This window comes from Xyrauchen texanus, chromosome 43, assembly GCF_025860055.1.
Source record: "Xyrauchen texanus isolate HMW12.3.18 chromosome 43, RBS_HiC_50CHRs, whole genome shotgun sequence".
Taxonomy (NCBI): Eukaryota; Metazoa; Chordata; class Actinopteri; order Cypriniformes; family Catostomidae; genus Xyrauchen; species Xyrauchen texanus.
Window position 1 is genome coordinate 15,698,589 of NC_068318.1, and position 60,948 is coordinate 15,759,536.

The following is a 60,948-nucleotide window of genomic DNA, read 5'->3' on the forward strand; positions in this document are numbered from 1 at the left end:
CTGTCCACATACGCTACCGTGCTTCAACATGCTAAAACGTTCTGCAACATGCGCAAACCTTCGTTGACATTCACTGTACAGTACATTCTTTCAACTTTCTATTACATTTTCCTAAATATAAAGTGTCTAGCATTTTCTTAGCAACTCTTTTGAGTTAATGTCCTTCACAGCATACTAAATATATAAATAAAATAAATCAATTCTTATAGTATTTTTGTCTTGTTTTCTTGTTTATGTAAATTTTTTTTTAAAAAATAAGACAAATTTACTTGAGAAGCAAAATGACATGATATTTTGCCTTATTTTCAGAGAAATGTAACATATTGAGGCATATGCTTATCACAAGAAATAAAAATGTGCCAAAGGGATAATAAAAAAATACTTGATTCAAAGGGAAAACTAGTTTACTTTTCTTACCCCATTGGCAAATACTTTCTTCTTGTTTCCTTTTTTTTTATTTAATTTTGGGCGTTCTGGAGTTTAGTCATTCTAGTTTTTGCTCAAGGGCATCAGGGTAACCAATAAACACACACACAGATAAAGATCCCCCATTTAGCCTTAACAGACTGTAGGGGCAAGTGCTGTTAGCGAGCACCTATGAAGGCCGGAACGGTACACGAGGGGGTGGGTGGCCAACACCATGCCCGACCACCTTTTGTCTCCCCAGTGGCAATGTTTACACACCGCACCAGGTACTCATTTTAGGCTGAGTCGACCTAGGGGAGGCCCGGGACCGGTTCAGATATTCGTCACTGGTGTTGGCTATGAGCGGGAATCGAACTCAGGTCGCCACACACACACTCACACTCACACTCATGTTGGTGCTACTATCATTATAACATAATGATTTTTATACTGTACGAACTATAGATTCTATCCCCTAAACCTAACCCTCACAAAAACATTCTGCATTTTTACATTTTCAATAAAACATTGTTTAGTATGTTTTTTTAAGTGATTTGAATTATGGGGACACTAGAAATGTGCTCATAAACCACATTTATAGCATAATACCCTTGTAATTACCAGTTTGTAACATAAATTTAGGTCATAAAAGAGAACCACTTAAACCTGCCCACACACACACAGACATGAAAGCATGACTTTGTTCACACAATACAAAACAAGGTCGCTCACACACCTTTGGCTTATCTTCCGGTATTGTCTGACATTTAAACCAAAGTACACTAACCATAGCCTGGGGCAGTGACCCTGACATTCACCTTGACTGACAAAAGCCCCAACCAATAGGGTCACACGTTTTGCATCCCAGACGTTGTGACTGACTGAAAAGTGCATGATGTCACAATCAAAGACAGAATCCCTCACCTTCTGAAGGACAAAAGGACACCAGGTAGCTTTTGAAAAACCACTTGACTTGACTATAAGACGTGTGAACAACCTTTACACAAACTCATAAATCCTCACACAACCATTTGCAAACACAGCTGAACGACCTTTGTTGTGCGAGCAGGAATTGAAATAAGATGCATGTGAAATGACAAAAAGCTTGTTTGCTCACAGATTCCCTTCTGCTTTAATGTTACAGCACTTCCTCTCGATTATGTGTCAATTGCAAAACCTGGAGAGGGTCATCAGTCAACATCTCCAGGCAGAATAGAATGCCTAGACTCGTCTCAACCATTAAAATTATCAACTGTTTGTGTGAGCCAATAGTGTTGTGTTGTTTGCACATGCGTGCCCACTCCACACACATGCAAATAAATAATGGAAGCAGCTGTTCAACTTGCATCATTCTGTCTCTTTCACACTCTAACACACTTTAAGCACACGCACACATGCAAACAATCTAAAGCTTTCAAACACTGCGTGATTGATCAGCACTCCCCAATTAAAATTAGCATTTTAAAATCTCTTGTCCGCGCTGCTTGAACGAGCCAAACATTCGCGAGAATGGGAGTAAATAATTCAAGCAATCGTGGCTGGACTCCATGTAATCCCCTGTAAGAATTCCATCAAAGAGCTAGCAAACAATTGCTTGTAATAATCTCCGTTCCTTTGCCAATGTTACTGATGCCGCACTGAGCCCACTGGCCATTGAACATGAATAGAGTTGTCACAAGAGAGTTTAATTGTTTTTTCTTTCATTTTTTTCTCCTCATTTTTTTAATACATAAAAAAAAATCTTTTGGGTTGTGGATTTGCTCGAAACTCATTTTCATCATTATTATCATCATCATCATCAACAACAACCTGGTCTCATAAAATCACGTTACTATTCCTTAGTATTGTTACTATTTTTATGTGGCTCATTGCACATATTGCAGCAATTTCCTGGTAAAATGAACACTAGAGGCACTACAACAACAATGACTTATACCCTTTCACACAAATCACGAGAAAAACGACTCTTGATTATCAGTTCATAAACACATTTTGCCCTGTTTCTCACAATGCTATCTTACGACATCCAAACACTTTTACTATATCGAATGACTTGTAATAGCCATTCATCAGCGATTCGCCTCTCATGATCGCGTCGCCTTTGGTGTGAAAGGCCTTAAGGCAATGCATTTTAATGTTTGCATTACATAACCAATTGATTTATAACCTTGTTCATGCGTGTTCAAATTGTGTCATCGCTCAGCTGATAGATTGTTGCACTTGCATTGCAAATAACCATTGCATGAGCTTGTGTCGACATGTGAACCCAAAGTGTCATAAAAGCACCACACAATGGCGTGATTGCTTTAGTAGTAGCGTTTTTCATGGCACATTTGCTTTTATCAGTTTAGGTTTGGGGTAGGGTGGTAGATTTGTTGATTTAAAACTTGATAGAGCATTGATCTTAAAGGAAGAAAATTTAACGCACTTTTAGCACCACACAGTGAACATTTTACCTTGGAATTTCAGCAATACAGGTACAGTATGTAGAAAAACCACGTAATATAAATTTGCAAAAATATCGCCACAGTCGCATACATTTTATGAGATTAGGCTAAGAATTAAGGACAGAGGAGCAAAACCTCTTTTTTGTTTCATTAAAAAACAAGTTTTTCTTGAGTGAGATCTAATTAAAGTGAACTGCTTTCTCCCTTCTGTCCAATCACAAATTCTGCCTGATACCATTGGCTCCTCTGGCTGCTCTCCAGCAGAAATCAATCTACACCTGCTGACCAATAGAAATGGATCCTCCTTAAAAACAAATTTTATTGCACTCCCTCCTGTAGTTTAAGCTCTGATTGGCACAGCGAGCAGGCATTGTGATTGCAGGGAAAGTGAACCAGAAAGGGTCTCATCTGCTGGAATCATTATGATGATATTAGGCAAAAACTCTCTCTCTCTCTCTCTCTCTCTCTCTCTCTCTCTCTCTCTCTCTGTCTATCTCTCTCTTTCACACACACACACACACACACACACACACACACACACACACACACACACACACACACCCACCCCAAACCTTTTGTTCTTAACAAAAGAAACCATAGAAAAAGAAAGTCAACATATCAAGTCAAAACCTGGATTTTTCAGACAGTATGGATGTTGTTTGCATTTTCTTTACAGCCATTGATGTCATGGCAGACTAACAATGTGAGAAAGCTTGTGTGGAACCTGTGGGGGCACATCTCTGAAACATGTTTTTGCAGGGGAGTTTAAGGATAATATGGGGGGTGGGCGGGGGGGTCAGGTGTCATGCTGGTTCATTGTAAGTATATGTGGGCTGGTTCGGCTGAGGGTTGCCCTCTTGCTGCAGTGAGCCAGGGGTCGCTGTCTCTGTATCTTGCTCCACTCAGAAACCCACAGCAAGTGGCCACTCTTACAGCTCTTCCTGCCCCCATTGCACGAAGGGAAATGGAGTTCTCAGTGTCAACGTGGTCCTTCACCCTCCCTATGCTATGAAGCATCAGCTCTAGGGGTCTCTTTCCTGCCGTTCTTGTGGGAGGGGGAGTCTGAAGTCTTAACCGTTTTGCGAGGAGGACTCTGCTCCGCAACAAGCTCATGCAATGAGGGTTCCTTGTACATTGCCACTGAGAGAGAAAAAGAGAAGAACAAAGAGATATGTATTAGATAACGAGTTGAAGAAGTTACTTTCATTTGTTCATGCTTTCTGCACTGGTTTAGTTCACTAAAGGAATTATGCAGACCTGATCAACAGCGCAAACGTGTCCGGTAAATCTATACTGAACGCAATTTTCATGGCACATACTGGATCTGATTTTGCTGGTCAGTTATGAGCCCTATATTGTTGATGATGGAGCAGACCTCCACGATCTGACACTCTCTGCCGAGACCTTACCACATCCCTCCACTGTTGTGAATCATGTCTTTAACATGCCGAAAGTGCACATAACTACACCATGCATCTGAATATATGCCAGGCTAGAATAATCTTCAACATAATTTGATCATTATCTAATGAATTACTACTGCTATAATCAATAAAACATTTAGAAAAACATTTAAAAACAATTGTTTTAAATCAAATTCCCTTTACAGCCTGCTTTCCTCGGGCAGTAATAGTGCATTGTAAATTGGACCAGGCAAATAGCAGCAAGTTTTATGAATGAAGTGCAATCTGCAATGAGCCTAAGCCTAAGTTACATAGCAAGGAGTCCTGCTTGCATGGAAAGGACTGACAATGACTCATGCTGCCTTCTAGTGGAGTCAGAAATATCATAATTACAAGTTCTGAGCACATGAATGACCATACTGGTGTGGAAATGGGAAACTCATCATTTTAGACATTACCCCAGTTACCGAGTTGTGACGTTGAAAAGGGCTTGTTGACAAGAAAGATGAAGGAAAGCATTAATATTGCAAAGTTCTTTTAATTTCAGTGCTTCATTTCAAAATTAATTTGTTATTAATTTGTATATGAAAGTCAAGTAATGTAAAGCTAATGACTCACCCTTCGCGGTTTTATGCAAATTAATTACTAATTTGTTACGATGCAAAAAGAAATCATATCGTGTAAAGGTGGTGCAGGTGTTTTCAATTATGTTTATACATAATGGTTTATTATGTTAATAATTAGCTTTTGCCATTATTCCTTGTCAGGGATGGGATGATGTGATTATCTTACGATTCAATTTAATATATGATAAGAGCTTCACAATTCCATATTATCTCGATTCGATATGATAACACTTAAATGACAAAGTATGGCAGAATTTTTTTTATAAAATGCACATTATAATTTACATATAATAAATGACATAAAATAAATAACATAATAAGTTATTTAATACACAATATAAATCTTCACAGTTTAAATAAGAAGAGTTTCTCATATACCTTTCTCTCAAAAAGATCACAAACAAATGAGCCTTCAAAAATAGTGGGCTACATTCAGGTGCAGAACAAGCAATAGAACTGAACAGAACCTGTCCTTAAAAAGTATGTGAAAGTGTATATTTTTTTTTAAATATTTTTTTTGTCTTGATTATTATAATCACATTTTAACTTACTGTTTTGGTCATATTCATTTATGTATATCAGTAACCTTTTTTTTGCATGTTGTACCTTTTTACACCGTAAAAATAGCTTATGACCATTTTTGACCAAAATTCCATTATCATCAGCAAGTTGAGTAATATTTATTTAAGGTGTCAAAATAAAAGTTCCTCAAGAAATATGTATGAATGAACTTTTGTTTCCAGCAACAAAACACTTGAACACAACATACTTATAATTATAACTTCAGAAGTGGTAAGTAGAATAATTCCGAAAGCACATGAAAACAGCTTAATCTCAAGCACTTTTCTACAAAACAAGGCGATTTTCCAGGTATTCCAGTACTTACATTTCTAAGAGCTAAATTGAAGCACTTAAAGCACTTTAAGGACCTTTTGTGAACCCTGTAAACAGTGTAAAAAAATCACAACAGGAGTAAAATCAAGTGATAGAGAGATTATGATGAATTATGATGTCATTTCATGAATGATCACATGGACAATACACTTTTTTCTTTTTGTTTTTAAACCCATGTTTAAAATTTTTAAATATCGAGTTTTGTCTCGAAATATTGTAATTTTTTTTGGTTCACAATATATCTAAATTCAATATATCATCCCATCCCTATTCATTGTGTATTTGATTGTTTTTTGCTTCTGCCATATTTTGTTTCTGATTTGAATGCATGACATGATGTCATAAAAACAAATGCCCAACTCAGACGTAGGAGCTTCCCAGTTGAATTTGAAGGCAGTAATAATTTAAATTTGGGCTGTTAATTGATGAAAAGTTTTTATTTAATTAATTAATTACACGATATGCTGATTAATTAATCAAATTATTATTATATATAAATTACATGTATATATATTTGCTGTGAAAGGGCCTCAAATACAATAATTCAATAAATAATGATTAAGTAAATATAGTAATATAAAGCATTCAAAAGACAATACAAAAGTGCTTTAGAAGGCAATATATTGTTTGTTTCCATATTGTTGAACATAAGCCTACCATTGTTCTAAAGTTTTTAGGTCGCTATGTCACAATGGAGCCTCCAAAAAAGGGTGGGTATCTCAAAATGGGGGTTGGGCCAGCTCCAAATGGGCGACACTTGCACACATGGTTAAGGAAAGAGTTAGGTTAGGAACTCTGTATTTCATTGCTGTCACTTTGGAGGTCCCGCCCCTTTTTGGAGCTTAGCCTGCAGCTCATCATTTCAGCCTGAGAGCATTTTGTTCTCTGTCTGTACAGCTGCATGTTGCCAATACAGCTGGAGTTTCGGTTACTGTCCCCTGCTGAAAAATTTGGTCTATCAAGCTTGCTCAGATGGTAGGAATATTTGGTTCAGGGATTTGTGTGCTTTATTTTTTTTACACGTTATTTGATTTATAATTAATCGCATTGAACTAACGGGTTAAATCAACAGCCCTAGTTTAAACACTTAAAGGGGACCTATTATGCAAAATTCACTTTTACATGGTTTGTACATAAATGTGAGTCTGCAGTGTGTACACAACCACCCTACAATGTTAAAAGTCCATCCACTCCCCTTTCTTATATTTCTATTAATCAAAAACAGTGTGTCAGTATGAATGGTTTTAGTTTGCTGACGGACTCCATCCTATTATCATAGATCCCCTGAGTGATCTATACACAGTCCGCCATTTTTTTCCTCGCTGGAGCAGATACAGTGAGAAGAAATGTGTGCCCCAAAACATACAAAATGTGTGTATGTTTGTGCAAATCATTTTACACCGGAATGCTTTGTGAATGAGTGTCAATCAAAAAAATATATTCTCAAGCATAGATAAGTACCAACTGTTCGTGTTCCAGCTTTATATCCTGAAGATGTATCGCACTTTAGATTTTGTGAATGTTGGCAAATCTCCTTTCTGAATGTGCTTGTTAGCTGATTCCACGGCTAATGCAGCTAAAGTTATCATTGTTTCTGATTATATTCACGGAGACCAGAGCTACTGTATGTTGGGGGTGGGGAGCAGCAGCTCATTTGCATTTAAAAGACACACACGAAAACAGCGTGTTTTTGATTCCACCCAAAAAGAGGCATTAACAACATGGTATAATAAATGATCCGTGGAGCATTTTGAGCTGAAACTTCACAGACACATTCTGGGGACACCTGAGACTTATATTACATTTTGTAAAAAGGGGCATAATAGGTCTCCTTTAAGACGCAGCATTATTTCAGCTCTGTTTGTGCCTGCTTAAACTTGACTGCAGACAGTTAGTGAATAAGATTTTTGCACTGAAATACTATGTGCAAAAGTGGCATAACTGTTAAGTGAATTCTCCCCTATGAATCTGCTAATTAAAAATGTATATTGGCTGACAACTAATCTGAATATCGTGGAAAGCGTGTACTCCTCCATGTCTATAGTGCTTATGACCCTGCTAGATTGTGACAATTACCAAAGATATTGTGATTACTTCTTACCATAGTATGCCATGATGTCAGCCTGTACTAATTTATATTCTGAACTTGACAACACACAAGTAATACACACTTTTGTCTCTATACCCTGCTAGTAAAACAGCTTAAACCATCTTAAGATGATTTGCTGGTCTCCCGGCCTGGACAGGCTGGTCTTGCTTGCAGAATTTTAAGCAGCTGTCACCTGGCCTGAATGGGAAACCAGCTGGCTGATTAGCCAAACCACCTGAACACCTGCTTGGCCAGGCTAAAAGAGCATCTTACACAGCTAAGACAGTACACCATCTTTTCTAAAGTCTATTCAAATCCATCTGCTCTGACCTTCGATGACTTTTGGCAAGAAGTGTGCTGCCGCTTTGGTCTTCTTCACACGGTTACCCTTCATCACTTTTCCATCCCGGTTGATACCGATGTACCATGAGCGTCCCGACTGGCTTTGACGGTACAGCATAGAGGAGTACGTCACATAGTAGTTCTCAAACACGCTCTCTTTGAATTTGCACTCTGGGTTGAAGTTCTCCTACCAAAGAAAGAGAGACACATAAACATGCTAATAAGCACAGAGATCTTTTATCTAAAATGTATGCACATATATTGCTGTAAACACAATAGTTGAAGTTATAATGCTAAGAACATAAGTAACATCATGTCATACTTTCGATTGGTTCGGCCATGCCACTTGAGAGTAAAAAGAAATCTTGTGATGATGTTTCTTTAAAAGCTACATTCTCTAGAGAGCAGGAGGCAGATTATTCTACTCATCAGCTGTGCATTCATTTGCATGACTGATGAACGCTGAACTTAACACTATCCCCAAAGGTACTTTGAGAGAAGAGCACTGGCAATCTCTGCTCAACATAAATGCTGGAATGCAAATGTAAACATGTGAGAATCTCATAAACTCGAAAGCAGAACCCACAAATCCACGGATACTCAAAGTGTCATGGCTTGAGATGAAGAGAAATGCATTACACTTTCAACCCAAAACTTTAATTTGTCCAGTTCAGAACATAACCTTGCGGTTTCCATTCATCTCTCTTCCGTGTAGAGCCCTTCCCACCAATTCAAGCCACTATGGCTTGGTGACTGTAACCAGGAGTGACATGGATACATCTCTCTTAGTCTTCGTCAGGGTCCTTGCCCTGTCACAGAGCAGACCCAATCAGAAGGATTGATTTAGTGAGGGCAGCCAAGCAGAAACAGCTGACTGAAGCTTTTCGGTAAGCCAACGGAGACTGAGAGAAACAGACGGAGAGAGGGAAGATCTGGAAAGGCATGAAAAGGTTAATGTAGCTTTTTTTTTTTTTTTTTACACTATTAAGCAGCTCAGCTCAACTTGAGAGTGAAAAACAGCAAATACAACCACATTTCTGCCTGTCTGCTTTTAGTCTATGCATCGCTCTATATGTTTTTTTTTGGATTTGTCTTCATCAGCTCTCTAGATCTTTTTCATTTTCTCACTCTTTCTCCAAACCACCCTCCCTCCTGCCCCTGCATCAAACTAAGCAGCTTTTGGCTCACGTATTTAATGTCCTCAGAATCTCTCACAGACGGAGATCAATAGATGATCAGCCTCATGGAATACTAAAAACAATCGGATCATTTGAAGGTCATCATCACCTCTAACCATGCATACTTAAGTTCAACCATCCTACATATGACAAAAGAGCTCAACAAATCTTAGCTTTTGGCGGGAACATCTTTTTAAGCTATTCATGCTTCAAAAAAAGAACATAGCCAGCCTAAAATGGTTTGCAGGTCTTAGCTGGTCTCACAGTCATGTCAGGTTGGTGGGGTTTGCTGGTTTTAGAAGGGTTTTGGGCACTTGTCAGCTGGTCAGGCTGGGAGACTTGTGTTATCCAGTTTATGCTGATTTAAGATGTGTTAAGATGTGTTTTCCAGCAGGGTTTGTCCTGCAAAATCTCTACTTAAAGGCCAAGCTACTTGATCTCCACTCTCAGGCCCAAATTGAACATTGACTCCATCTGCCAAGGAAGACCTGTGGGAAACTGAGGCAACCACCCATCTGTGCGTGGGAGAGTTCACATTGAGCACTTTTGATTATGGGCTTAAATAAAAAGCTAATCCTTTCACTCTGACTCATTGAGTGTGTTAGACAGCCTCCTTCAGCTGGCGTGTCCTGGTAGAATGGGCTGGAATGAGACGTTGAGAAAGAGGTAATAACCAGTCTGCGTGCGGAGAATCCCGACGACCATGCCAGCATCTTTAAAATGCAGAGCAGCTCTCTGACCTTCCCTTCGCCCCACCCCTTCTCCTCCTCTTCTCCTCCTCCTCCCTGCCTCCCTCGATTTCTCTCCATCCATGTGCAAGGTGTCTGATTGAATATATTTTACCTGGTCATAAAAAAACACACCCCTTTATGAACCTTGTATAAATAAGGGCGAATAGCCCTGTTATCCTTTTATACTTTATCTCACTTACAACTCCAAATCACTTTCCCCAACCCGCTAACATGGTCATGGGCATCTGACTTTTATCATTATGGAAAAAAGTCTGAGCAAACAAGTCTGAGCTAACAAGTCTGAGCTAACAAGTCACGGTAATCGTATTGCACCTACATAGCATACAAAAAACTAAACAAAGTATGATTACAGTTATTTACAACCTTTTTATTTTTTTTAAAGTATATAATTACGGGCTTCTTTACCTAGATTTCGGATAAACCCTTTTTCATATTTATTTAGTGTAAACAGTCATGTATGACAATTATTTATTCTATAAATGTACACATATTAATCTCATTCATAATTCTACTTTTAGCATTTACATGTTGCTTCGTAACTCCTTTTAACATAAACACTCACTGGTGATATAATACCATTATAATGACATTTAGTCAATTATTCTGAATGTCACACAAAAATATTTAGTCAAACCAGGATGATAATAACAACATTTATAAAAACAGGGAAATGCAAAATATAGAAAAATACAAATAAAAAATAAATAAATACAGGATTGTTTAAAATTATAATAACAATGTTTGGATAACTCAATTAAAAGATAAAAACTGTTAACATTATGTATCTAAATACAGTTTTCTTAACCCTCACTCACAGTCAATTGCTGATACTTTGATGTGACTAATTTATCAAATGTGTGACATATTCAAATATTCTCTCACCTTTTGTTTAAATGTCACAATATTCACTTTCATGTAGCTCAGTTTGAGGCCTGATTTATGTTGACACATGACAACAACACCATGTAGCCTACCAATGACAATTAAGTAGCTTAAATATAAAAAAAATGGTCCATGAACTGTTATGAACACACACAATGCAAACCCCTCTTAACCTTATAATGTCTTTTAAAGATGTTTTTGTTTTATCACAAAGGTCAAAATAATAGGTTGTTCAAAAAGCACTATATGTTAGATGTTATACCATAAATTATTGATTTTTCACAACATATACGTGTATATATGTATATATATATATATATATATGTATCTATAACCTATTTAACCACAACTAGCTGCTGTATTAAACATTTCTAGAATATACAAAGTTGCCTAAAAATATACTTTTTAGATTGAAGCACAAAAATATGGACTATTTTTTGTTTTTCTTGAGTTTATTCGAGTGTGAACTGTACAAACAAACATGCAGACTCAAAACACATACCCATACATTCCGCAGCCATCATGGCGATCTGAGCCATGACGTTCCCATCCGAAGACATTTTGCAAACTATTTCTCACAGCTTTTGGATCAGACAGCATGAAATCGACAGAAGGAGGATGTAGGATCCGACTGCTGTGCTGTTTCTATCTCTTGTTGAAGTGGAGTTAATGACCTTGTTACTGCCACATGGCAAACTCAGAAACGCTTTTCTTAGGGCAGGTTACAGCGCTTGCTCAAGTGCTACAAAGAGCAGTCTGTAATGTTTCAGATGGCCTGTCACACCTTTAATGCTTGTCACAACAATATTCAAAGCAGAAGGAAACATTTTACAGTGTAGTTAAGCTAGCAAAGATTTTTGTTAGAAAATCTTTGTTAGACATTTTTGTTAGAATGAAACAAACATGACCTCTATCTTTTTAGATTCTCAGCAAGAAGTTCTGAAAAGTAACACACTGCTGGAGACAGTTGAATAATTGATATCAATTATGCTATTTCAATGACACATGTATTATTCAGGGAAACTTTGTATTAGTCACAAATCCTTGACTACAGCTAAAGGTGTTATATTAAGACAGGAAGTAGACCAAGAAATGCACCCTTCATGCAAAACACACAAAAGAAAAACAATGGAAAACTAGGATACCAAACCTACTACTCAAGCTAACAATGAGTGGCATACTTCCAATAAATGGGGTATGTTACTAATTTGTGGAGAGTGGGGAATGGAAATAAAATAGGGGAACTGGGTAGTCAAGAGATGTTGAAAGAAATGCATGCTGGGAACCGGTCAAATCCGAGGGGCCATTATCAGCAAAAACAGTACATTATTTGCTAAGGCAAATAATGGAAACAAACAAACACACACGCACGCACACACAAGCAAACACACATGCACACACACAAATGTGTAATGTGTTGTTAGATGTTAAACCTTGCCTGAACAAATCAGAGGACCCTCAGTCAGACAAGCCTTTGCAATAGTGCAACAGTACATCTCTGAAAGTAACAATCCCATTTGTTTTCTCCAGAGAAATTGATTTTAGGGATAAATAAACCTTTCAAGACAAACCTAACATGAGCTCAAAGGTTAAGCAATGGTATACAGTATGCTTTTGTACTAGGTCAGTGGGATTTTGACTTCATATTGTGTGTGTGTGTGTGTGTGTGTGTGTGTGTGTGTGTGTGTGTGTGTGTGTGTGTGTGTGTGTGTGTGTGTGTGTGTGTGTGTGTGTGTGTGTGTGTGTGTGTAAATAATCATCTTAATTTCACTCAGTCTGCGGGTCTTCCTGATAGACCTTTATTTTATGCATAAAATGGCAAATTCCATTTTTAAAAACCTATAGGAAATGCCAGAGGGAACCCATTGTGAATTAGCATTCCAGATTAGCCTACATATTGAGTTCATGGCTGAACTACAAATATACATCATTACAGACTTCCGGTCAGTGACCTACTCAACTCTAAAATGCATAATTGGGTCAAACGAATGCAATTCCATCCAAACAAATGGTAAAGACTTAATCAGATATAATTTATTTTGCATATAAGAAGTCATATCAGCTCAGGATGGGTCCAGTTTGTACAGATCAAATTTGGTCTGTGGAAAGTGCAGCGCTCTCTGGCTGTTTATGTGATTTGGGGCCACTCGCATTCATGATAATATCTCAACATAAAGCCCCTTAATAAGTCTTACCCTCTGTGTGTGTGTTTGCTTTCATTTGCTTTCCTGCATCAGTTAATCCTTCCACTTAAGCGCTGGATTGCACGTGTGTACGGGATATGCATATGTGTACGTATGCGTAACGTGTCTTGCCATGGATGTGCGTTTGTGCGTTTGGCGGATGTTCAGTGACATGCTACATTACATAAGCATGCAAGGCTACATTAGGACACTTTAATGGATGGATGAAACAAATGCAGACAAGGTCATAATCCATTTATGCTCTGCCTTTGGTGACGCTTTACTGATGGCCGCAGAGCTGCTGAGCGTGGGTGAGGTTATTGCCGACCGCTGATGGAATTCAACTTTGTTTTGAGTGATGACTGGAGAGTCACTGTCAATAAGATTCATGGTAAGGAATGTTATGTGACATATCCTGTTTAAGTGAGTGATCCAGACAAGACCTGAATGACAGGCCCCTCCCCCAAACGATTACTAATAAGCACGTGGTGAAGACAAAGGGGCCATGGAATGAGGTGATTCTCTATTGTAGAGTACCAAGGTTCATAACAGAGCTTATGGGAAATGCAGGCAGATTAAAACGGCACAAAGGGTTTATGGGGATGAACGGCGACAATCTGCAGTTCATTACCTGCGAGGGAGAAAGTTATGATTACAGAATCATTTAGTCTTTCTGTGTCTCTCTCACCTCCTTCTTTGGGTATCTATACACTTGAAAAATCCCTTGTGATTTACATGAAAACCCTCAAGAAAATGTTGTATTTTACTCAAAAATAGAAAAGAAGAGATAAAAAGAAAGTATAGATTGAAAATAGAAGGGGGGTTAAATATAAGTAGGACATTTTTTTTTTTGGGACAGATTTTGTGAAATGTGTGTTGAGAGTATGGGAAAAGCTATATCAATTTAAAATCAAGCAGTAATACAGAAAATTTTAACTAGACCCTCCTCTGTAAGATTCTCATTGGTTACCAGATGCCTATGTCTGAGTCCATTGCAGTAATGAAAAGTTAAATGTTTCTCAACTTTTGGTTGCACGTTGAGCTTCACTCTCGCATATCCTTGCGTTTTTCATCTACATCATTGTTATGCACTTTCCCTATTTAAATCAATGGACTAACAGTGTTTTCCAACCCAGTGTAACTCTAGTGTGTATGCACCCTTTTCTGCTTGTGAGGGAATGTTGGGAATGAGGTGTGTTTTTGTAAGCAGTCACATGTGTTCTAGTTTGGATTCATATCAATATGTGTCTGACTTTTCATTTACCTTTACAAACTACATCACTCTCTCTTTCTCTCGCTCTCTCTCTCTTTCTCTCTCTCTCTCTCTCAGTCTTCAGTGTGATAGGTGTGATTGCATCAGGGAGGGAAGCATTCTGAATCTCAATGCCATCTGAGTTAGAGAGCAGTCTATAGAAACCATTTATCAAACCTGAGATAAAGGCACCACAATACAAAAAACACACTGCGCACTTCTTGCCAGAGTTCACACAAACACACACCCACACATGCACCTATTGAGTTCAGACATAAACATTGTACCTCAAGTTAGCTTTGTTCTGAGTAAGCTTTACTAAGCAGTGTTCGAATTGTGGGGGCCCCAGGAACAATTCCCCCCCACCATCTTTGTTCAACTTTATACAGCATCTGAGAGAGTCAAAACTGATTTTCTGCCATAAACTTCTTGTTTCAGCCTGAAGGGGTATATTTTGCGATAAAGACCGGCTAACTGTACATCCTGCTTTTTACACACATGATACACATCTTATCAGTTATTACGTCACTACAGTGTCTAGAAACAGCTGAATTCAACCTCTGGTTTTTGTTCTGCTGGTGTTAATTTTGCAAAAATGACCATACTTTTCCACTTATTACATGACTGCTTGTCAAATAAATAAATAAATGGACATGAAATATTTATTTTTGGTTAAAATAATTTTATTAGCTTACTTATGAGAAGTAGGAAAGATGACTAACAATACCTGGATGACTTCATCCCGGGATTTGAGGTCATTATTCTGAATTATTATTAAACAATCAGAATCAAGTGTTCCAGAGAGCCGTGTAATAATGTTGCCTTCAAAATGTTATTGGAAATATTTTTATTTGAAAAGTCCTACTCGGAAGTTGCACATGAACGACCCCTTAATTTCTAATTACAACTGGGAAACTAGAAGATAGACAGATGGATGGATGGATGGATAGATAGATAGATAGATAGATAGATAGATAGATAGATAGATAGATAGATAGATAGATAGATAGATAGATAGATAGATAGATAGATAGATAGATAGATAGATAGATAGATAGATAGATAGAAAATAGATCTTAAATCTAAGCCTATAAATCATCTGAATAATGGCTGATAATGGCAACATATTCAAAACTATTTCTGTCAAGAATCTTACAACTGTGTCAGCACCTCCCACTCCCCATTTCTTTCTCATGCTCTCTTTCTCACCCTCTCTTGTTCAGCCCAGGAGGGTTTTTCCAGAGCGTACTGTTTATAAAATGGGTCAGGACGGGACAAGGTTCTATTTTTATCCGTAAACCATTTTCATAACTCCACAACAGGGCTCAAAGAGCTCAAAGTCCACATAACACCCCAACTGCAAACCAATAATGCGGAGGTTCCCTTAGCAGTCTGTCCCCCACTGCTCTACAGGGCAACAGCGCCAATGCACACACACAGCTATTGCCTTGATAGTCAAACAATCAGTCCAGTAAAGACTCCACAAAAGCTTTCAGTTCAGTGCTGAGCTCTTTCTACTGCCATAAAGGCAGAGCTACGGCACTAACTATGCCAATATTGCAACTGGGAAAAATTATGTCAACGTTTTTTGATTGTTTAGGCAAATGTGTTGTACATACACACATGGTAATGTGGTCTGATTTGAAATGTACATGAATTTGAGCATAGCTGAGCCAAACATGTCTGTCATAGGACAGATCAGAGTCTAAGAGTCCAATTTTGTTCATAACTAAATTTTGACAAAATGTGTAGTGACTGTGGTTTATCATTGCAATGTCGTTACTTAAACCAACCCATATGTCTTTCTTTCTTATGTGTAACACAAAAATAGATGTTAGTCATAATGTTTGCCTCAGTCACCATTCACTTTCATTGTATGGAAAACTGATGCAATGAAAGTGAATGGCGACAGACTAAAAATCTATTTAACATCTCCTTTTGTGTTCCACATCAGAAAGAAAGTCATATGGGTTTGGAATATAATGTGGGTGAATAAATGACAGAATATTCATTTTTGGGTGTACTAATCCATTTTAAGTCATTTCCTTTCTTTGCAGAAATCTGAAAATTACCAAATGTTATACAATTTTATAACACTTTATATTAGAAAATATTAATTTGTCTGATGCTTATATTAAAAGCAACTTACAGTGCATTGAAGGTATACATTTTATGGTTACACATTAAAATAAGGTTACATTCATTAAAATTAGTTGAAGAAATATTCCAGGTTCAATACTAGTGAGGCTCAATCGACAACATTAGTGGCATAATATTGATTACCACAAAAACTAATTTGGTGGTAATCTGGGCTACAGTGAGACACTTACAATGGAAGTGAATGGTGCCAATTTTTTACATTTAAAATACAAACTTTTTCAAAAGTATAGCCACAAGACATAAATAAAATTCATGATAATGACCACTTAATAACCTTTTCTGTGTAAAGGTAAAGACAATTTTACAACTTAGTTGCCATAATGATGTAATGTCATTGTCAGCAAACCCTAAAATGATTGTAAATATGGCGTTTTAACCAACTTTACAGCCCAATAATACATGAATTCGATCAACATTTAATGTAAGGGATTTTATCAAATGAAAAGCTTCACATTTCTGCTTTAAACCCTCCAAAAATTGGCCACATTCACTTCTATTGTAAGTGCCTCACTATTACCTTGATTTTTGCTTTTTTAAAGAAAAGGATTGACAAGTCAAATGTATTTTTATGGTAATCAACATTATGCCACAAATGCTGTCGATTGAACTTGTACTGAAACAGGAATATATTACTTCAACAACAATAGTAAACATGAACTAACAATAAACAATACTTTTACAGCTTTTATTAATCATAGTTAATGTTAATTTTAAATAATAATATCAAATTTTTTAAATCAAAAGTTGAATTTCTTTAACATTAGTAAATTCACTATGAACTAACAATAAACAATTGCATTTTTATTAACTAACATTAACAAATGAAAACAAATAGAACATTATTTTAAAGTGTTACCAATTTATTTAGTTTTCTTTATGAGTATCAAGAACATGACCTTACCGTTGCTAGCGTCATGATCTACCAGTTAAAAACTCGAACAATGTTTTCAGTTGTCAAATATCAAATCTAGAGAACAAAAGCTTTCAAATATTTAAGATGATTAATAATTAATAAAAAAAAAGTTAAAACATGAAAAAATATGAGGGAGCATTCAATGTTAAATAGCCATTAAACAGCCATTAAAAGTGTAGCTAACTATCAATCAGTGTTGGGTAAGTTACTCAAAGTAATTAATTACTAACTACTAATCACATATTCTACAGTGTAATTGGATTACTGTGCTAATTACTCTGTCTGAAAAGTAATTGCATTACTAATTACTAATTACTTTCTAAAACCATTTTCAACCTCAACCAGATGAAAAATACAAGGATAGACATGAAATTGCTCTTTTTAATTCTTTCAAATAAATCCCATAAAATCAAATAAATTATTCAGGAACTGGCCAAAGAATTGAAGGGGGCTGCATTAAATTCGAAAATATTTTACATTATACATTTTAATATTAGACGTTAAATTTCAATTTTAAATTCACTGTTGTGTTAAATAGAATTGTTCTATAGTATATAAAGTATTTTACACAATTACATCAGAAGTAAATATAATTAAATTACTGAAAAATTAAGTCATCCCTTACATTACAGTAATTAATTACTTAGTAATGCATTACATCCAACACTGCTCTCAATAATGCTTGTTTTATAGATGTACCATATTCATAAGTGAATGGCAATGAAATGTTGTCATATTTGCAAATGTAGTGGATTTCAACAATTGTATTCAATGCAGCTGGATTGCCTTCACATCAGATGAAGCATTTTAAACCTTAATGGTAATTACAGGCTTTGCATCAAACACTGGATGAGGACATGAGGAATGTCTGCTCAAGGGGATGTATGAAATCCATTATATGGCAGAAGAGCACAATACCCGAGGCAGCTCCTCTTATTTACGTGTGCTTATTACAATGAGATACTCACAGAGATTGACAATATAGTGGCATATTATGAATGACCTTCACTTTAACTGCAGTAAGGAGAGGAGGAGAGGGGGAAGGGAAGGTGTGCAGAGGAGAAAAGTGCCCCTGGGAGAGAGGTGTTTCCCCATTGGCTGAGGTGTCCTCAGAGTCTCTTATGCATTTCGAGATACTAAGCCGGTGATTATCAAACAAACACTTTTGCACTCACATATGAACCCACTTAAACGATCTTATAAGTAGGCAAATAAAAATACAAACACATACAAGTCATTTGTACATACAAACAGTGATTAACCAAAGCTCTGAAATTATTGCAATGACTTACTGCATCCAGATGCCAGTTAAGCAGCATTGTAAACATAGATATCATTCACAAATTACTCTGCTTATGTAACTCTTCTGACATTGATTAAAATAAACCATCCCATCACACACAATTTTACCCAGAATTTAATCTAATGTTTGACTCCACTTTCTCTTATACCACAGGATGCAAAAATATATGTATGTCTGAGAGCCAAAGAGTGGAACAGGGCATAAAGAGGACAAAACAGGGAGGATGGTTATGGAAGCACAGAAAGGACAAAGATGGCTGTTTAGGATTAGTCCAAATACATTGAAATGGTCAAAATGACAGGGACAGGACAGGAGGAGGACAGATGGAAGAGGCCAAGACATAAGACATAAAAACTGGAAGGGGAGGAGGGACAGTTTTAGGACAGAGGACAGGATGTCCCGACGCTCACAGTGCATCGGTAAGCTACACATGGGTCTGAATTAGAGTTCGCTTTGAACCAAATGCCGCACTCCATTTCTGAGAAGAAAATCCCCTCATTTCTCAGTTCACAGAGAAGCAGGAGACAAAAGCTCTCTCATCCCTGTATTCCAATCACCAGCTCTGGAACGCTCGCTCACATATACACATACTGTAAACACAGCTTAACAAACACACACTCAATATCTCTTTCTCTCGGAGAGCTGTCTCATATCGCTCTCAGTTCTCTTTATCCTGCTCTAGTCATGACACAGTCTAAATATCTGCTCCACCTTGCCTGCTAATGCTGCTGCTTTTTCACTCTACCCCACATCAAACACAATTTGGTCACACTGCCCTTGCTAATCCTTTGTTATTGGTTTTTTTTTTTTTTTGTAAATGGGAAAGCTTGACCTTTAGGTGTGGTAACAGCATACATGCAACACAGCAATAGGGTGTCCATTAAGTGTTTATCTGTTAAATGTTTTTCTTTCCCAGTAAGGTTAATTGGTAACATGTTACAATAAGGTTGTATGTGTTAGCATAAGTTAATGCAATAGTAAATATCAAGAAACAACAATCAATACTTTAACAACATTTAGAAATCATGGTAAATGTTTAGTTTTACATATGCAAATTTTTTTTTACATTAAAAGTCATATCCGTTAACATTAGGTAATGCATTAATTAATTAAATAACATGAACTAACAATAAACAAAAGTTATTTTATATTTGATTTAATAGTTATTTATCAATTAACATTTACCAGTATTAATAAATGCTGTAAAAAATTATACATTTTTAGTTCATGATACCTAATGCATTAACTATTGTTAATTAATTGAAACTTACTGTAAAGTGTTAATGGGTCTATGATGTGACACAGTTAGTTGTTTATTTGTTTATTTTTTTTGTCCGGATCTTTGAAGTTATTCATAAATACTTGAAAAATACAATTCTCACAAAGCCATTACTTGAATACACTTTTTCTATGATGAACATGTTTTCAGTTTCTGATTTTAAAGACATTTTGATATTTTTGGAGGGCTTAAAATGTACAGTCTCATTAAAATCTAAGGAATTTAAGAATTTTACACCAAGGGGAGAATGTAATAAATTCAGAGCCATAGAGAGACTGAATTTCACAACAAAGATAGAACCTGATGAATTCAGTACAATAAAAAGAACCCAAGAAATCTTGCACTACTGACAAATCCTAAGGAGAGAATCTAACAAATTTAACACCATTGAGAGAACCACAAGAATTCAGCACAGTGGACAGAACCACATGGAATTCAGCACCATGGACAGAACCAAATAAAATTCAGCACCATGGACAGAATCACATAAAATTCAGCACTATGGAGAGAACCCAAAGATTCAGCACAAAGTGCAAAATAAGAAATTAGCACCACAGAAATGGCCTGAGGATATCAGCACCAAGGACAGAACCCACATCATCCTAATTATCCTAATAACATTCTCTTTCACACCAGTTTGTTTGGAAAAACTCTTTTATATGAGAATAGTAATTAAACCCCCTGCAAAATTATTTACAGTACCTCTCAGAAAGCTGCACATCTTCAATAATCTGTGAATCATTATTGTGGAAATGCATGGAGGGCATCAGCATAATTATTCTAATTATGATAATCATCACAATCTTTTAAAAAGCATTCGGTCACTTACAGAGGTGTAGAGGTATCCCTCGGAGTTCATGCCCAGGTAGAAGCCAGTCTTCGCACCCTGAATCGCCACTATCCGCAGGCCCACAGGAATCAAGTTGAACTGTGCTGTGGGACAAAATCAGAAAAGGTCAAGTTTAGAAGAATTGAATAAAACACTAGATGAAGAAAGCAGGTGGCAGGGAAATCCCAGACCAACCTATAAAATGTTTAGATATAGAATGTATAGCGGGAACTTTAATTCATATTACCATATGTACCTGACAAAGCTTCACCAGATCACAGCTGCAAAAAAAAAAAAATAAAACTTCAAGGTGCTGTAAGCGATCTTTTGATGGAATTGCACATGGAAAATGTCACTATTACCTGACAGGTATCACTGATCAAGTTTTCCTGAAATACTTTGTTGAGCCAATCAGAAAACACTGAGGCACATTCTGCCAGTCAGACATGTTCAAAAGCAGTCCACATATGTTAAGCAAGAAGCTGAGAGCATGGTAGTATATTGCATTTTGGTTCTAAAATTAAATCTTTATTCCTCTGGCAATTAGATTTAGAGCAAAGTCCTTTTTCATGGGAAGTCAGTCCATTTGGCGGCCATGTTTGAGAAATCTCCAAGATGGTTTGTAAAGTTTAGAATCAATGAACATGTTTCAAGTCAGCGGGTAAAATCTTACAACAATAGTGTCATTTATTGTGATTCTTTTGCTTGAATCATGCTGACAAAAGCAATTTTTCAGGTAGCTAATGCACATGCGCATTCTCGAGTTCATTGACAGGCAACTTAAAGCTGATTGGCTCTTTTACCTGTGAGGCAGGACTTCCTTTTCAACATCTGTTTGCCGTTCAAATTCCTCTCATTCATTTGAATAGAAGTGAACTGTCTCTGGTTTAGAGTTGAGGTTTGGCTTAGGGAGTAGGGTCAGTGGCGGATTTAGGCATTGGCAAAATGGCGCCATTTTCAGTGCTAGTCTGTTGACATTTCACCTAAACAACAACTACAGTTCCGGCCACAGGGGGCAGTGGTTTCAAATGTAAAATCGGTAAGTACAATCCGATTTCAGCAGCAGATTGTTTTTGACCTCCTCTAGGCAAATCCATATTTTTCACATTGGCAGGGCTAGGGGTGGCTTAAGCCCTGAATGTTTTATTAAAGCCCCAAATGTTTAAGCATCTTGATGGGATGTCAAAAATACCAGTATTTCGGTATCCTGTTGATACTAAAATAGAAATATATTTAATTATGAAGTAATACAGATGCACAGGTAAATATCTAAATCTACTGGGCATTAACCTGCCGCACCTCCACCGGTGCTTTCAGTTGTCCAGCTATGGGTCATCAGCTGGGAACCACCTATCACAGATGTTTCAACCCATTAATCCCAGAACATCTCCTGTTGGTGGGGTAGTGGTCAGGGATGTCTCCCTGCCACCCCTGCAGTTGGATCCTACATCAGATTAAGTAGGAAAGCGACATGAGATATGAGCCACGAGACTGCGTCAGCCACCCCTACAAAACCTAGCTTGGCCTGGTTTTGTCCTTCACTCAAACCCCCTCCAGAAACCCCCTGATATGGACCGAGTGGGTCAGCAGAAATAGTTCCTACCCACCTTTTTCCTCTTCTTCTTGTTACCTCACCACATATAGCAATTGTTCCCTATTCCTACTTTCTCACTTCTGCAGATGCCACTTTTCATCCTTCCTTCTTAACTATAGCCAGAAGCTCCCTTGTTCTGCTTCCTCTGCCATTTCCTTCAGAGACTTCTTCAATGCTGATCCAAAGATACCAATGTTTTACAACAGGTGCTGCACTGATGTTCCAATAAACCCTCAACATCCGACCTCCACAGGGTAAGTGGCAGACCTCCATCCATTTAACCTGTACTCAGCAGCCAGATCAGCATATTTTAGCTTCTTCCTCTCACAGGCTTTATGACTTTCCTAGCTGATGGTGAACATAACACTATGCCCGGCCTCAAGGATGTGATGGCGATATCAGAAGGAAATTTTAGCTGCTGGCCAAGGTTGACCATCATTGAACAATCACTTCCATGTGCCAGGATTGACCTTTCCTCCCTCTGTGCCATGCCTTGTGCAGCACCCCCCTTTTTATAGACTCTTCTGATGTGCTTCTACTAAGAAGCATGATGGCCTTTGTTGGTCTTAATTCTACACACTTCAAGGATCTCTGCCAGCTTTCAAAGAACCTGATCATGCCGCCACCTGTACCGTCCTTGTGCCAAGGTTGCCTTGCACCCAGCCCATGTGCTGCAGATTTGCTCTTGAACTCTCCTCTTTACCATACCACAGAGACAAATTTCCAGGGCTTGGAAGAGTGTCATAGGTGGATCTTTTTAAAAAACTTAGCCTGGCGTGGGGTATCTTCCACAGGTCTGCCTATCCTAAAACTTTATTAGATGTATTAGAGGTCACAGGTGCTTCTGCTGGCTGACTACTCAAATCATATAACCTTCCTCTTCCATCACTTCCTACTTTCTCACTTTCGCACAACCCTACTGTAATGATACCAGTTTTTCTACAGTAAAAGTAATACCAAATACTGTCTCAGTTCAGTACCCACACGGTGTCTTACTGAAATGCAAATGTTTATTTCGAATGTACTGTATATTTGCATGCATACAAGAAGAGCGCTCGTGACTGGCAATTGTGGATGTGAGTGTGCAAACGGTCAAAATGCAGTGCAATAAGTACAAAATATTTTTATATAACCCCTATAAAAAAGATGAATATATACAGATATGTTTGGGGAATTTACAAATTTTCAGATACTACCCACGACATAAGCATATTTTTCGAACCTGGCAACCTTTGGTAAATCCACAACTTGTTTTTCTTAAAAGCAATTATTTTGCCATTTTACAGCCTGCTAACGTCTAAACTAACTTTAAATCACTTAACGACTCATTAATATAAAACAATTTTTTGTACACACTAAAAGACGAAGGGACAAAAGAGTGTTTTAAAATCATAAAGCAGCAACTTCTAATCTTTTGCATATCTGAGACTGAAACTAAAGTTGTACCTTTTACATTCAATTCCATTAATATAAAAAAATTTATTGAATGACCCAAATCAAACATTTATACTTTTATTATAATGTGCATTATATTCCAATATTTAATCTAAGGATGGCCCAATACTTATCATCAGAGGTCTGGGCCAAGCCCTAAATATCCACTGACCTAGAACCGCACCTGCTGCTTCATTAGCAGTTGTCGGTTAGTTTGTCATGTAAGAACACAGTTTTGCTACTACTGCTTTTAAAACTTTGAAAAAACGTATGTGCTGCTACTGTCCTTATCCATGTCTGAGTACAATGCTCTCCAATGCACAAATGTATCTTTGTTGGATGGAATTTTGACAAAAGGGGTGGATCTAATTCAGAACTACGTCTGACAGAAGTTTCAGAATGGTTCCAATTTAACCCCTGGGACAAGAAGTGGGAAAACGTGACATAGGATGAAACAGGATAACAGAGATGAAAAGAAGAGTGACGTATTGAAAGGATGAAAAACTGTCAGAGATGACAAAGATAATGGCAGAAGGGAGGATGGGGTCTATCAAAGAGAGACAATCTGTCCTCTCTCTGTTGTCCTTGATGGAAAGATGGATTATGTTTGATATGGATCATTCAAAGAACCACATCACAGTAAATGCTTCTGAGAGATATATGGAAAGTAAAAGACAAAGAGAGAGATTGAGGAAGAGGGAGGGAAAGAATGAGGATATTACCACAAAGGGACAGCTGACCCAAAAGGAAATGTCTGTCATCATTTACTCACCCGTCACCCCATGTCATTCCAAACCCGTGTTACTTTCTTTCTTTGTAACACAAAAATAAATATTTAGCAGGATGTCCCTGGTTGGCATTCACTTTCATTGTCAATATTCTTTTGTACAATGAAAGTGATTGTTGACCAAGGACAGAGCAGCTTGGATATTCTCCTAGATAACTACGGAAGTAAGTGTTCCACGGAAGAAAGATAGTCAAACGGGTTTGAAATTACAGTACATGAAAAATGTCCCTTTAATTCTCAATGAAGACTGAGGAACACTGGCTAAATAATGCAAAAAAGTGTCTTGAGTGAGATGTCCTGCCAGAGTTTGACAGATATATAACAGTATCTAATTGGTGTCGGACAATATCATAACGACTTAAATCACATTCATGAAATCTAATACAACACCATCAAATTCAATTCATTGGGAATGAAGTGTTTAGGATGCATGTCAGAGCACCGTCACAACATTCAAAGGACACTGCAGTTGTATGGTTATTTAATATGTGCGACAGTCATTTCAATAGACATCTGTGACATGTAAGCTAGAACTTGACGTCCGAGGCAGGAGTGTGCAACGTTAGTGTGCCCTGACAACTGTCATCCTGATAAAATACTTCTCAATCTGTTATACGCACACTCCAAAAACACACATAGTGGTACAAAAAGCACAAGGAGTTCAACTGAACTCATGACACATCACATGTCTGCTCTTGTAGGCATGTCTTTCTCTGTCTCACTGTCTCTTTCGCTTCATGAACAACATTTTATGATGACTCAACATAAATACATTACATAATTATCATCGTTGTACCAACCAGAAAAGGACTGAGACCTCAGGTTGCACTTATACAAAAGATATTGCCATAAAAAATGCTTCCAGACATGCAAACATATGTTTCATAGGTCCAAAATCTTGTGTAAACCCAGGACAGAAGGGTTTAACCCTAACATGTCTTTGAATATTCAAAAGTCTACTCTTAAAAAATAAAGGTTCCTCAAAGGTTCTTCACAGCACCTTAAGGTGACAGTAATGTAATACCTGGAGTTTACAGTGTTACCTCAAAAATGCAACTCTCATTGAAAACGAATGACTTTTAATGACTTTCAACACCCCAATGTTCAGCAAAGAACACCCTTATTATAAAGGACAATTTTTTTATGTTTAGGGTTCATGAGTTGGTTATATTGTTCTTCTGTGGTTAAAAGTTATTGATGTTACATCATTGGTTATTCTTATCAGCATATTGGTTTCTGGGTTGCATTTACATTTAGTAGACTGTTTTATACAAAGCAACTTACAGTGCATTATTATTAGTATGTACATTCCCTGAGAATTGAACCCATGACATTGGTGTTGCTAGCCCTGTGCTCTTCCATTTGAGCTACAGGAACATGTTGTACAACAACCTGCAAAAATCAATTTCAGACATCTGATCAATATTGGTAGTGTCCATAGAAAAGAATCCTGTGATTTTCAATCACATTAGTGAGTGTGAATTCTCAGACTGGCATCAGTGATCATGGACTAAGTGTTAACCATATCTATTGGCCTGACATACCGGACATATGCCAACACTCGGCTCTCAAATTAATTATACTAACAGACAGATAGAGGATGTGCGTGAGGAGACTGGAAGATGGAGAAAATGAATGAAAAGAACAGTAGAAGTTTAGATGTCTGTCTAGCGGTCACAGGTGTAACACAAAACTCGATAGACCCTTTTCATAGAGTTTGAAAATTGATTTATTAATTACTTTAGGAGAGCATTTTTATTTCTTACTGTACATTATTTAATAGGTTTTTACCACTGCATCTGCATCTCCATCTCTTTTTATCACCTACAGTATTCAGAAAAGTTGTGGAAATGTAATAGTGTATTTTTTCTTTTGCTGTTCAAGCAAATATTAACACACATTAATACAGTATTTGCTATGGTCTCCCATTTCCTTCTGTACACTAGCAGTGACATTTACCTTGCTATACTGCTTAGCGAAGTCAAAGCTCAGTATCTACACATTTTGTCAAAATTGAGTTGAGACCAAAATTTGGTATTTTAAGCTCAGAAAAAACAGATTCAGACTACTTTATAAGTCACATTTGGCTGGACAATCAATATTTTACTTCCGCATTCCAAATCTGGAAATGTGTAAAGGGTCCATAATGTCCAACCAGAGGTCACACTGAGCCTGTCAGGTGTGAACAACAAGTGAGAATGTCACACGCAAACACACACTTACAGAAGCAGCTGTTCTCGTCCCTTGTGCCGTCCATGGTGCCATCCGGCAGCATCTGCAGGTAGTAACCATGCTGGCTGTACAGGCGGGTAACGATGCCTTTTAGCTGCGGCTCTGCTGAGAAAACACGATAACAGGCACACACTGTTAGCCCAGGGAGAAAACATCACAGATTGTGCTTTACATGCATGACATCATTAAAGTTTATACAGAGGACATCAGCAGTGTGTAATGTTACTGACGCTGCGCAGGCGTCAACAATAACAATAATAGATATTATAGAACATTTTTAAAGAAATAACTTTGTGTTGGGATTCAGAACAAACTCCCCAGTGTAAAATATGCAACGAAACATTTTCAAACCAGATAATTTTTTTTTCACATTTAGTAATTTAGAAGGCACTTTTATCCAAAGCGACTTACAAAATGAGAAATGTAAGCAATTTGTCATACAAAAGCCAAAAAATATCCACAGTATCGCACTGCTAAATTCTATTTGTAGCAGGATTAGTACAGTTAAATCAGAAAAAAGACACAGAAGAAAGATTATTTTTCTCCAGAAATTTAGACCTCAAGTGTCTTATGTTTGTGGACTGAGCATAAACATTTATTTATTTATAATAATTATTATTATTTATTTATTTATTGCATTTTCTGAAGGTGTTGTGAATAGTTTTCAGGGTGGTGCTTGCTTAGGGCACCTGACCTGTGTAAACTTGAGTGGAACTGACTTAATACGTCCACTTTAAATGAAATTGGGAGCAGTTGGTTAAAAGTAATTGCAGCATGAAGTAAACATGGTAAGTTACATTCGATCCGAGAAAATACATTATGTGTGTGCAGATGCCACTTCTTTTGATGTACCTGTACATATATTTTTATCTGCAGGTTGCTGCTCACACTCTTGATAAACAATGATCCATCACTTTTATAATCATTTGTGATTATAAATCATTCATTTATGGATATAATTTTTTTAGAAACCTTTTTAGACCATTTTGATTCAGACCGATTTGCTAATTATTTATTTTGATCGATTTGTAATATGGTTCACAGTTGATCACAGAGATTTGTTCAGATTCAGATTTCTGTTCCACATTTACACCAGTAGGTGGTGACAAATGTGAGTAAAATGTAATGTGAGTCATTGAATCATTGATTCAGCTGGTTCGTTACAAAACACTGATGCTGCTTTGGAATATCCAGCCTTCACTACTAATTAGTATATCAGTGGAGTAGTATATCCGCATCCGCAGTATTCATTAAACATTAAGTGAGAAATACCCAGATGACCATCCTATTTCTGGAGAGATTCTTTGTGGACACTTTACAATCCCATATTCACTCGGGAGCTGAGGTGACATCTCGTTCAAAACGCTGAATTTAAAAGAACGATGGTGAAGTGGGATGGCTCTTTCAACTGCAGGTGATATAACAAGAAAGTTGTTGTGCTTGTTTAACAAAACTTGTATATAATTTTAAGTAGTATGGTTAGTATGCCATTCTGAACTCAGCCATTGGAGAAGTGCGTCTACGATTTTGGATGCAGGGTTTGTTTTTCATGACTGAAACAATATAGAGTGGCCACGTTAACACTGAGAGTGGCAGGGCATGTGCCTGCTGACAATTTTTCCTGCAGAAAGTCCAGAACTGAAGCAATCTGGCAGTTAACTGGATCTGCATTATGTGTACTGCACCATCTTTCAAAGACACCCCATTTATTGCCGTAACTTCTAGTAGAGGGAGCCCTAGCACTTAGAATAGTCTCGATAACTTCAGGCGAAAGCCCAGTGTACCTCAGTTGGTTCCCTTCAGGGGCCAAACATGAAGGTTCCATAGCTCAGGCCGGGGATGAAATATTGTCCCCAGAAGGTCCCTCCTGTCCGGACTCAGAGAGAAGTAGAGGGAACATTGCGCTGTCTGTTGCGAGGTGAAGAGGTCCACTTCTTCCCTGTAAAATCTCACCCAGATTTATTCCATTACCTCGGGGTGGAGTTTCCACTCCCCCGTCTGTATTTTCTGTATGGACAGTAAATCTGCTCCCACATTCAGGCATCCAGGGATATAAACTGCCCTGACTGACAGGAGCTTGCCCTGGGCCCAAAGGAGAATCTGACATGCCAGAGTGTTCAGCTGGCATGAATGTAGACCTCCTTGATGATTTATGTAAGAGCCATGCAACCTAGTATTCGTTTATATGGCAAACAGTGCAACCTTGGCCTAGCCTGACTTTGCTCAGGGTGTTCTGAATGGACACGATTCGAGTGGGAGCATCAATTGTGCCCGCATCGTGACTGAAATCCATACAACACCTAGACAGGTAATTCCCTGAGTGGGAGAGAGAATGCTCTTTTTGACATTGAGTCTCAGACCCAGAGAAACCAGATGAGCTAAGACGATATCCCTGTGCTGAACTGCCAGTTCTTGAGACTGTGCCAGTATCAGCCAGTCATCTATGTAATTCAGAATGAGGATGCCCTGGAGTCGCAAAGGAGCCAGTGCTGCATCCATGCATTTCGCGAATGTGTGTGGTGATAGTGCTAGGCCGAATGGAAGAACCGGATATTGTAATGCTTCGCCCCAGAAAGTGAACCTCAGGAACTTCCTCTGCTGTGACAGAATTTCTATACGAAAGTATGCGTCCATGAGATCGATCGTGACCAACCAATCATGATGTTGGATTTGGGACACGACTGTCTTGATAGGTAGCATCTTGAACTTGAACGCCCTGACTGAGAAATTCAAGCGTCGAAGATCTAAGATCGGACACAACCCCCCACCCTTCTTGGGAACCAGGAAGTATATGCTGTAATAACCTGACTCCTTTTCTGGAAGGGGAACATGTTCTATGGCCCCTTTGACCAAGACAATTTGCAGTTCTTTCCACAGTAGACATGCTTGCTCTGGTTTCACGGTTGTGGAAACCACACAGTTGAAACATGGAGGACGGTGAACAAATGTAATTCTGTAGCCTTTTTCTACTGTTCTTAGGACCCACATAGAAATACCTGGCAGACGTTTCCACGCTGCCAGGTTTTCTAAGATGGGTATTCATTTTTACACTTCCTTCTAGAAGGACCGGGGCGGGGCTGGGTGGCCGACGGCCCCTCCCCCTGAGTGTGGCAAGGAAGGAATTGCACGAAGGCTTCCTTGTGATTTTTCACCTCCTGGAACCTGGTGATAACTACATTCATTGTGTCACCAAATAAGCCAGAAGGTGAAACCGGGGCATCGAGAAAGAAAACTTTGTCCTTGTCTCTGATGCTCGACAGGTTGAGTCATAAGTGTCTCTCCATGCTGACTAAAGCAGACATAGACCAGCCAATGGTGTGGGCTGTCTGCTTGGTCGCGCGGAGAGACAGATCCGTGGCTCGACGAAGCTCGGAGAAAGCCTCCTCATCAACCGTGGTTCCCGCACTCAGGTCCTTCAGCAGATCAGCCTGGTACACCTGTAACACTGCCATAGTATGCAGGGCAGCACCAGCCTGACCTGCTGCCTGATAAGCCTTCCCCAGGTGGTCCTGCATGGCTTTGTGGGGAGATTGGGTCTTTTTAACCATGATGCCGAGCCAGGTGAGAGATAACCCGCAAGTGTCTCTTCAACCGGCGGGATCACCGAATACCCCCATGCCTCAGCACCCACGATAGTCGAATATATTGATGTCGAGGGCACGAAGACACGAGAAGTATAAGGTTTCAGCTGGATCTGGGGAGAGAGCGAGCGATAGGGATGGACCCATCTCTCGCTCCTCAGCCAGATCCATACGAGAGCCCCACAATGGAAGTGTGGGCGCTGACTCTCGGAAGTAAGACGAGTGTGAAGCATTTTGATGGATCGCAATGCTTGCACCCGCCCCGCACCAACGCAAGAGCAGCATGCTCTTCCCCCAAACATACAAAACAAAACTGGTGTGTGTCCCTCTCAGCCATAGAGCATAAACAAGGGAACACACACCACTTGCTCTGTCTTTCAGTCATTTTATTTTTATTTTTTTTAGAGAAAAAGAGAAAGGTTTCTGCACACTGCCTAACAAAATCTAACTCCTAAGGGTGCATCCAATGATGTCACCAGCAGAGTGTAGCTTTTTGACAGGGAACAAACCATTTACTTCTTAGGCCATAATGAGAAAAGACTGACAAATTAAAAACCTGCAATAACCCACCAAATCAAAGTGCGAATTCACGTTTTCCACACTCACATCCAAAACAAGTACTGCTCATGTTTGTTGACATTTGAGGGTGATTTAAGACTAGCTGTCAGGTATTGAACCCCGGACTGGCATTTCTGTGCCAAGGAGTTATTATGTACTCTAAGAAACAGGCTTGACTGTCACACTGAATATGCATATAAATATACGGTCCTTAAATATTTGATGCATTAATTATGCATACAGCATGTATAACTTCAACTTCAAGGGTTTTATTATATTGCATTTCTCTCAATTTTGGGTTGAGGTGGTTGGCACATATCTGTATGTCGACCACAATAACATATTTTCTCCTAAACAATGTAGCACTTAAAGTTCACCCAAAAATGAAAATTCTCTAATGATTTACTCACTCTCATGCCATCCCAGATGTGTATGACTTTCTTTCTTCTGTAAAACACAAATTAAGATAGTTAGAAAAATATTTCAGCTCTCTAGGTCCTCACTATGCAAGTGCATGGGTGCCAACATTTTTAAACTCCAAAATATACATAAAGGGAGCATAAAAGTAACCCTCTAGACTCCAGTGGTTAAATCCATGTGTTCAGACATGAAATGTTAGGTCTGGGTGAGAAACAGATCAATATTTAAGTCATATTTTGTCATAAATTCTCCTCTATGTCCATTAGGGGGCAATATGGAAGAAGGATGTGTATCACCACAAACAGAAGAATGAGAAAGTGAAAGTAAAGTGGAGATTGACTGAGCAGGGTAGAGAATTTATAGAATAAAAGGACTTAAATATTTATCTGTTTCTCACTCACACTTATCAAATCGATTCAGAATATATGGATTTAACCACCAGAGTTTTATTTTGCCCTTATGTGGATTTTGGAGCTTTCAAATTTTAGAACCCATTCACCTGTATGGACCTAAAGAGATGAGAAATTCTTCTAAAAATCTTCGATTTTGTTCAGCAGAAGAGAAAAAGTCATCCACATCTGGGACGTCATGAGGGTGAGTAAATGATGGGAGAATTTTCCTTTTTGGGTGAACTAACCCTTTAAGCCTATTGATTGCCCATGTAATTTGTATTCGAAATAAAACACAACACAGACATGGCAAGTCCAAGCATCCCGCTTCAATTTTACTGTATGATCCAGATGATGCTTTAGTATGGGTAGTTCACCCCAAAATTTATATTATTTGATGATTTATCAGTCATGCTGTTTTAAACCTGCATGGTTTATTTCTTTCATGGAACACAAATGAAGATGATATTCATTTGCATTTTCATTGTATGGAAAAAAGAGACAATGAAAGTGAATGGTGACTGAGGCTAATATTCTGCCTAACAATGTTACACAGAAGAAATTCGTACAGGTTTGGAACAAGAATATTAAGGCAGAATTTTAATTTATTGGTGAACTATCCCTTTAAACTAGTTCATCTAGAACTTTTGAAGAAAATTGCCATCTCATTCTCTGTGGTAGATCAATTTTACCCTGAACGCTCTGTCCATCCTAAAGCATTGTATTGACTTTCACCTTGTCTTTATTTTTAGAGAAGCTTTGGTCACTACAAGACTAATGAAAGTAAAAGAAAGTTTGTACCCTACTCTATAAAACATTTATTTGTAGCACACATTTATTTATGAGACTGGATGAGATGAACAGAAGCTGAATGTTTTATTATTACAGTCCCTCATGCCTACTTTTGTGTTCATTTGAGTAACAAATTGAAAGGGAAAGCTGAACAGATAATTTGTTCCATTCTGTCAGTGAGGAGGTTTTAAAATTTATGTCCCTGTCACCAACCAAAAGTGCATGATTACAGTTTTGTGTAAACACAATAGTTCAAAAAATATGTTGTTGATGTTGCTGTATCGGTGACTAGGTAAGTGCTGTTATTTTAGGATAAGCTGATTTGTTCCCCACGATGAAGTTCAAATGAAACAAACCTCTCAGGGAAGAGGGGCAATTTAAAAGTGATTATCTGGAGAGGTATACAGTAGCTTATTATGACTTTCCACTGTGAAGGAAATTAGTTAAAGGTTTGTGTTGTATATTTGTCAGCCTAAATGGCTGCACTGGTTTCTAATATAAACTATTAGCCTATTACCCATTCTGATGTATTTTAGTAGAACCTTTAATGGCATAGTTCACCCAGAAATGAAACTTCTGTCATTAACCCTCATGTTGTTCCAAACCTGCACGACTCTATTTCTTCCATTGAGCAAAAATGAAACGTTACCGTAGGAAGAATATTAGGCTCACTCACCATTCACTTTCATTGAATGGAAAAAGATGCAATGAAACTGAATGGTAACTGAGGTTATATTCTGCCTAACATCTCCTTTTGTAAACCATGGAAGAAATAGAAGCCCATAGGTTTGTAACAACATGAGGCTAAGTAATTTATGAACGAATTTCATTTTCGTGCAAATGATCTATTAACCTAGGCTTTACTCAATATATTTATTTATTTATTTTGTTTATTTTATGTTTTTGCTAGAAAATAGCTAAATCACACAAATCAGAGGGTTAAATAAAAAAACTCAATTTTACTTGAATAGTAATATTTACAATATATGTAAGCACAGCGTAGTTCTAGCGGGAAGACTAGCAGCTGTACATCATCACATCATTAGCTGGGTAACCTCTAGCCAATCGCATATAAGCCATTGCCTTATAAGTCTGCTCACAATCTATCACATTGCTGTTTCAGTGTGCTAACACGGCAACCTCCACCACCCCACCACCACCAGTTGAGCCCCGTCCCGCCTGGGGGTAGGCTCCTCGCCCCTGCCTCCTATCTCCGGCAGGAACCATTGTACAGTTCCGAGTACAACTCCCTTGGACCGTCAGACGGGGCCTACGCCAAAGAGAAACATTCATTTTCTGTTTTACATTCACCAAATGAATGTCATCTTAAACCTCACTCAAGCCTGCATGTCTTCCCGATAGAAATATTGTTCCAATGCAGCATTGAAAATAAAATTTTGTTACTGGATAACAGACTTTGTAATGTTCATGTAAAATAAATACCATATAATATTTAGTTTGACCTCTCGAGGATCCCAAACAAATCTCTCTGTGAAAAGGGGTAATTTAAAAGCGATTATCTAGAGTGGTAGGTTGACTTATTATGAGATTCCATTGTGGATTATGAACTCAGCAAAAAAGAAACATCCCTTTTTCAGGACACTGTATTTTAAAGATAATTTTGTAAAAATCCAAATAACTTTACAGATCTTTATTGTAAAGGGTTTATACAATGTTTTCCATTCCTGTTCAATGAACCATAAACAATTAATGAACATGCTGAACTGTGGATCGGTCATTACAGACAGTAGGAAATTAAAGGTAACAGTTATAAAAACTTAGGACACTATAGAGACCTTCCTACTGACTCTGAAAAACACCAAAAGAAAGATGTCCAGGATACCTGCTCATCTATGTGAACATGCATTAGGCATGCTGCATGGAGGCATGACAACTGCAGATGTGGCCAGGGCAATACATTTCAATATCCGTACTGTGAGTCGCCTTAGGCAGCGCTACAGGAAGACAGGAAGGACAGCTGATCGTCCTCGCAGTGGCAGACCATGTGTAACAACAACTGCACAGGATTGGTACATCCGAATATCACACCTGCGGGACAGGTACAGGATGGCAACAACAATTGCCCGAGTTACACCAGTAATGCACAATCCCTCCATCAGTGCTCAGACTGTCCACAATAGGCTGAGAGAGGATGGACTGAGGGCTTGTTGGCCTGTTGTAAGGCAGGTCCTAACCAGACATCACCTGTAACAACGTCACCTATGGACACAAACCCACCTTCACTGGACCAGACAGGACTGGCAAAAAGTGCTCTTCACTGATGAGTCGTGGTTTTGTCTCACCAGGGGTGATGGTCGGACTCACGTATATTGTCGAAGGAATGAGCATTACACCGAGGCCTGTACTCTGGGGAGGGATAGATTTGGAGATGGAAGGTCCGTCATGGTCTGGGGCGGTGTGTCACAGCATCATCAGACTGAGCTTGTTGTCATTGCAGGCAATCTCAACACTGTGCGTTACAGGGAAGACATCCTCCTCCCTCATGTGGTACCCTTCCTGCAGGCTCATCCTGATATGACCCTCCAGCATGACAATTCCACCAGGCATACTGATCATTCTGTGCGTGATTTCCTGCAAGACAGGAATGTCAGTGTTCTGCCATGGCCAGCGAAGGGCCCGGATCTCAATCCCATTGCGCACTTCTGGGACTTGTTGGATCGGAGGGTGAGGGCTAGGGCCAATCTCCCCAGAAATGTCTGGGAACTAGTGCTTGGTGGAAGAGTGAGATAATTTCTCACAGCAAGAACTGGCAAACCTGGTGCAGTCCATGAGGAGGAGATGCACTGCAGTACTTAATGCAGCTGGTTGCCACACCAGATACGGACTGTTACTTTTGATTTTGACCCCCCTTTGTTCAGCGACACATTATTCAATTTCGGTTAGTCACATGTCTGTGAAACTTGTTCAGTTTATGTCTTAGTTGTTGAATCTTTTTATGTTCATACAAATATTTACACATGCTAAGTGTGCTGAAAATAAAAGCAGTTGAATGTGAAAGGATGTTTCTTTTTTTGCTTAGTTTATTAGTTAAAGTTTAAGTTAAAGGTTTGCATTATATTTTTGTCTGGTTGAAATAAGTGGCTGTTTAATTCTCCTCTGATATGTTTAGATCTTTCACTTCCTCCACACTATGAGTGTGTGAAGAATTGTGTTCTTGACAGTGTGTGGCCTTTCATCTCTTTAATGTCACGACACTTTTAGCGATGCAGAGGACTATGGAATCTGCTGAACTTTTCCCAGGACCCGGTAAAAGCTTGTATTGATTTCACCCCCACAAATCCTGATAAACATTCCACTGACACAAAGAGGTTGCAAAGCTCAGAGTGTGAGTGTGTGCGTGTCTGCTTCTGGACACGTTGATCTACTGCTGTAGTGTTATTTCTGTTGTGAGATCAGCAGAAAGGGAGATTTTTGCTAAATGATTTTTACGTGGAAAAATATATTTCTAGTTAAATGAACATTACATGTGCTACAACAACAATAAATTGTATTGCCTTTCACACAAATCACATAAAACACCATTAAAACGGTATCAGTTAATTAACAGTTGTTTTTCGACCTGTTCCCCACACAGTTCTGTCTTATGACATCTTAACTTTTACTATAGATAATGCATGACTTGTCTGGAAATATACTGTATTTGAATGTTTGCATTTCATTTACATTCGCAACCTTTATGAAACTACTATTTTGGTTTAGGTTTAAGGTTTTGGGTAGGAAGTATGTTTTTTTATTATTATTTAAAACTCTGAAGAGCATTAACAACCTCATATGTTTGGGATACATTTACAAATCGATTTTAACGCCACTTACTGGACATTTGACCTTGGACCTGCTGTGATACATACAGCATAATGAACCACCTAATATAATTTAGCAAAAATGTTGTCACAGTCACAGAACTTTCATGATATCGGGCTGAAGAAATCTCTCGCTCTTTCTCCTCAAACTCTCAGTCACTTTCTAATAATCACCAGTGTGGCATATACAGTAATATGATGCATTATCCAATAAAAAAAAGGGAAAGCAATTGATCACTTGCCAGACAGGTTCGGGGATGGGTGCATATGGCATTCATTAGATAAGATAGCTTTATACTGTATGTGTTAGAAAAACATGAAGCATTTCCTTACAGTCTCATTTGATGGACAGCTCAAGTATGACAGGGCTAATCAGAATCTGCACAACCTTCCACTGGAACAGCACTGATGATTCATTTTATAGGATTAGCGTAACCATCATGTCATGAACAATATCACAGGCTACTGTTTAACAGCGTGAAACTGTGGTATCAGGACTTTTCATCACCGCATCTACTAACCAGCATGACACAGCATACTGACAGCACACATACAGTGATGAATGCCAACATGGTGTTTTTTTTAACAGTTTTTAATACAGTATAGAAGTTCATCAGGACACTCTCTGGGTTTCTGTGTAGCCCTTTTTTGTGTGTTTGGACCTGTATTATTAAGATGGTATTAATGGGGATGTGTGTAATTTCTGTGCCACCTTTTCAAACATGTGTCTTAAAGACTCTGCTTGTCTGGCATTGTTTGACAGACAGGTAACAAGGTTTTGTAAGTGGCACTTACCTACAGTGTTAATATTTTTCTGGGGAATCAACCTTCTAATGGCTTAATGATCAAAGTTCAGCCATGAAACTATGTGCCGCAAGCTGATAGGTTCTTTTAACTTGCTATCTGTTAGCCAATTGCCTCGCTCACATGTGACTTGTTAAGCCAGTCGGTTTGCATGGTGTAAGCTGATTGATCCTTTGATTTGTAATTGTGTGGCCAATCCACTTGCATCTTTCTCTTCGTGTAACATTTACTGTATTGCTCAGTTTTGCAGTTATGCCAGTTTCACTGCAATGTGCTATAACTCTTTTTGTCTCTGTAAATGCAATTTGCTCAGGTGTTTGCTGGGGTCAGCTTGCACAGTAAGGTCTGCTTTTGGCCATGACACATAGAAGCACATCTTTAACAAATATGGCTAGCATACATCACTATTATAGGTCATTAGAATAAATAATCCACACATAGCTTATCTACTGTAATCACTAGTTAAATAAGCTCTGGCTTTCTTGGTCCAGGTACAGTCACTAGTCATTTAAGCCATTGAGCCAAACAGGCCCAGGCATACATAGAAATGTAGTTTATAAGCGTTTCACCATTTAGCCAGAGGCCAAGGCACACCTAGCTATGATGCACATGGCTCTTTGGAGCAGCAGCAGTACACAAATCTTGGAAATAGGTCTGCTTGGTTGGGGGGTTGTTTTTAGGTTTATGTGTTATGTGTTTTGATCAGCTTCCCTGCATTGTTTGGGTATTGTTTGTAATGTCTATTTGAGCAGCAGCATGTCATACATGTTCAATGCAGCATGTCTTGCATTTTGTCCAATTGTGCAGCAGCAGCATGCCAGATCTAGTCTGCCAAGAGCAATATCCTCTCAAAATGTCATACCAATATTAGCATGCTAAATCTTTCAGAGAGATGTCATGATTGAACTTAAAGTTGTCTCTGTATATTAAACAGAGATTGGAGAAAGTATGTTAATTTGAAGTATCTAATATTGGAGCTATTCTGGGTGAGGGAGGGAGAAAACCTTATGGGACTGACAAAGTGATAGTGAATTGCTCTGTGTGAAATCATGAAAGAAAGATGAATAGAAGGAGACAGGGAGGAAAGAGAGAATGACCGTTCTCTGTCTCCCCCCTGGGTGCTGTTTATCCGGTGGAGGTGAGGTATGTGTGGGGAGAGGTAGTATGTAGCGTCCAGTTCCAGCCTGTTACAGATGGTAATTTTGTCAGAAATCACTGAGCTGCTGCCAAATCCACACTGGATATACAGCAAGTGAAGCCTGGAGTGCTGAGCAGAATCCACCCTGCGAGAAGCAGCCATCAGCTTTCACTCTCTCTCTCTCTCTCTCTCTCTCTCTCTCTCTCTCTCTCTCTCTCTCTCTCTCTCTCCCTCTCCCTTTACACTGAGAGGTACTGAATAAATTAACGTTTGCAAGGATTTACCAAACCAACTGGAATAAAGAAATATTTGAATTCTGTTTATGTTTTGAATTATATACAGGATCTGTTATTAGTTTTTTCTTTTTAGCTTTTTTATCTGCAGCTGATCAAGTTAAAATAAAGTTTTTATTGTAACAACAGTGTGTTAGTTTGCATGTGTGTTCTTTATTCCAGATGTAATTTAGCATTTAGTTTAACAGTGCATCCTTGTATCCCATGTTACACAACACAGTGGTCATTTTCTGTAGGCCTACATGTTCTTTATCAGGACTGTTTAACTCTGTCTTACTCCCTAGTATTTATGTTATTCAAAGTACAGGTTTTACCCTTCAGTGCAATTCTGTGTGTTTTATGATGAATTAACAGTACATTTGTCAAAAACACATCACATTATTTATTAGTATCACATTAAAATAGTTAATGTGGTCAAGGGCATAGATTTTGCATTGGGGGTTGCAATGTGATGCATTTACATGTTTCCATTGATTATGGTATAAAAAATGGGGTTGAGGTTGTACTTGCTTGTTTTGATTACTGGAGGTGGGGTTACCTCCCCCATGATATTTATATTGCTTTCATAAGTATAGTATGCAAACAGATAATAAAACTTAAATATACCCAAATTAGTCAGAATCAAATCAAATCGCAATCAAATCAAATAGGGAGCTTCAGATTTAAATCGAATAAGCAAATCTGTATCGATACCCAGCCCCATTTTTAATCCAAGGTTAAGTCTATCTGGATCTATAACTCTGCATAAAATTGAATGGCATCTACACTAATATTATTCTATTTGTTTCCATGTCTATTTTGTTTTCATATCTCGAGGTTACCAGAGCCGGGCAGATCAAGCTCTGTCCCTGCTTGGTGTTGGACTCCACTGCTACGTGCGCTGAGTGATGACGACAAACTACCGGTGCCAGCCAGACATCTCTTCAGTCTCTTATGATGGACTTCAGAGGATGAACTGATGTAAACTCCAACCACAAGACATGGGATAATTCATATGGCACTGCCCAAACCTTGGACTTAGGATCGACCCCACCGAACCTCACCGAAATTACCTACTGCTTGAACTGTGATGCACCTCATTGATCTCTGACTGCATCACCTTTGTCTATTGATGGGCTACACTCTTAAAATGGAATACATAGACTATAATTTAATTGCCAATAAAAGCTTTCATCAGCCAACTGACAAAGGACAATGCATCTATGTGAACGTCTGCAATTGATCCAGGGTGAAATTCACAGACATTAGTCATTAATCTTACAGTTTTTTTTAAACACTGGACCTTAACACTTACTTAATTAACACATTTTAAACCATGACTTGTACTATACATAAGTGATATTTACATTATATTCATGATGTTAGCCAGAGGGGAACTGGCCCCCACAGTGACTCTGGTTTCTCCCAAGTTTATTTTTCTCTCATTAATCAACATCTTATGGAGTTTTGTGTTCCTTGCCAAAGTCGCCTTCAGCTTGCTCACTAGGGTTCTAGATACAATTATTATTTCATTATAAAATTTTTATACACAAATTATCGTCATATTTAATCAAACTATACAATAATCACTTTATCATACAGTGCACAGTTAACAGGCACTCAGAAGTAGTAACAGTAGTATAGTAGTATGTTTTGCCAAACATATCTATTGTAGTAGCATGTTTTTCCACTTTTTCTTTTAGTATCAGAACAAAACGCTTTGTGCATACACAATACAGTGTTACAGATGTCATATTCTCAATATTGTTTGTGGTGTGTTTTTGACTTACAAATGAAAATATGTTTTTTTTTCTTTCCCTCGGCATCTCGGCACCAACCTTACAAGGATCCCCTTTTCACCCCTGGCTCTGTCTAATTTAATCTCATGCATCGATAACTTTTAATTAATATGATCGACTGAGGGATTCTCGCACAGTTTCATTGTGTTGTTGTTCTTGCTTGTTTCTGTCACCCTAAGTAAAGCAATTAAACTGCTCACATGCATACATGCTACATACAAAACCCCCGGACCTATTCTCTATACGTCTATCTGGGAGCAGAACTGAGCAGTGTTGGTATTATTAGTGAAGCATTGATATTCCCCACACCAGCTAAAACAAAGACGTGTTTTAGATTAGTATTTCTGGCTGGTGCTTTTGGCTTTGTCTTTGTATTTGATTTGTATCTTTTTGCCCACTTGCAAAAGCACCACGCATTCTGTAATATGTACCCACCGCAGCTTCTCAAAGTCAGACAGAAAATGCAATAACCATGTCGGAGCCTCCTGTGCGTGTTGAATTATGTGTGTGCGGTTTGATCGGCACACAGTACCAGAGCCAAAAGTTGCTCTCAAAATTTTCATTTTGTGGGATCGATAGAGGTTAACTGTGCATGTGCGTGTGTGTGTGTGTGTGTGTGTGTGTGTGTGTGAGTTTGTGCATGGAGCAAGTGTTTGCATGTGTTTGTATGAGAAATGTTCTGGGACAGAGTGTAAAGATGTCTGCTTTATAGCTGTGAGATGCAGACTTACCCTGTAATGATAAGAGAGTGCTGAGTAATTATTACAGGCGCTGCTAGCAACCAAGGGCATCGGTGATTCCCCTCCCTGAGTAAGGCCAAACTATCAGGGCTTCCCTCAACCTTTATTTGGACTCCCCACCAGTCACCTTGCTCTCTGCTGTCTCTCAGTCTTTGCAAACACAAAAGTTTTCCATTCATATCTCTCTTCTCTCAAACTTTCTTTTTTCTTTCTTTCTTCCTTTCTTTCTTTCCTTTTTTTCCTGTCCTGTCCTTTCATTTCTTACCTTCCTTCCTTCCTTCCTTCCTTTTATTTACTTCCTTGCCTCCTTTCTTCCTCACTTTTTCATTGCTTCCTTCCTTTCCTTTGTTTTTGTTTACTTTACTTTCTTGCTTGCTTTCCTTCTTTCTCTTCCTTCCTTCCTTCCTTCCCTCCTTCCTTATCTTCCTTTTGTTTTCTTTTATTTATTTTCCTCCATTATTCCTTTCCTTTCCTTTCACTCCCCCCTTCCTTCTTTTCCTTTTCCTTTGTCCTTTTATTTCTTTCCTTTTGTTTCTGTTCCTTAAATGTTTTTCCTTAAAATTTTCATGTAATGTTCTTATCCCAAATTAATGGGAAATTTGTTTTATTGTTTCCCCCATGCTAACAGTGTGAATTATTAGTGTATTTGTCTATTGTTGTTGTTTTTAATTACTATTGATTTTCAGTTCTCTTTGAACAAATATGTCCTTTTAAAGAATAGTTCACTTAAAATGAGAACATTATGTCATCAGTCCCTCACCTTTATGTTGTTCCAAACTTGTTTCTTCCATGGAAAACAAAAAAGGAAATATACTGTAAGGCAGAATGTTAGTTTCAGTCACTGTTCACTTTTATTGAATGTTGAATGAAAGTGAAATGTGACTAAGGCTGTCATTCTATCAAACATCTTCTTTTATATTACCTCTCTTCCTTTTATCTTTACACAACTTGACCTTTAACCTCTCATTAATATGTTGGGTTCAGTGTGTAAAGTATCAGTGTAAAGTATTTTCGATAAAGTATCGAAAATGAAAATTGCAGTAAGCTAGGCATCAATAAGACCTGCTCTAACACACACACTCAAAGGATTTTCAGAAATTGACACATTGGGTGAATGCTGAATAGATCAAGAAATGTTTTGTGTGTATGAATATTAATCTTTGGGGATCAAAGATCCAGTCACCCTATCTGTCTTTCAGTTGTATTTCTGAGATGTATGTTTGACATGACCTTGTCAACATCATACAGAGACCTCAAGAAATGTCCCCTGGGACAACAGCCTTGTCTAGTTCTTTCGTCATTTGTTGTGAATTGACAAAGAGAGAGGGAGTGAGGGAGAAAGGGAGATTGAACGTATAGACAAACACTGTAAAGCATGCATTTCAATATTCAGAATTTGAATGAAATGTGATTTTACAGGCTGGTTTGGATCCGATGCTTGCTGTGGTGGACATGTTCTATAAACATGAAGCGATCCGTCTCACTGGGATGATGACCCACCCGTTATGGAGCACGGCCCACTCATGACGTCAACACCAAGCCCTTAAGTGCTCAGAAATTACTGAGGTAAATGTCTACCTTTTCAGTCTGCCCCTTCTTATCCTCTGCTCTGTCTAACAAACACACACACATACACACTTTTCCTTTGTGTGCCTCCCTCTTGTTAGAGGTCAAACTCAATCTGTCCTTGTCAGGTTTAATCAAAGTATCCACAAATTCAATTTCAGCTACTGTGTGAGAGAGGCTATTAAGGCATTCTTTGTCATTCGCAATGTCATTAGGTATTGAGACGAGAGGGCAGGAGGGTTTTTCCGATTCTGATGCGTTTACTGATCGTTTTAGGGGTAAATAAAGCTCAAGTCCTCTATGTCAGTACCAGATGGCATCAGAATTCCTTTACTTTTTCGGACATGATCTTTAACGGCTGTAAAAAGCAGACCATAAAGGGACAATCCTGTGAAAACCCTAATAAGTTGACTGTACTCAATTGATTGAGTAAAATCTTTCCCTCATTTAAATTGAGTGACGGCGTCTCCAAAACTTGTATAATTAACTTCACTTAACTTGGTGTTCAAATAAAACAAACATAACTATTTAAGTTTAGGTAATTAGATGTCAGTAGACTGTACTCAGGTTTGCTATTTAGTTATTGTTGTTTCTACTTAATCATTTTAGTTGAATTGATTCAAATTTAGAACATACGATAACATAGCTGAAATAAAGAAGATTAAAACCGATTCTAGGGCAATCATTACATAAACTTTATTCTCCACTGAAATGCATATATACCTGTACTAAATGCACATGGTGAACTGAAATAAGAGTTTACAGGTTGACTAAATGGAACACAGATCAACCTAATGCATCACAAACAATATTTTGCAACAATACAACATAAATAATACCACAAAAGAGCTAAAACATCTATGAATTCTTAATAACAGCTATTTAAATGCCCACATATTGTAACATATGTGTTCTTCCTAGTGACGAATATGGGCACAAACAACCTGGATTTATAGTGAAAACATGACTCTATATACTGTACATTTCTGCAAAACTTGTTAAATGTGTCATCAGGTACAATTCCCTGCAGTTTCCAGGAGAAATGAACACTAGAGGCATTACAACAACTGTGTGTTTTTTAACTTTCATTTAAAGCATGACTTTTTTGGCTGATAATGACTTTATTAATACTTATTTTTCTCTCTATTACTCAGACCATGCTATGTTTTGATATCCACACACTTTTACTCAAAAATATCTTTTGAAAAACAATAACAATCAATGCTTGTATTACAGACTCGCCTACAAATAAACACTTATTACATCATGAATAGCTTGTGTGGTAGCTCACCTCATAGAGCGTTGGACTGAAGGACCGCAGATCGAGTCTAGCCATAAACTCAAGCTAACACGCTACATTACAGAGTCATAGAAATGCCACGAAATTAGGTGGTCGCTTCCAAAAATTTGCTTTTTTATTTTGATTCTGCATTTTAAAACACTAATGATTATTGTGATAAGTCACTAGCTCTTTTAGGAAGGATCACACACACAGTCAGGCTCATGTGTCGCTCTCTCTCTCCCCTCTGGCGGTCTCGACCTCCCTCTTATCCCTCTCCAGCTCTCACTCTAACCAAGCTGTTAGAGATAATTTCCCACAGGTGTCAATCCTTACCATTCTTCCTCTCCCAGCCTCGCTCTCCACAGACGTCGCTCGGCAATGCCCACATCACCACAGTTAGATTTAGGCAATGATAAGGTAAGGATGTGTTTTACTTCTCATATACATTTTAAAACACTTATGGTTAGGCGTTGATTTGGTGAGGGTTTCTTTTTGCTTGTTTTGTTTACATGTCCTTTTACATTTGAGCCTTGGATGAAAGTGCTATATAAAGTAAACATTTTGTTATTATTAGTGGTGTAAGTCAGTCAATTGCATGACATAGTTTGTCATATATTGTCAACATGGCATCGCTCAAGAGGGGGCAATCCGCTCCATGTAAAATTAAATAGCTTTAATTAGTTTTCTGAGATGACTGGAGTCTTCATCTATTGTGAGTGTAAATCATTTTCAACATATTTAAAAAATAAATAAATAAATGCTATTCCTGTCTTTATGTGTAAAACGTTTTAATTGGACAAAATTTACTAAGTGCACCTTTAATTAGGGCAACTTGATTTTTCCAGTAATGATAACATAAAGGTATACAGTGTTGTGGAGTGTTACAACATGTACCACTCCACAACCATGCTTACTGTTCACATGCATCTTGCATTATTTATGTTGTCATTCTCTATTCTATGTGGACTACTCAGCAATTGGTCTAATTTGTGTAATTCATAGAGAGCTGTGACTAAAAATATTTCCACATATTGCAATTGCACCTACTTTAGTGCTCTGCATCATTCAAACCATTTATTGCATCCAAGGATCACAGATGCTTGAGGAAATCATCTACAATGAGGTTAGCAGAGCACCAGACTTATGTTTTGGTCATACACATATAAATTCTGCAGTTAGGATAGACAGTAGTTGAACCAAAAAGCTCTAAAAAGATAAAGCACTTACTAATCTCTGCTCCCACCCCTAAATTTAGACTTTTTGTCCCAAATACCAAATCCATCACTCCAATGGTAAATCCCCCCCCCCATATTTCCATTATTTTAATTGACCTTTATAGTGATTATGACATCATGGTAGTCTGTCATATCAGTTTAAAGATGTTAAGATGTTTTTGTAAATCATTTTATACGTTATGATATGAATCCTATATGTGGCTCTTTGCTCCAGCTTAAATTCACTCTACTAATCACAAGCTAGTGACATTTCTAGTGTCTCTTTCAGAAATATTTAGCCCTAATCTGATCTTTTCTGAACTGATGGAACTTTCCTCTCATCTGCATGCTAAGTCCAGTGTTCCTGCCCGGGGCTGGTATATACGCTGCTGACATAAACTCTAAAAACAAAAGCACCAATCCCTTCGGCTTTAATGATCTTTTCATCTGGAATTAAATTCATGAAAGATTATGAAACCCTTTCCAATCTTCAGTTGCATAACAGCATAAGCTGATGTTTGTATATTTGGTGTCCTCATTATAAACAAAGGAGTCTGGAAAACTCGTTTGGCTGCATCTGCATCTGCAAAACTAATCGGATATTCATTTCATACAGATGGTAGTTGAGCAGTGATTGCCGGAGCTGAGATTTGTCCAGATTGGAGCTCTCAGGATAGCCTATTTAGAATATGTTTTTGAGTATTCAGTGCCCCTGGTGATGCATTGTAGATTTGACATCTTTCAACACTCAGTGCTTAAAACTTCTCTTTTGAAAAGTCGATGGTTGGATGCTGGTGCTCCAACCAGGCCTCTTATCTATTTTAAAGGAAATTAAAATTCTGTAATAATTTATTCTCCCTCATGTTCCCCAAATAAACTAATTTTTCAGTGAAAATCCTGACATTCATTTTACAGAGAGAAGCACAAAAAGCAATGCAAGTTCTCGCGTGAGCTTGTGCTACTGTGATCAATCTTCTCTCATGCAACAGAAAGAGCAATGGACGTCAAGTCACAGAAAAATTGTTTCAATTTCAGACTGTTTCTCACCAAAGCGCACAGCTTTAGAAGACTTGGAATTATGATGCAAAAATGGCATGATCTTCTTTTACGTTTGGGTCCTTTTTTATAAAATAAATTGTAAGCATTTTCCACTGCCATTGTATTGAAAAGACAGGAAGACAAAAAAAATTGGAATTAATACGAACTAAAAGATACTTACATAAGTTAACGTAAGCCCCTTCCTATGGTTTAGTGCTCTGATAATTGCTTGAACCGTCAGATCTTGCCAGAGGCAATGACAGCAGTGGAGAGGACCCCCAGGACCTAAACTGCAAGGTCTTCCTGCTAGAACTACACTTATGCTTACATTTCTAAATATTCATTACAACATCTCTTTTTATGCTCTGTATGAGATAGAATGTCATGAAAGTCAATTATGAAATTATGGTGAACAACATGGCTAGACCAGCACCAAACCAGCATAGACCAGGTTTGACAAGCATGGAAACTTACACTGATCTAAGCTGGTCTTCTCAGCAAGGTTGAAGCAGTAGGCATAACCCATATGAAGCCTGTCAAAAACCGACTGCACTAATTATTAAATTAATTGAGCTTGTAAGCGAAACTCCATCCTCACAATTCATTTTGGAGAGCTGCTAGCAGAGGATAGGACAGATTAATGCTATTGGCATGGAGAATGCCTTAGCTAATGTTACCACCAATAAAACGTGCAGTAAGAGCCATTAGTCACAACAAGTTATCTTCTTTGCCACATTATATTAGACTCTTTCAGATGGTCAATCACACAGTTTCCCACCCGGCCATGATGCACAGATCAATAGCATTAACCATCCAGTAAGATGATGTCTTGACATCTTTAATTTTTGTCATTTTTACTTTTCTTCTCTTCCTCTCTATTCACTTCTGCCTCTCAGATTATCCAGAGGGACTCCAGTGATAAGACCACAACAGTGGATCTTGACCAACAAAGTAGTGCATTAACTGACTTTTAATTCATGAATTACTTAATTGGGTACTTTTGTGCTAGCTCAGAGAGGGGGAGAACAAACGGTTTAAAATGGTTAAGACTGTCCCATTGGTTCAGTCAATCCCTAAAGAGAATTCCATTGCAGAGGTTGCTCTTTTTTAGCTTAGGAGACTTTATAGATATTTCGTCATTTATGTGTGGTTAAGTCTCATTTAGATTCAGATCAGTTTTCCCTAAAACTCCTTTAGGGAAATGAAAATGGACACAAAAGAGCCAATTGTTTAACTACAGTATGAGTATACTGCTATAAATATAATATGGTTGACATAGTCTAAACATTTTTGTATTCATATTTGAAATCTTAGATTTTTCTTTGCAAATATTTGTACTGTATCTTAGCAAATCTAAGCACAATGTGTGATATTAAGATCAGAGTGTCTGTTTTCACCCCGGTGTATATAGCATCTGCCACACAGTGCAGCTATTTGCACACCAATAGTCTGGTGAAACCACAGGAATACTCGACAGACTAGACAATAAGTGTCACTTTAGAGGCGTGGGGTGTAAAGAGGGTGGGAATCTGTACTGTTATCCTTGTGACACCGGTTCAAGTCCGCATTTTGCCCCACTCTTTTTCAACAACTGATTTCTTGTTTCCACTCTTAATATTTACTTTATAACTACTTAAAACAATATATAAAATAAATATAAATTTTGATTTATTGCAGTGATTTGGTTACTGTGAATGTTGGGGAGTGCAGAGAAGGGTTTGATCTAGAGGCGGGGTCTGTCGATCGCACTCGTTCCAACGGCTCAGCATCACTTGTGTGTAGATTGCGTCACTGTATTACTATATTGTAGTAACCATGTTTTTTGTCAGAAACTATAGTTTTAATGCAGTTAATCATGGTGTGACTACAGTAATATGGAGGTAATATCGTAACCATGGTTCATTTTGTGGTTACTGTAAATTTACAACAACATACCATGCTGAAACAGGTTACTGTATTAAAACCAAGTTTATTTTTTCTAAGGTAATGTTATGTTTAGGGGTAGGGGTTAATTTAGTGTGTCTGTGGGACTCTAAATAAACACAATAAACACACTGCAGTGATGTCCATATATGTTAGCATTTAAATATGGGTGCAAATAGTATCTGACACTATATGCACCAGGGTGCAATTAGTATCTACCATTATTTGCACCAGGGAGGGGATGCAAATAATATCTGCCACCATATTTAAATGCAGGAGAAAACTTTTCAAAGCAGAAACTCCATTTGTTCTCCATTCAATCTAATTTCTATTTGGATAATCAATTTAGATATTAAAGAGATCTCATTTCAGATTTTTCTTTAAAGATTCCAGATTCATACTAGTGTCACCACTATGAAATGAGTGCAAACTTGACTGTAATTCCTCTGTAAGTTTTTAAAATGACTTTTATTTAAACATTTTCAAAATAAAAAAAATCACTGCAGCAAAAGAACCTACAGTAGTGCTATGAACATATGGACTGCCGTTTTAATTTAACAGTCCTCCAGTTTGACTTTTGTTTAATTTGCAGTCTTCACCCTTCTGTTTTCTCTGATGACTCGCTTTTTATCTTTCTATTCTGTTTCTAATATGCCTTTTATCCTCTTTCTCCTTTCCCCTTCCTTCTCTTCCTCACTTCCTTCCTCTCTGCATTACTTTATCTTCATCTCTCTATCTTTCTTCTGACCCCTGGCACTCTGAGTACTCAGATGAGAGGCTGCCTAACACTGTGCAGTGTGATCAGGTGTTGTTGAGTAAGCAAGATGGACAGCTCTTCTTCAGCGGTCAGCTTAATGCTGTCCTCCTCCAGTGCCACATCCTCGTGCCCTGAGCAACTCATTTCGACTAAAGCTACTGCATTCTCTTTCCTGCACATCCGCAGATATCTTTTTAATATTTTAATATTGTTCCAAACCTTAATGACTTTCTTTCTTCCATCGAACATAAAAGGAGATATTTTAAAGGATGTTTGCTGATTTTAATATTAAAACGGTTGATAGGGATTCAAATTAAAGCTTAAAAATATCCAAAAGCGTCAACTACTATTGTATTGTAATAAGCGAACAGAACTAAATATCTAATTTTTTTTTCCACAGAAGAAAGAATGTCAAATGGGTTTGGAGCAATATGAGTTTGAGTAAATAATAACAGAATTTTCCTTTTTGTGTGAACTAAACCCCATTAATTCAATATTGGGCTTTCACGGCTTTTAGTCCTATTAGCTTTAAAGTCATCTATATGCTATTGGTCTCATAAAAATTAACAATTAGCACTTCTAGCAGTAACACATATTTAAAATTTACAGTCTTTTTGGAAAACAGACCAAAAATATTATAAAAATATAAACTTAAGGCTATTGGCCCTCAATATGTCTCACCCTAACTTCCTGTTTTAGCAGGAGATCTGCCAACACAGGAAAGAAAACACTCATCAAGTAATTTAATGTAGAATTGATGTTTTTTTTTCAAGGTGGTTTGAGCATCAGAGTACTAATAGAGGGGTTTTCTTGGTCCTTCGCTGATAATAATCAGGTATCTTCCTCTCTCCCTCGCTCTGTAATTCTGAGATTTGATTTGTTGTTGAATAAATTCAAACACTCTGTTCAAACCATGTGCTTCTTAAAACTGTTAAGGTGTATAACAGCTTCTGCTATTAAGAGAATGGCGTGTGTGCGTGTGTGTGTGTGTGTGTGTGTATGCAGTTTGAATTTCTATACCATCTCCACCTTGCGTGAAATTGGGCACTAGGCGAACGGAGAGGGTGATCATTGATTAATCAGTATACGTTAATGAGCTGCATCGATCGATAGACCAGTAGACTCAGCACCAACCTGAGGGGGTGTGAGAGCGTTCCGCCATCTTAGAGCGGTGAGGGAACCCTTCCCAAACCACCAGACATAGAGAGACAGGTGTGAAGGGTGTTTCAGGTACAGCAGGGGCTTGTCATTGTTATGACAGATGTGTACGGATCACTGACCTGACAATGCAGAAGTGCACCCATGATCCCACACTGCTGTGCACAGGTGACGCCCACTAATTTGTCAAATATTTGCAGCTTCAGTTCACCCTGAATTGTATGGACTGAAATTTTAAAGCTCTGAAATTCTGATGCATCACAGCTTGGGCATTTCAGATTTTTTTTTTTATTTTTGTCTTGTTTGAGAATTATCCTATCTAAATGTTGTTAGATTTATGCTTAAATGATAATAATAATAATAATAATACATAATAATTGGCTAAAAAAAATTTAGCCACTAGGGCAGGAAGTACATTTATGCATAGCCACATACCTTAAAATCTTGGCTGCAAAAAAGGAAGTGAATATTTTTACTGTTATTGCCCAGGAAAAAAGGATAATGTTCATTAAATGCACATTGACCTTTTGTGACAACTTGCCCCAATAGTGGAGCATGTTGTCACACTATGTGGGGTAAGTTGTTACAGTGCAACCTGCCATTAAACCGGTGGGTCAATCTATTTATAGGCTTTTTTCAAAAGTAAACCACTATGATGCACAAAAAACGATTAATGAAACAACAAAAATGAAAAAAAAAGTAACGTACAAACATATGTAAACATTACTGTGGCCAACCAATTTTATAATTGTATACATTTATGACTTGAAGAACATATGACAACCTGCCCTGAAAAAAAATGTGACAACATGCCCTGACCCGACTGTCAATGAAAATACTTTTGTCCTAAAAACACATTTAAAAATGTGGGTCAAATTATATTAGCTATAAAATATGGTAACAAAAAAGTACTTTGGAGGGTAAAATTCACAAAAAACTATTCTAATTAAAGAGGTTTTTTGAACTAGGTGTTTGAGTATATTCTGCTTAAGTAAATTTGTCTTGTTTTTAGAAAATATAGATATTTTTACTGGAAAACAAGACTCAATACTAAATAAAAAAATTGCATTTTCAGGTATTCAGACGCACCTGGAGAGGATGAGAAAAGAACTCTCTTTTTCACCTGTGCTAACAATGCAATGCTGTTTGAAGTTGGCTGAGCCTGTTTTTCTGTGTTTGTATATGCAAAAAGGTATTTATATTTCAGTGTGTCTCTAAACCACACTATCCGAATGGTACTGGAGCGTAATGTGATAATGTGTTCGGTAGATATCAAAGGAATGTAAATATTACATAATACGGTCCCAGGAGCAGGTTTGGGCTTTCAGTTTTACTTAAATGATATAAAAAATACACACACTCTCTCTATTTCACATCTATTTCTGTATAGAACCATATTTTACTGATAATTGTAGTGTGGTGCATTTTATGTTTGATGGTGTGAGAGACATGAGTAAAGAGGTAGATTAATATCCCTTACTATAATCATTTTCATTTATGTATAAAACACTCTCTCTCTCTCTCTCTCTCTCTCTCTCTTTATACCACTAATTTGGACTCCATCTTTACACAAAAATGTTAAAAACAAAGTCCAACAGCAGTTACACCAAACAGAGATGTTTTCATTTCAATAAAACATGAAGTACAGAGTTGTGGACACAAATACAGTATGTGTATGCAATTTTGCCCTGTAGGTTGGCATAACAATTGCAGGGCTTCTGTCTCAGTATCAGTGCTGTAATCAGAGAGCTTGCAGTTTTTTTCCCATTTGGCCAGTGGCAAGGTTACCGAAGCTAAAACATGGCCAGAATCCAACCTCCAATCTCATGGAGTAACAATCTTACGTGAAACACAATTGAAATTAGACGGGATATTGTATTAACACACAGCCATGCATGAACATAGAGGAGATGGTGTAGTAATTAGCATCCTTAGGGCAGGTCATAAGCAACCCAGAATAGCCCATTTATATGAGACGCTTTTAAAGACTGTAAATCAAACTTTAGAAAGGACTCACATCTTCCTGCTATATTCATGTCATAAAATAGTAGGCAAAGCCCTTTCTCCCTTATAAAAGTCAGACTAAATCCCATAACCCTGCAATTTAATGAGCTTAGTGGTTTTGTTTTTATGTGACCTATGCAATGTTACTTCAAAGAGTCAACTGTATTTCAGACCAGACTGTATTTCACTGTTGTATCCTTACATTCATACTGTGAACTTGAGACTTGAGCCTGACTATGAAGTAAGTCAACCAACAAGCCTTATGTCAGAACTTTTTAAATGTTACCAGATAACTTTCATTTTGCCATTGGTAGGTTTGGTTCCACCAATTAAAAGTGGTTAAAACAAGAAAGAAACACCAAAAAAAGAAAGCGACAGATGAACCTACCCGGTCTTTTGTCGGTTCTTCCTCTTCGGCCGCCACATAGCCGAACTTTTGATATGAGAACTAGAATTTGTTTTTGGCAAAGGGACTTGTTGCTCTTGGGGCACGGCTTGCGTTTGTTGGCTATCGGCCGGTTGGTCTGGTCGTCCTTGACTGCCCGTTTTTGTCTGATGAGAGAACTGGCAAGAGCTGCCATCTTCCCCCCCCCTCTCACCTTCAGGAGGGGGGTCTCTGTCTGCTTATGAGACCCTCTCTGGATGCGCTCGTCTTTTTATGGCAACACAAAGAGGTAAAAGTCAAAGGTCAAACCTCGCAAGGCAAGCCAAGAATTCGGTTTAGTTCCTTACGTGTCCGTTTGTTTCCCTCCAGAAAGGGAAGAGGTTAAGTTCTTGTTCTCTCACAACCTGTCCATGGTTTGTCCTTCATCACGATAGTTTTGCTAAATGCATATTGACGCTGACACAAATTCGTCAAACCTAAACCACATTTCCATGAAAAGATACTGAAAGAGGCTGACGAAGTCATTATTGCGACATTGCCGACATATTTGCCCCCCCACCGCTCCTCTCCCTTCCCCTCCCCTTGTGCCTCCGTCCTGAAGACGAAAACACTGACAAAGCTAAAGTTTAGCGCACAGTTCTGAGAGAAACGATGAGCTTTCTCATCACCGTGCAGCTCGTCTACGCATAAAGTTCTTCACTCACCGGCAGCAGGATTATTCAGACCCAAATCAGGAGCAGATCCAGTCAGAATCAGGCAGATGGTCAGGCTGCAGTCCCTATGGCTAACTTTGAGCTTGAGCTGAAAAAAATGTATAATAATAATCTGGAGCGCTAATCCAGCGCTTGCCATGTCCAGAGGCACTTCTGCTTCAGCTGCAGGGACTGTTGAAGACTCGAGACGCAGGATGGGAGCCAGTAAAAGAAGGATGGACTCTGAGAAATTTCCTTTCTGCCTCTTCTGGCACACGCTATCTCTCCCCACAGCCCTACATTACCCCCCCACCCCAAAGCTAGTGAGAGTATGTGTACAAGTGTGTGTGTGCGCAAATCCAGTGGCTTCCACCAGTAAAGGTGACATTCATGAGAGAACGAGTGAGGGAGGGAGAGAGAGAGAGCGAGAGCAAGAGTGATCCAGAGAGAGGAAGAGAGCAAGTGAGTGTAAAAGAGAGAGGGAGAAGAACAAGAATGATGAATGAGAATTAGGGAGGAAAGAAAAGAGAGAGATGAAGGGAGAGAGTTAACGATACTGTTCTGCCTTCACTCTGCCATACGATGCGACTGTCCTTGGTGGGTAGTGTGGAGGAGAGAGAGAAAAAGAGAAAGAAGAGGTGCCAGTAGTGCCAGTAGTGACAGTTTTCAGTCACCTCTGAAAGAACATCAGAGTTATGCGTTTCAAGTCAGTTATCACTGCCAAAATTCACACACACTCGCTCACTTATCTCCCTCAAACGTCTCTCTCTCTCACCTCTACACACACTCAACCTCATGTACACAATCACTTTTACCGGATTAGGATTGTACCACTTTTATTGGTTTAGCGTTCAGTTTCGAGCGGTCCTTGTGCTGGGAGTGCTTTGCATTCACTAAAGAAATAGAACAAGTGCTTTATCTTTCTTTCTCTGTCATCCTCTCTTTCTTTTTTCACATTTACTTTATTGCTCTGGATTCTTTGTCTCAAAGCTCTTCTTTCTATCAGTGCCCCCCCCCTCCCCCTCCCACCCATTCTTCCTTCTGACATCACTGCAGTTTCTCTTTATCTGAGAGTATTTTCCAGTCTCTTGGCACTCTGCAAATACAGCATGTGTAATGAGCGGGACCTGAGGGGCGGTTTGCTTAAAGAGACAGAGAGCTACTGAGCGTGTGTTTCAGGATGGGTGCCCGTCTTTCTGTAATAGTGACATAGACAGGCTGAGACACAAATGCCCTCTGTGCCATGTCCTCGGCCATGACAAACGTGCAAGACACCTGTTTACACAAGCAAAAAATACATAAATGCGAGCAGATGCAAACACAGTTGTTAATGCACGCATAAAATGTAAATGCAGTACATTATCATGGATGAACATCTTTGTTGGTCCTTAAACAATGTTCCAATGAACCAATCAGATTTTAGGGTTGGGTTGGGTTAATAAAATAAAAATAAAGGCAATAACAAATGCGATAAAAGTTATCTCTTCCATTTAAATCAGATATTCTTTGTCCTAACCAGCCATGACCTTGACGAGCGGCGTGATGTTTTGTTAGTCGATTTGTTTCTTTTTCTGCACTGTTGTGCTGAGTACCGTTGAGTAGCATCGTCCACAGTGAAATCTACAAAATTCTAATTCTCACTCCAAATAACCATATTTTAAGCATCATGTACTGTATATTCTCTGTGCTGTGATTGTGTTGCATAGAGCAGTGGTTTGTATTCAGTGTAGACAGGCAAACTGCTTATCTCCTAAGCTGATTAGAATTGGGATTCAGCAACATTCTTATCAAGCTATTATTTCCCTCTGATTGGGGTTGTTCTTGGTTTGGGTTAGGGTTTGGGTTTGGACTATGCTTTGTTGATATGTATGTTGTTCTAGGATCCACAAATTATTTTTATGAAGCAGCTTTTGCATCTGTGTCCTAGACAGACATCTTTGACCATTGTACTGTCTTTTTGTTTTATCTTTTTATGCAGGAGCACCTCCTTTTGAAGAGGCCAGGTTAAGTTAAAATAACTCAATCTTTTATAAATGTATATTGAGACACCTTTTGTTCACTTTAATTAGTTGTGCTATGTCTTTTTTAATGCAAAAATACAGCCTGATCTCATGAAAATTAGATGATGGTTATGGCGAAATCTTTGCTATATGAGATTACATGCAGAATAAAAGTGTCAGTAATATTAACAGTAAACGACTACAGTAATAAAACTTAAATTGGTTAATGAGTAGTTACTGTAAAATATATGTTAAACATTTTTAATATATTTAAAAAGACAATACATGTAGTTTTACGGTAAAACATTTTTAGATGTAAAAATACGATTTTCCCATATTATTAACGGTTAAAATTTATATTATGTTTAACAAGAGAGTGCATATACTTTTTAAGGTAAAGTATTGTTTAAATTACAGTAAAAAAAAACTGTAATTGGGCTTCCCAGAATTCCCAGCATGACCGATCATATTTCATTATATTTTATGGGAATAGTTATGTTTCTTCTTATTTTTAATATCAGTTATGTACTTTGGGGTCTTCTGTAATTACCATGGTAATTAACAATACATTATAAAGTGAAAAGCAGATTTAATATATATAAGTTATATATATATATATTAATAAGTTTATCATTTAACAAATAAACGATGGTACTACAACATAAAATATACCACCAGTTTTAAACTGTAACATTTACAGGCTGTTCTGTAAAGTTGTTTACATTTTTACTGTATTTTTTACATAATTATTATGGCTACCACAGCTGCCAGTTTTTTTTTTTTTTTTTTTTGTAAAAACAATGGGATTTATTTTTTTACATTGTGGTTCTTTACACATACCACAGATGTGTAATGTCCACTGTGTGATGCTAAAAGCGAGTGAAATGTTGTCCTAAACAGATGAGGTTTTCCAAGTTAAAGGTTAGTTCACCCAAAAATGTACATTATCCCATAATTTACTCACGCTCAAGCCATCCTAGTTGTATTTGACTGTCTTCTTTCAGCCAAACATAATCGGCGTTATATTAAAAAGAATCCTGACTCTTCCAAGCTTTATAATTGGAATGAATGGTACCTTAGATTTTGAAGCCCCAAAAAGCACATCATACATAATAGAAATAATCCATACAGCTCCAGGGGGTAATAAAGGCCTTCTGAAGTGAAGCTATGTGTTATTTAAGAAAAATATCCATATTTATAACTTTAAAAACTATAATCACTGGCTTCCGGTAACAGCCGTCCACACGTTCCGTTCGAGTCCCAGTGTATGACGACGCATAGTGTAAGCTCCGGTGAGAAGTGACGAATGCGGATTGCAGAGGATAGAGGAAGCTAGTGAACTCTTGGACGGTCGTTACCAGAAGCCAGTGATTATTGTTTATAAAGTGATATGAAAAACAAATGAGTTTTTGAAGGTTAAAGCTCTATTGAGCTCTATCTCCCTACTCTAATCCTTAAACCTAAACTAACCAATAGTTTTATAAAACCTAATGTGAGATAGAAGTGTTCACAGGCCTTGAAATGAAAACCGAACCCAAACAGTACCAGAGACTGTGTGGCCCGCCCCTACCCGACAGCGTAACGAATGAAATGGAACTCAATGTGCCTCGAAATGTATTATTGAAACAAAGTTCTTTTTAACTTGACACGGTGTCAGAAAATATGAATAAACAGATGCCAAAGAAACAGCGAAACGCTGCGCAACAGTCAAAGCTGTCAAGCATGTGTTTATAAAGGAAAACAATGGAAAAACAGCAGACGCGCACAAGACGTGTATGGCATGAACAGCCCCTAACTCGTCCGTACGTCTTTGATATTGTACTTTTGGCTCACGTGTCGACTCGCATGCTATTCTGGATTCGTACCCTGGTACTTTGCGTTGCAAGTGTAACACCCAATCTACTTAATCTCAACAGGCTATTGTACAACTTCATTGTGTTCGAATAAGCTTGTAAGTGTAGCTGGTTATGTAATGCAAATTAAAATATACTAGTCATGTGCGGTACCGAAAAATTCACATTTTTGATAATCTTCCACATTACTCATGATTTGCATGAAGGTGAATAAAACTCATGTTGTTGCACCTCTTGTGTTTATTTCACCAGGAAATCTTTTAACAAAAATGTAGGTATATTAACATGATTCTATGAGACTAGGTTGCATAAATGTGCTTGATCTGAATGGTCCCTTACTTGACACAATTACAACAACCTGGTAGGCACAAAGATGCACTTTTGTTCAGAAAAACAAGCACTAACATAGCAACTCTCTAGAGACATTTCCTGAGGGACAACCTTCTACCATGATCTCAGAGCTAAATTGCTTTGTGATTAGCATTGATTGTATGGATATGCAGTGCTACAAAGTTTAAAAAGCACCTGATGTAATTGAATCTGTCTTGGCTTTTTACCTTGTAGCGACTGCAAGATGCTTCCACAACATAAAAACTTGCAGCTATTCAGCGCAACCTCAGTAAATCAACTCTTCAAGGGGCCAGTCAATCAATCAAATTTTATTTGGCATCTTCTCAGGAACCTGCTGCGGAAGCACCTAGAAAGTGCCGTCTTGATTTACCTGGCATTCAGAAATTACATTGTCTCAACAATCAAGGTCACAGTCCGTCAACTGCTGATTGTCACATGACAGCCAAAGTTCCTGACCGTTAAGGAGCAGGGATAGGATGCAATAACTTAATTAGCATTGTCTAAACAGCTGTAACTGACCATGTAACCCTATCTCCCCACACATAAGCTCTCTAAAGGAGGGAAAGCAACACTTTTAAAGGAGAGGACAAAGCAAAGATCAACTTTTTAAAATTCATACTCCTGCTTTGACCAAAATCTGGCCAAATGCCAATTGCCACTTAGATTTTTTTTGTATGAATACACAAGTATGGCAGCCAACAAAAAGCTGTTCACTTAAAATGTCATAATTTATGGAGCTTCCTATTGTTCTTCTACATGGTTGTACAAGGGTAATACACTGGAAAATGTGCCATTTGTATCCCCATGACGCATCACAAGTTACAAGATTGGCATCAATGACGATCAGTCCCGAAAAGCACAAGTACCAATAACGTTTGATGTTATTGACGTCGACACGTTTTTATGTGAATTTAAATTTCAGTCTAATCCTCAGGTATCTAGCTTCAGAAGACTTGTAATATAGTGCACGAGTCATATGGACCAAATTTATGATAGCCTACTTCTAATCTAGTCAACGAGAAAGGATAAGACGAAAATGACGCATCATTCATGAAAACACGCTGTTAACAAAATTATGAAATTAAGATATTTAATCAGGTTTTCAGGATAGATTTTCTCATGTTGTTTAATCTTCCATATTAAAAATAGGATATTAATATTTAATATTTTTTAATAGTTTTATTCAGAGGTGGATAGAGTAGCCAAAAACTGTACTCAAGTAAAAGTACATTTAATTTAAAAAAAGTATTACTCAGGTAGAAGTAAAGAAAGTAACTTCTTGAGTAAGAGCAAGAAAGTATCCAATTAAAAGAGTACTCAAGTAGTGAGTAACGGACATTAACCCTATATTCCACTACATAATACACATTTAACATGTATTACAGAATTATATTAATATTAATGGAAATTCTGTCATCATTCACCATCATGATGTTCCAAACCTGTATGACTTTCTTTCATCCATGCAACACAATAAGGATATATTAGACAGAATGTTTGCCTTTTCACTATTTACTTTCAGTGAATGTGTTTTTTTCTGTAAAATGTAAGATTTATGTGAATGGTGACCAAGACTGTCAGTCCCTAACATTTTGTCTTACCAATTTTGTGTTTCACAGAATACAGAAGGTCACATGGGTTTGGAACAACATGAGGGTTGGGAAATGATTACAGAATATTAAATTATGGATGAGCTATCACTTTAAAGGGATAATTCACCCTCATTTACTCATGCCATCCCAGATGTGTATGCCTTCCATTTATCTGCAGAACACAAATTAAGATTTTTAGAAGAATATTTCAGCTCTGTAGGTCAGTACAATGCAAATAAATGGGTGCCAAAAGGTTAATGCTCCTAAAATCACATAAAGGCAGCATTAAAGTAATCCATAAGACTCCAGTAGTTAAATCCATATCTTCAGAAGTGATATGACAAGTGTGGATGAGAAGATATTCTTCTCCCTGACCAGCAGGGGGCAATATGCAGAGAAGAATGTGAATCACCAAAAGCACAAGAAGAATGTGAAAGTGAGCTGTTTCTCGTCCACATCTATCATATCACTTCTGAAGATATTGATTTAACCACTAGAGTCTTATTGATTACATTTATGCTGACATATGGGATTTTGTTTTAGCTTTAAAATGTCGGAACTCATTCACTTGCATTTTATGAACCAAAAGATCCTCTAAAAATCTTAATTTGTGTCCAGCAGATAAAAGAAAGTCATACACACCTGTGATTGCAAGAGGGTGAGTAAATTATGAGCAGGGGTAAGTAGTTAGAAAGTAATGAATTGCAAATACTCACATTACTGTAATTAACAAATTTCTCCCAAGAATTGTACTTTTTTCTTTGTTTAAAAACTGTATACTTTTACTTTACTTGAGTACATTTTAAGTGCTGTTACTGTACTTTTACTGTGCTATTTTCACGCTGTCTGTGTTCGCTACTTCCCTGTCCTGATTTTATTTTTATCTATCAACATGATTGTCATATCAAATCACACGTAAAAAACTTGAACGGCAGCTGCAGATCTGGTGCCAACTGTGGAGAATGCCTCAAGCACAGTTCAACACCTGAACATCACAGCAGCACCTGAAAGGGCTTTTCGCAGTGAAAAAGGCCAATTGCATGATCAAATCATGTGAGTTTAACTTGCTCAAGCCAGATATCAGCATTAATCCTGCCTCTAATTTGAAGAAACATATTGAGGTAAATTTCATATTTCTGTTTACTAGATTCTGTTTGTCTATAACGTGGCCTGAAGTTTAACTTTCTATCACTGTGATTATTGGGCTGCTGTGAGAGATTAAAGCAATTTTATCAATAGGGTTGGGCAATAAAACTATCTTGATGTTTATCGGAAAAAAGAGAGATGTCCTTGATCAAACTTTTGAGTAATTTTCTATACTTAGCCTATGTTCTACGTCTAGAACAGGGGTGTTCATAACATCATTTGCGATTGCAAGAGCACAACTGGTTGGTTGATCTAGATACAATATAAAAGATTGACTTTTTATTTCCTGACATCTGTAGCCGCATTATGTTTGATTGACAGGTGGCTGAGGTTTGAGCGATATTGCGGGTTCATACCTAAATTATCAAATACACTTTATAATTCCGCCAATGCGTCTTGATGAGGCATTAATATAAACAAAGTCGGTTGGGTCTAAAGTTAATTTAAACAGTGGGACTAAAAGCATATTTGCATCAAAATGTTGGATTTGAAGTGTACATGTAACATAATTGATTCTATTAGCTTATGTCATAAAAAGGCTATTAATCAAACAACAATAACAAGGAAATGAGAAAACCACTCACTACTTTTGGCTGAATAACTTGAGTAGCTTTAAAAGTATTAATGTAACATAATAAAACAGTGATACTTTTAATAATAATATTCTTTTAATAATATTGTTTGTTTTT

The 60,948-nt window shown here is 37.9% G+C and overlaps 1 protein-coding gene across 2 annotated transcripts; it reads right to left on the bottom strand.

Moving 5' to 3' along the window:
• Window positions 1-3,858: 3,858 nt before the first annotated feature.
• On the bottom strand, window positions 3,859-52,821 carry LOC127635929 (fibroblast growth factor 11-like). Of its 2 annotated transcripts, XM_052116231.1 has the most exons (7): window positions 52,629-52,821; window positions 37,030-37,058; window positions 36,409-36,427; window positions 26,976-27,089; window positions 20,938-21,041; window positions 8,195-8,393; window positions 3,859-3,992 (listed from the first exon to the last, which is right to left on the bottom strand). In XM_052116231.1, exons 1-7 carry the CDS (start codon window positions 52,819-52,821, stop codon window positions 3,859-3,861), a joined length of 792 nt encoding a protein of 263 aa, XP_051972191.1. The 2 variants fall into 2 exon arrangements, with proteins under 2 accessions (XP_051972191.1, XP_051972192.1); XM_052116232.1 differs by lacking the exons at window positions 36,409-36,427; window positions 37,030-37,058 and having other exon boundaries at window positions 26,976-27,086.
• Window positions 52,822-60,948: the final 8,127 nt, after the last annotated feature.

Coding starts and splice junctions, on each gene's coding strand:
- LOC127635929 (XM_052116231.1), bottom strand. CDS start 52,821: ATGGCAGCTCTTGCCAGTTCTCTCATCAGACAAAAACGGGCAGTCAAG. Junction 37,059..52,628: donor AAGAACCGACAAAAGACCGG/GTAGGTTCATCT, acceptor GCTGGTTAGTAG/ATGCGGTGATGAAAAGTCCT. Junction 8,394..20,937: donor AGGGATACCTCTACACCTCT/GTAAGTGACCGA, acceptor TTTCTTTGGTAG/GAGAACTTCAACCCAGAGTG.